This window comes from Magnolia sinica, chromosome 17 (genome assembly GCF_029962835.1).
Source record: "Magnolia sinica isolate HGM2019 chromosome 17, MsV1, whole genome shotgun sequence".
NCBI classification, from domain to species: domain Eukaryota; kingdom Viridiplantae; phylum Streptophyta; class Magnoliopsida; order Magnoliales; family Magnoliaceae; genus Magnolia; species Magnolia sinica.
In genome coordinates, this window is record NC_080589.1 from 21,282,676 (window position 1) to 21,354,764 (window position 72,089).

Below are 72,089 nucleotides of genomic sequence, written 5' to 3' on the forward strand. Positions count from 1 at the left end.
GGCTAAAGGAGTAACTGGATTGATTTGGTTTGTTAATTAAGATCTGACCCCTACTTGTCTCAGCTTTGGGTATATCTTTCTTAGTCATGGTTGTCTCGATTATTTAGTGATAGGTCGACTAGATTTGGACCCTACATGAACAAATCCCAAGGCTAAGCTCGATCTTTAAGTGATCAGGCGGATTCCTTGGCTTCATACAGTTGATTGATTGGATTTGTGCGGTCCTTTACTGGTACTACCCGTGTATAGACTCACTTCAAGCGTCAAGGGCCAATAAGTAACAACGTAGGCTAATCATATTGAAGATTTTCAAGGGTTTATGGAAATTCAAAACAGCGAAAATACAGGACGTTACATTGGGCCATAAGATCGTCATCCAATCGACGAGAATCATATCTGAGAGAAAGAAAATAGAGAGAGAGAGAGAGAGAGAGAGAGAGAGAGAGAGAGAGAGTCTTATGAGGTTTAATTACTTCATATCGGATTTTCAATTTGTCGACGAAGCTCGAATTCGGAATTGAGCTATCGAATTGGCGTCGCCTTGTTAACAAGTTGACTTAGTGAGTCTTCACTGGGTACTTTGACTTATCAATTGTTCCAGCCACAATAGCTGGTTCAGGTGGATTCTAAGGCTTGAGTTTTCGAATGAGTCGCAGTGCGAGTGCCTCCGAGTCATTGCCGGGTTGGTGACTGAGTCAAAACGAGTTAACCCCTGAAGGTAGGTTAATTCATTGGGATTTTAGTCGGGATGAGTTGTAAGTTATTTTCAATTCTTATGAAATTAAAGTTCATTAATTTTCTATTAGATTCACCATGTGGGGCCCGAGTTTGGACCTAGTTTGGGGTTGAGTCATTAAGGCAAGTAACCTCCAAAGACTTCCATTGGTAGATTAATTCGAGTTTAATGTAGGAAATTTGATATTTATTTTTTTAATTTAATGTAGGAAATGAGTTTTCTCTAATCTACCACATTGGAATCTATATCCAATTGAGTGCATCTAAATTGAGTCAGTCCGAGTCGACTCATACAATCTTAAGTTAAAAAGTAAGCGATCTCTATGCCTCTTCTGTGGAAATTCAGATTTAATTATTTAATTAGATGTTGTAATTATAAAACTTGAATTTTCCAAAACCCTACCTTAGGTTTAGATTGTAAATTAAACTTTATTAGATTCCTAATTAAGACCTAATGGTCCTCCTAACCACTCATTGGTGGTCAATTTAGGTTAGGATTTATGCCTTGGACATATATTTGCATTCTAGTTGAGCTATAAGAAAATCCATACTCCAAGGTGAAGATCACTCTTAAAGCTTTCTAACATTATGATAGTTAATTTAGTTTATTTATTTCTATTACTTGCTTAATATAGTATTCATTGGAATGAATGATAAATGTTAGTTTCTATTTGAATAATTCTTTATAAACGATTGATGCTTATATATTAATTCAAGTATTCTAATATATTATGGATCCCAAATTTCTCTATTATAACTTAAGATTAGTACTTTACAAATATATTTACTATTAATGATATATGTTTTATTGATGTTGTGGTAGCACATACCTTTTCTTGAGGTATTTTCGATGGCTCTCAGACCACTGTCAACCACCCAATTTGTGGGAGCTGGTGGAGCTACCCACTGAGAGGAAAGTGATTGAGTGTAAGTGGATCTTTCGCAAGAAACTGGATAGATAGAAGGCGAGACTAGTAGCGAAGGGCTATGCTCAGAAAGAAGTCTTCGACTTCGATGAGATATCCACACTAGTTGTGAAACATGTATCTATCAGATTTGTATTGATGTTGGTTGCCTAATATAATTTGAAACTGGAACAATTGGATGTGAAGATAACTTTTCTAAATAAGGAACTAAACGAGAAAATTTACATGAAACAACCTGAAGGATTCGAGGTAAAGGGAGCAGAGAATAAGGTTTGCAGGTTGAAAAGTTAGTTGTTTGACCTGAAATAGTCGCCTAAGCAGTAGTATAAAAAGTTTGATTATTTAATGTTGAGTCAACAATTTATCAGAAGTGAATTTGATCATTGTGTCTATTTCATATCACTGAGTAATGAGAAATTCATTATTCTAGTATTATATGTTGATAATATGCTTATCACTAGTTGTAACATGTCTAAAATCAACATATTGAAGGCTCAGTTATCCAAGACATTCAGAATAAAAGATGCGGGGGTTGTGAAAAGGATTATAGGCATCGACTTATATAGAGACAATGAAAAGAGTAGGTTATAATTGTTTCAGAAAGAGTATCTTGAGAAGGTCTTGGTCAAGTTTAGACTTGATAAGGATAAACCGGTTAGTATACCCCACGCTAATCACTTTCGGCTTTCTTCGAAGCAATATTCTGCATCAAATAAAGAAAAATAGAACATGTCTCATGTGCTCTACTCGAGCGCGCTTGGCAGTCTTATGTACACAATGGTCTGTACTAAACTAGATATTTCACATGCATTAGGTGTTATGAGCAAATACATGTCAAACCTCGGTAAGCGACATTAAGAGGCAGTGAAATGGCCACTTTTTTTACATACGAGGTACAAAGGAATATGTCTTGACATTCAAAAAATATAAGGAGAGACTAGTAGGTTATGTGGATAAGGATTATGCTGGCAATATGGATAATAGAAGGTCGACTTTTGGTTATTCATTTGTGTTAGCGGGTGAAGTGATCAGTTAGATGTCAAAGTTTCAGTCTGTGATTTTTGTTTTCATGACCGATGCGGAATATATGGCAGTGACAGAAACATTCAAGAAAGTTATGTGGTTGAAAGGAGTGATGAATGAGTTGAGGCTTCAGCAGGAAGTTGTGCCTGTGTATTGTAATAGCAAAAGCATGATCAATTTGGCAAAGAACTCAGTGTAACATTCCCAGACTAAGAACGTTGATGTTCATCATCATTTTATCCGGCAAATGCTAGTGAAAGGTACTCTTGAGAAGATTAACACCAGTGAAAATCCGGCTACATGCTTATAAAAGTGGTTGCTGCAGAGAAGTTTAGATTTTGCTTGACTTCTTTAAGCTTAAAAAAGATGAAATGACGACGGAGTGTACACAAAAAGTAATGATGATGGTGTTATTATGAAGGAAGTTAGAGATGGTGATAGCAATTTAAAGCAGTGGAGTTTGAGGATTAAACTCATGGTGGATATTGTTGATATAGTGCCTTTAATATGGTGTAGTATTGTTCTGTAACACCCAGTACTTTCTAGTACTCGAGTGTCACTGTGTAACTTAATTTAGTATAAATACAAACCTAGTTTAAGTGAACATTCATGTTCATTCTAGTCTAAATATGACCGTTGAAAGTAATCCCCATCCACATATCAAACTATCTATTTGATTGATTTTCAAAATGGTCCATCACGACTTTAGAGACACCTACTCTAGGACTTCAATCACTCGGATAGACCAATCAAATCGTTCATTTTAATATCGGGAACTGTATCATTCGATCCACCATCCATCATGCCCATGATATCTCGTAAAGTGATCTGCCACTTAATCTCGCTAATCAAACAATCCAAGTGTTAAATCAAACATCAAAGCCCACTTAGATGGCTCTCAGGACTACTAAGACCGTTGATGAGTGGTTTTGAATCAATCTGCCCATTGAATTATGGAGCGAACATTTCAGTTGACTACAAAATGCGTGTTTGCTCGAAATAACCTAATTGAATTGTTGGATGGAGATATTTGTGAACTAAGCAACTTAAAGGTCATGTGGGGTCATTCAGATCAACATTCGAAGCCAATCTGACCGTTAAATTGCTGGTAAATGTTATTAAAACTCCAAAAATCAAGTAGTGTGGCCCACCTTAGTTTTAGAGCAACCCCTATATCATGTCCGAACATTCTTTAGGATTCTTAGGACCCATTTAACCGTTGATGTTTAAATCGGGATCAACGAGAATCTATAAATAGGACTCAAATCAAGTTGTGTGCCCCACCTAGGCATTAGATCTGCCTGATCTTTGATCAAGAACCCTGCTTGGGAACCTCCAAATGGAATGGACGATGTCTATTTGTCCAAACATCTATGTGGGCCCCACTCTAGGGCAGCACACGTACATAGTGAGTGTGCACCCGATGTGCACCAGACCTGTCAACACCGTCAAACCCTGTTGACCCGACGAATTTCCAAAAAAGAGGAAACCTCTTCTTCTTCTTTCGTTTTCCTGCCAACGACAAACGGAGATCGTTCGTTTGAAATGAGGCCCACCCTCATCACCTGGACTGATGATCAGAACCGTCCATCATGTGAACAACGTAGGACCGAATAAAACTATTCCATCCGTACGAGATCACGCATACATGCCTGCACACAACGACGACCGCAAGTGGGTTGTGTGCTCGGATGGTTTCCAAAAACAGAAACTCTATTTTCGCCTTAGGTAGCAATCCACATGCGCACGTCCCCTTCAATCTGAGCTTTCCAGCTGTTGGAAAATCTCAGCCCTCCATTTGAGGCAACGCGGTTTAGGGTTCCCTTAATACCAGGGAGAAAACAACGGGCGGTTTGGCTCTGACGGGCTGCGTACGAAAACTGTTGCAAGAAATGCAATCCTGGCCGTTCGTTGTCCATCCGAGGGTTTTGAACAAGTTGGGGTCCCTATAAGAAGAGAGAGAAAGCGCCCCTTTCCCCTCTCTTGTAAGGACTCGAGAAAACGGCCGAACTCTTCTTTGTTCGAACCCACCAACAAAACCTTCTCAAAACTTCGAAAAACCTTATCTGTAAGCTTCATAGGGTCCATTCGGACTGTCCTCAAGGACCGGATTGGAGGAAGGAGCAGGGAGGTCGAAGACGCCATTAATGGCCGTCTTCTCCTCCACCGAGGAATGGTTCGAGTGCGGCTGGATTTCTTTTGCATCTGGACTTGTCTAGACCTTGTGAAGCATGCTCGGAAAAGAAGAAAGAGAATGTGAAGGGAGAGAAAGGAATAGATGCTGCATCCGAGTCCCGCAACTGCACCACGTTGCGCTGTGCGAGTCGGGTGAACTCACTGGCTCGATTCGGTCGACTCTTTAGCAGAGTTGAGGCTCTGGCGTGGTCCAAGAAAGGTTGCTGGACACCCCAGTAGCCTTTTGAATGAGAATGGAGAAAAGAAAGTGGAAGAAGAGAGAGAGAGAGAGAGAGAGAGAGAGAGAGAGAGAGAGAGAGGGGGCTCGAGCTGCTCGAGCTGGTGCCGCACTGCACCAACTCGCCGCACCAGGCACCTTGGGCCGACTTCGGACTGAGTTGGGTCCGGTCCAGGCCAGCAACCCTGCTGCCGTATGGGTCCGGGTCATTCCAAAAGAGAGAGGGAGAGAAACGAAGAAGCGAGGAGGGGATGTGTTGCGACACCGACTCCACTAGGACCGATCGAGTTGCTGACTCTCTCGAACCCAGTCGAAATGGAGTTCGAGCTGGTTGGACTCATCAGAAATAAAGAGAAGGAAGGAAGAGAGCAGAGGAGAAGAAATGAGAGAGGAAGAGTGGACTCGGGTGCTGCCGCAGCCATTGCAACAGCTAGTGTGGTCTTTAGGCCGAGTTAACTCTGCCGGCCAACGAGTTGTGGCTGAACTACTACATTTCTCAGCAATACCCCAAAGATCGTTAGAATCCAGTGCAACTCAGCTTAGTGCCAAGTTGGGTCAAGTCTCACAGGGTAAGGTACGTCCAACTAACTTGGCAAGTTTTCATAAATATGTTAAATGAAGAAATAGAACTATAAGATCGTTCCTCCTCGGCGGAATCTTTGTTTTTCCTGTTTTTTCTCCTGTTCTCTTCCTCTTCTTTATATATATCTCGTTATCTTTCCAAAAAAAAAAAAAAAAGACTAATATATTAATTTCACATCCCTTTCAGTCATTGATCTCTCCGAGAATTATCTTGGCCCGAGAATTCCAGATTGGTTGTTCAATCTCAGCAGCCTAGAGTATCTTAATCTCAAATGGAATCGTTTTCAAGATCCAATTCCAAGTTCGCTTGGCAAGCTTTGCAACTTGTGTTCTTTAGATTTCTCAGGAAACTTAAACAGGGGAGAGATGACTGGATGCATTCAGGGAAGTATGGAGACACTGAATCTGGCATGGAATGGACTTAGTGGGTATTTTCCTGATTGGTTATTGCATCATAAAAATCTTAAAACTCTTGATCTCAGTCAGAACAACTTGAATGGGTCTTTGCCCCAAAGTCTTGGACAACTTTCAGAGCTAATTAAATTCAGGATATCTTCTAATTCATTGGAGGGAAATGTGTCAGAAGCACACTTTGCCACTCTCACCAAATTGGAATCATTAGGTGAATTCTTTAGTTCTTAATGTTAGCTCCAATTGGATTCTTCCTTTTCACTTCAAACACATCAGAGTGAGTTCCAGTCGAGTAGGGCCCCGGTTTCCTGCATGGCTTCGTGAGCAAAGAGACATTTATGAACTTGACATGGCCAATGCGCAAATTTCAGATTCCATATCATATTGGTTTTGGAACTTGACTTCCCAAATCTCCTACTTGAATCATTCTCACAACCAAATCAATGACGGGATTTCAAATTCATTGCAGTTTGCTCCTGGCAGGAATCGATTATTTAAGTTTCAACTGCTTTAGACGTTCATCGCCACACTCGTTTCTTAATGCAGGATTTTTGGATCTCTTAGACGATTCATTTTCCGGACCCATCCCCGTAACCTTTGGTGAAACATATCTTGATTTCTTATCTCTTTCTCATAACTATTTAAATGGTAGCATTATCCTGTCTTTATGTCAAATGGTGGATTTAGCGGTCCTTGATCTCTCATACCATAAATTAACTGCAGAACTTCCTCAGTGTTTGGGAAATTTGACTAGCTTGTTTGCAATGGATTTTGCAAAAAATAATAAGCATGGACGTATTCCTGAATCTTTAGGTTTTATGCTTGAGCTGGAATGGTTGCGGTTGCATAGCAATAATTTTTCAGGTGAGCTTCCTACGTCATTGAGAAATTGCACCATTTTGACAGCTATCGATCTTAGTGAGAACAAATTCTCTGGAAACATACCAACATGGATAGGGGAAAGCCTATCAAATGTCTATATTCTCAACCTTTTGTCAAATATGTTTTTTGGAACTATTCCTCCACATCTGTGTTGTCTTACTTATCTTCAGATCTTGGATCTCGCACATAACAAGCTATTAGGAGCCATACCAAGGTGTTTAAGCAATTTCAGTGCCATTGTTACAAAGGAGCATAAAAGTGAAACGATTGTGGGGATGGAATATCATGATGAAGATGAAGATGATTTGTTAGGTTATAAGGAAAACATAACAGCGGTTAAAGAATTAGCACGTCTATCTGAGCTACAAGGTTTGAATTTGTTTGGGAATCATTTGAAGAGAAACATTCTAAAGAAAATTTATGTCTTGAGACACTTAGAGTCTTTTGACCTGTCGTGGAATCAACTTTCTAGTACTATTCTGCAGAGCTTGCCAACATTAAATTTCTCAAGTAGTCTCGATCTCTCACATAATAAACTATTCAGGTAAATTCTGTCGGGCATATTTCATCAGGCAGCCAACTATAGACTTTTACTGATCCTTCCATTTATATTGACAACCTTGATCATTGTAGGCTTTTGCTTCCAAAAGAGTGTCCAAAAGATAAGATGTCTTAGAACTCTAGTGCCCATGGGCAATGGAGTTGAAGAAGAGGAGAAAGGGTTCGAGTGGGTATGGTTTTTCACTTGCATGACACCAGGATTTATGGTTGAATTTTGGGGAGTACATGGCGTTTTACTCTTCAAAAAGTCATGGAGGATTGCATATTATCAACTTTACGATAAAATGATGGATAAGATATTCGTTCTATGGGTAACAAATGTGGCTAAGTTGAGGACAATGCTACAAGATAGGAAGTGAAGGATGGTGCACATATTAAAGCTAAAGGCCCATACAACACTTATTTAAAATGGAAAAAGGACATCTTTAAACTGAGTTTGGAACATGTTCAACATAAAATATACAAAATGATTTTATTTATTGGTTATTTTCGAGAAAGTCATTCACCTAGGAATATGTCGAATTTGTCAACTCAAGAATTTGGAGAATTTTCCTTGAGTATTTTCTGTATTGCTTCAACCCAAATGTGGGTTTAAATAACCATTCTACAAGACTAAACAAGGAAGTTTTTTTTAGAACTTCTCCCTAGTGTATTACAATAAATGATAACCCATGACAACTCATATACACAATATTCTCACACCCCCCCTCAAATTGATATGGGATTATGAACCAACATCAGTTTGCCACGAAGAAACTTATGACAAGATGAGGTCACAGTTTTGGTAAATAAATCAGCAAGTTGTCACATGAGGAAGAGAAATAATTCCAACTTTATATTTTTCTCTCGCAAAGTGGCAGTCGACTTCAATGTGTTTAGTGTGCTTGTGAAATACGGGATTGGAAGCCAACTGAATAACACTGAGGTTGTTAGCATATAATGGAGTCGGCAAAGACAAATGAATCTCAAGATCTGTCAACAATCCCTGTAACCAAGTAATTTCACTACATGCTTCTACCATTGCATGGTATTCGGCTTCTGTACTGGATTTAGATATTGTGGTTTGCTTCTTACACTTCCAACTAACCAATGCTTGTCCTAAGAAAACACAATAGCCAGTAGTGGACCATCGTGAAATGGGACATCGTGCCCAATCTGCGTCAGAGTAAGCAAATAATTGTAGATCGTGCGATGATGGAAAGAGAAGTGCCTGATTGAGGGTACCTTGAAGGTATCAAATAATGAGATGAACTGCGGTCATATGTAATTTGCGAGGTGCCTCAACAAACTAGCTAACAACATGAACTGCATATGATATATCAAGACGAGACATAGGGAGATAGACTAAGCTCCTAACTAGCTGCCTATAGGATGTAACATCTGAGAGAAGGTTTCCATCATCTTTCCCATACTTGATATTTAATTTCGTAGGAGTCTCATGGGTATTGTTATTTGTAAGGTTCGCTAGCTTGATCAAATCACAGGTATACTTCCGTTGGCTCATGAGATAACCTTAAGTATTACGAGAAATTTCAAGACCCAAAAAATATGTTAATGGTCCCATATCCTTCATATGAAATGAGGAGTGAAGTAATGATTTGAGATCGGCAATTCCTTGAACATCATTGCCTGTGATGAGAATATCATCAACATAGACCAATAAAGCAACAAGGCATGAATTAGACTTGAGAATAAACAGTGATGAGTCATATTGGCTTTGAGAATAGCCCATCGTGGTTAACACCCCAGGAAAATTTTCAAACCATGCTCTCGGTGCTTATTTGAGCCCATATAAAGCTTTAGATAGCTTGCAAATTGAGCGCGGATCCTTGGACTTATAACCGAGGGGTTGCTTTAAGAAAACTTATTCCTTAAGATTCCCATGGAGGAAAGCATTCTCGACATCGAGTTGACTAAGCTGCTAACCTTTATAAGAACTTGTAGCAATCAAGGAATGGACCATTTTCATTTTTCCCACCGGAGCGAATGTCTCATCATAATCAACTTCATACTCTTGTTTATAGCCCTGGGCCACTAGCCGAGCTTTGTATCGATTTAAGCTCCCATTATATTTTAATTTCATAGTATATACAAATTTGCTGCCCATCACTTGCTTCCCCTTAGGTAATGGAACCAGTGTCCAAGTAGCATTCTCTTCGAGTGCCTGAATCTTATCATCCATGGCCTTTACCCAACACGGTTGTGTATATGCTTGAGAATAAGAAGTAAGGACAACCAAATAATCTAATCCAGAAAAGAAGGTATGATGAGAGGCAAAAAGATTTAATCGACAGAGAGGAATAGACGGACGACTGGAACGACGTAATTGGATCTCAGTGGAAGGCGGGACAGTTACCTGCACTATAGGAGAAGAGGACACTTGAACGGAAGCAAGAACAGCTGTGGGAGATGACCCAAGAGAGATACTATGTACAAGACTTTACAAGGAAGCTTATTTAGAGCTTCTTCATACATAGTATATTACAACTAATGATAACTCATGACAACTCATATACACAATATTCTCATAAAGTTTGCCTCACCATGCTTCACTTCCTGTTTTGTAGCATTGTCATCAACTTAGCTACCTTTGTTACCCACAGAACGAAGATCTTATCCATCATTTTATCAGAAAGTTGATAATAAACAATCCTTCATGGCTTCTTGAAGAGTAGAACGCCATATACTCCTCAAAATCCGACTACAAATCTTGGTGCCATGCTAGTGAAAAACCATACCCACTTGAATCCTTATTCCTCTTCTTCAACTCCATTGCCCATGACCACCAAACTTTGAAATGTTACCTTTTGGACACTCTTTTGGAAGCAGAGGCCCACAAAGCTTAAGGTTGTTAATATAAATGGAAGGATCAGTAAAAGACTAGAGTTAGTTGCCCGACGGAATCTGCCTGACCGAATATACCTGAACGACTTATTATGTAAGAGATCGAGGCTACTTATGAAATTTAATGTTGACGAACTCTACGAAATATTACCAGAAAGTTGATTCCACGACAGGTTAAAAGACTACAATTGTCGCAAGTTATTGATTTTCTTTGGAATATTTTCTATCAAATGATTTTTAGATAAATTCAAACATTGCAGCCTGGATAGACATGTTAATTCTTCAGGGATCTCCGGATAGATGATTGCTTGAGAGATTTATCATAGTTACAAGGAAAAGAGTCTTAGTATAATCAAGTTTCATTCCTTTAGTAACCATCGCATGTTCTCCTTATAACCTGCCAAATTATCTTCATCTTCATCATGATACTCTACCCTCACAATCGTTCCACTTTCATGCTCTGAAATTGCTAAAACACCTTGGTATGGCTCCTAATAGCTTGGTATGTGCGAGATCGAAGGTCTAAAGTAAAACAGCACAACTATGGAGGTAGTTTCAGAAAATATATATGATCGAAGGTTGAGAATATAGAGATATGATAGCCTTTCCCCTATAACATAGTCTAAGAAAAGGTTGGACCAGATGGCCAAACCCAACCTAGCTCAAAACCCAAAATAATTTAGTAAACCATAAATATGGTACGTGTTGCTACCAATTCAATCAAACAAGGCCACTTGTGTGATTAAGAGCTTGGATTGGATTTCTGTGTGGACGTACCAGAGTCCACTCGACAAAAAAAAAGGGGGTCAAACTGAACATATGAAAAAAGTGAAATAAACGACGGATTTGGGTCATTGCAAAAAAGGCTTGGTTTAAATGACCCAGTTAAACAGTTGCTATCATAACAGTCTTAACCCTAATTAGGGTTTGAAGCGGGTTGACTATAGGTACAGGCGAAATCCGTCGTTACTTGCCGGTAGCTTATTAGCAACGGTTTTGGTCCGTCGCACATTCAAATTTTAGTTGAGCCTTAAAAGCCACTAGAACACCGAAAATGCCCTAAAATCCATTTCCCTCTTACTTCGTGATCTCCCTTTCTCACTCTCGATCTCCCTCTCCCTCTTGCGTGAAAAGAGTTGGAAATGGGGTTTTTGGGTTAAAAGGGTTGGTCTAAAATAATGGCACGATAGGGTCTGTGACAGGAATTGGTAGTGGCATTGGCAACAATCGTAAAAAATTAGGAAGACAATCATAGTGACGGTGGTTGGTGCAGCTGGCGACGATGTTTGGTGGTGGTGGGTGTGGCCGACCACCGAAAACAAGGAAAACAACTGTAGTATGGTGTTTTTGTGTTGCTGGACCGATAGAGGGAGAGGCATCTAGACAATTTTGGGCTAACAATGGGATGGGTGGTGATTGGCAATAGGGGAAGGGTAACCAGATGGGTTGGGTTCATGGATGAGGAGCTACCAAACAAGGAGAAGGTTACCAGAAAGGGATTGTAGGTCAGAGGGTTGCGGCGGGATGAATTTGGACCGAGAACGGTTATGACAGTCAGGCGGCTGTGAGGTGCGACAATGGCAGATTCGAGGTTGATTTTGGTGATGGGTTGGGGTGTGGGCAGGGTTTGGGTTTGGAAGAAGATAATGCCAGTGATGGGTTGTGGTACCTACAGGATTCAGGATTGGAAAAAGTTGTTGCGGACAGGGTTAGTTTTGTTTTTTGTTTTTTTAAATTTCTTATGCCGTAGACAAGCAACTAGAGAAATCATAACCCTTGAACTCCAAGGGATTGAATAGCAAGGACAAGGAGAGGTTGTCTGTGCCGTCCACCTCCATCAGGAAGCTTCATGGCTCCCTTCTCTCTCTCTCTCTCTCTCTCTCTATATATATATATATATATATATATATATATTTCAATGGATATATATTCTTACTTTCTTCTTTTAGATGATTCCAGAGAAAAAAAAAGCAAGGAAATCTCCAAATACCTCTTTTAAGGTTAGTATTATCACTATCATTTTCTTTTCGTCTATCTTGGTGCTTTGTTTTCCCGTACTAACATAATTGTCTTCTAACTGTTCGATGAAATTCCTTAGAGGGCATCTGCTACGCAAAGAAAGACTACAACCTTGCGAAGCATCCAGATATAGATGTCCACAAATTGGAGTTCTTGTTTGGGCTCTGCTATTGTATTGGCTGCTGCTAATTTATATTTTCATTCTTATATGAAAATTTTTCCTTACAATGAAGGCAGCAAAGGGAAAGGGGGCTACAAAGAAGGAAACCAAGGAAGCTTTGAAGCCGGTTGAAGACAGGTTAATTGAAAGCTCATGTTTATTGGTTTTAATCCTTCTTATTTCGTATGCTTCGAGACAGCGAGTGTTGTTTCATATTTTACAATCAGCATTTATCTTTTGGATTTGTAGTTGAGGGGCATTGTTTCATGTTTCTTTCTCATATGATTGCATGTAACATGGATATAGACATGGGGTCTATGAAGCCTGTGACAGTGACATGCGGTACCAATAGATGATGTTGAGAAAAGAGGCTGGGTTCTGTATTAGTGTTTGATATAGAAAATTCACTGTGTTTGGTCATGTGGTGTCCATGGTTTGGTGATCTTGACCATTGAAGCATTGAGCTGATGGTCCCCATCATGCACCATTCCCTCAAAATCTCTTCAATCAGATAATCCCAAACCTTTTAAGTCATTGGCCTGTAAGTAGATGGTTAAGAAGAAGTACAACAGTCCATACTTGAATGGTCAATGGTAAGAAGGCTAGAGATTGATGGCTAGGATCTTCCAATTTGGGATATTTTGGGGGCATGGTTTTTATGATGGGCTGGATAACCCAACCATGGCTCCATGCCACATCACCAACTTCATGTGCAATGGGGAAGTTTACTGTCGGTTACTAATAGAGAACTCGGACTATTGAAAATACATTATTCTAGAGATACTGGTCTGTAGAAGGATAAGATACGGAACATCTCTAAATCTTAGCAGTCACTTGTGTTTCAGCTGAAATGTTTCATTTTGGTCCCTATTCCAGAAGAAAAATACCCCCAACTTTTTATTTTGCTGAAATTGCATTCCATTTTGGTCCAATCTGGCGAAAATAACATAAACAGGCAGTTCCAGCTGAAATGGGCCCTCAAGGACAAGATCAGGGAACTTTTTCCCAGCCATTTTGACCACTAATTCCAGAGTTAAACTCACTACACAGTATTTGGTGATGGACATGTACCTTTCTTCATTTTAGAAAGGTTGGGAAGAGCAAGCTGCTATTAAAGGTGAAGAGTAGTAAAAAAACGGGTGTGTGTGTGTGTGTGTGTGTGTGTGGTGAATTATGTAAGCAGTGTTGCATTTTTATGATTTTATGTAAGCAGTGTTGCATTTTTATGATTTTATCTTATGCTCATCTCTTTAATATTGTATCATACAGAGAAGAGTTTAGAAAGATTTGCAAACAAGAGCATCCTAATGTGAAGTCTGTCTCAGCTGTAAGTATTGAAGGGGTTTTAAGGTGATTTCCTATTGCGATTCAATTGATTTGGGTTTTGGATTGACTAATTAATTTGGAGGTTGGATGCTGCAACTGAAGGTTGGGAAGGCTGGGATAGAGAAGTGGAAGTCATTGTCTGATGCTGTAAGTGTTCTGATGTTTGCTGCAAGTAATTAAATCCTTGAAATGTGTTAAGGTAATGGAAGATTAAATGACAGGCCTTCAAAATCTGATGATGTAATTTAACTTAGAAAATTCAAGTGATCTATCATTTTTGTAAAGCCGTTGCCAAATTCATTGATGTGTTTCTCCAACTCGATTAGCATCTGCACCAATCAATCTGTGCAAACGACTTGTATTGTGATTTTGAATATCTAGTTGTCTGCCCAAGCCAGGCGGGGGTAAAAAATTGGGCCTAGACTGTAAGGTTTAAAACCTTGGAGCATGAGTTGGACTTGACGAGGGCCCACTACCCCGAATCCACGGAGCTTCTCTGGACTCCTCACAGAGACTTCTCGAATCCACGAGGAAAAGAAAGCAGAAAATAGAAATAAATTCTAATAAATTCGAAATTGATTAATTGATGAATAAAAACGAGTTCACAACCCTTTAAATAGGGCTACCAAGCAATGGGAAAGAAATTAGAAGCAAACTACAACTCAAACTCTTAGAATCCGCGACTTACTATAAATAGTAAACTTACTATTTATAGACGGTCGTGATGTCTACTAGTGCGCAAGGTTTTCGGCCAAAAATAGTAAGTGTCCTATTTGGCTTCACCAAACCGTTCTCCTAATTATTCTAAGCTCTTTTCACGTTGGGCGCAACTCCTAAAGCCCGACGGATGAAGAGTTATAATCAAACTAAAACTTACTATTTATAGTAAAAACGAAATTAAAACGGGGAAACGACCATCGATCCAGGGGTTTTTCGCAATTCCGGGCTGCGCAACCCGGCGTAGCTGGGTTGGTTGGCTTCAGTAGCTCGTTCTACCCCAAAATCATATATTTTACGTCAGATAACTCATTCCGGATTGCAAGATACGCCCGATTTAAGGTTCGATGGTCTGGATCACTTCTGTCGTCGACCGGGCCTTTTCTGATCCATCTTGGCCATGTAATTGTCTGCGACCCGCTCTACATCACCTTCGAGCATGAGTTGGACTTGACGAGGGCCCATCTCAAGTTGGCAGAAAACCCTATTGAGTACTTGATAAGTTTTCTTGTTTAGATACTTGTGTTGTAGCCTGGTTTAAAATATTGTGGGTTCTTGATCCTGAATATGTTCTTTGCATGGTGTCTGCAGTACAGAAGCTGTCACATTCATGTTTACTTATGGTTTCAGTGCTATTGTAAGGTAAGTTGGAGTTGATAGACAAATTCCATATCTAAGATGCTATTTTCTTCTCCTATATTTCCTCAGTTACTGATAAGAATACTTCCATGATAGCACTCGCGTGTGGAATGAGCTGGGCGCTGGGCATGTTGATCAAGCTAAGAATGCTGTGGCAGTGACACTAAAGCTCTCCATTATTCTTGCAACAGTGATTGTCTTTTCTCTTGCCTTTGGTCATAATATCAGGGCAAGTTCTTTCAGTAACAGCCCCATAATAATAAAAGAATTTGCTTCAATGACCCCACTACTTGTGGTTTCCATGTTATTGGATTCTGCATGAGGCGTTTTGTCAGGTTATTATTACTACTTTGCAGAATTTCCTCATTTACTTTTGGTGCTAACTGAGCCAAATAATCATCATCCAAGCATTATCCCAATTAATTTGGGTATCATTGTCATGTCCTGTTCGATTGGTGATTTTCAGGGGTATCTTGAGGATGTGGTTGGCAGCATGGACCAACTCGGCAGCCTTCTATGTTATTGGCATGCCAATAGCTATCCTCCTTGCATTCAAGTCATCACTGTATGAAAAGGTTAGTTGTTTTCGTAGGAACAAGAACTGTACAGACATTTTAGGCTTCATATTCAATGTGATTTGCTAGATATTATTGTTGGAAGACGGCGCCAAATCAGTGAATATTCTGTTGCTTTTGGATGAGGATCCCTGTAAAACCTGAATAATGGGGAAAACACCCCAATGAAGCCTTAGGGCCCATTTGGTTGCCACTTAAAAATGAGTTCATCTCACTTTATTTAATTGTAATTATAAGTTAGAGATAAAAAAATCTGGTATTGGCTAAAAATATAACCAACAATTTGTATAAACTATGATTTTAATACGTAATTGATATTAATTAAAATGAGTTGATGTCATTTTTAGGTGGCAACTAAACAAGCCCATTTGAAATGTAACTGATTTATATCTAAGCATGTGACATGCTAGGAATCCAAGTACCCTTTACAATTCACATGACCTGCACATACTTGTTGAAGTAATGAGAAGATTGTATTCTAGTTTTAAAATTCTTGCCTAATTAAAACAATTTACCAATTAAGCTAATAAGGCAATTAACACTTTGTGGGTCCAATCACATAGACTACACTAGATGCAACACTATAAACAAATAGGTTGTAAGGTAAGATAGTGATCTATTGTGTGAGATGTGCTAACTATTCAACACCTAACATACATCTAATTATGCATTCATATAATTGAACAAATTAAGCTCACAAACATAAATAGAAATGTGTACAAATAATAATCCCAAACACAAGCATGTATACTAGTTCGACTACTTGCCTAGTCCACTCCCGGCGGACGTACTCTCCTCGAGTGTACCGGACTTCACTATCTCGAAGGTTTTAAATCATGTTCACCTCTAACCTTTACAAGCATACACTCTCGTTGGAGGCCTACACAAGGATTAACGCACGTAACTGTGTCGGTGACAGTCCTACACAAGAACCTACACGTACTCTCTCGTGTTGGAGGAAAACATTTCCACCTGTGTTGGTGGCTCCCGCGGAAACTTAGTTGGTTTTCTATCGGCTAACCAACAACCAATTATGGTCCTAATCCAAGGCCCTAAGTACACTCCCGCTGGGGGCTCCCCATGAAGACTAATACGTATGCACCCATGTCCAGTGAATTCGGTCCAAAACAAGAACCTATACACTCAATCCTACACAAGGAAAATGTGTGTGGACTCTTATAATTGATAACCTTGTTAGATTGAGCTCATGTTGATGTGCCTTCTTGAGATGCTTCTTCAATGCTCTCCCGTGTTTGAATCAGTTTCTCGTTTACTCCTACGATCATTGATGCAGATGTTTCAACTCCTACAATCAATTACCTTGTATTTAATGCTCCAATAAGGTTACCAAGGCAATGAGAGTTGAGCTGAATCTCCTACAACTAATAGTTTTAATTGGTTCCTAGTAGGGATTCACTTAGATAGGTGTTCTAGAGAATTTAGACAAGAATTTACCTATAATTTAGTGTCTAGTCTCTAGAAAGGAAAGAGTTCATCCACATATTCATAATGGAGCATAGAATGCTTATTAGAGTGATTAATCACAAGAAGATTGGCATGAAACTCTTTGGTATATAGGTTATAAGATAGATTAAGAGTGGAGAATCACTTAGGTTTTATGTGCACAAAAAAACCATCAATTTGCCCAAAGCCCGAATGCCTTTTATAAAGAAATTGATTTGCGACGGATATAAAATAGGCAAAAAACGACTTCTTTGATCGATCGACCAACCGATGGCCTTCGATTGATCGAACTTTATTGAAATAGGCCAGAGAACTCATTGAACAATTTTGGCCATCTTCGAGCAATTGAGCTCGACTTGATCAATTGAGATCGATCGAGCTTTGACCAAGAGTCTACTGTTTTTGGCAATTTATTTTACAACAACTCTAAACCTCTTTTAGCCCATTTATCATGTGATCAAACAAAGGTTTACCTATTTGGAAACAATTATCTATAGGTTAGGTTGTTTTGGGTCTAAGGTTAGGGTCACCAAGGCACATCATGATTTACCTATTCCTCACTCCTTGATGTATAATGTCCTCTTGTGTCTTTGGTCTTCAGCTTCCAAGGGCTCAAACTACTCACCGACACATGGACTCACGTGATTGCCAAATAGGTGCACTAATAAACATATCTATAAAAATATTACTTCATAAAAGTAAAAAAACAGAGAAAAAGCACAACCTTTTTGTTTTTAATCTATGACAAACTGTATTGCAAAAAAAGTACAACAAAATACAAACAGGGCTGATGGCAATATAAGAGTACAATGATAAAATGCCGGAGTTGAACCTTTACGAGCATACCATCAACCAGCTCAAAACAATCAAGCGACTTCAATTAGCAAGTAAATCATCCCCACTCATGCCTTTAAACTCTTTGCAAGAGATTACGCATGTTAGTCTCTCTGGCATGTGTTGGGCGCCAAATTTTAAAGAGTAGTGCTCTTATTACATAGCTTCAAACATGTTTTGGTGTGTGGTATGCCTTTGGTTTTTGTTAAAAATATTTCCTGAGCATACATATCTTTTGTTAAAGTGTTCAAATTATATAAATTCCCTGGAGTATGTACAACCAAATCCACTCACTCTGAGGAAGACGTAACCTAAATCCTTTGTTTCCGCCTTGGTGAAAAGTCTCAAATAAACTAAATTGTAGGGAATGCAAAATCTTATGGATGCATACTCAAATTATTCAAAGCTCTTGGACACCTGTTGCACTAATTTTTAGAGTTATTTGGTACTTCGGCAGTGCATAAAGCTTGGTGCAAGCCCTCAAAAGTTATACACATGGCATAAACCAACTCAGAGAAACGGTCTAAATTGTGGAAGCCCCTGTCACTAAGTCACAATCCCAAAATAAGATTAGTTGAGCAATCCTAATATTTGATTCATTGACACTTGTTTGTTGAAGTAAGACTATTGGATCTTATTTTTTTCATTTTTAACTGTAAAATAAATGTCCAGTAATCCAATAGTCAGATAATTGTATTCATCTAACTTGAGATCTAGTAATCAAGTGCCTGCAATTTTAGATCTGAAGACTTGACAATTGTATTCATCCATCAAATTAAAAAAATAATCAATAATAAAACAGCCTCATAGAAGACACTTGCATTTACAGTGCTAAAAGTAGAAACAGGGACTAATGATCCTTGTATTTGCATGTGGGTAGTGTTGCTACCCATGCGGGCACACACAAAAGTTCTCTGCTGTCCTTTCCTCCCCACCCCATTTAAGCCAACACATTCGTCTTCTTTGTGTTCTCTCTCCTATTTCCAGCCTTTCTTTCAGTCTTCTATTGCACAAAGGCTCAATACATCTTCAGGTGTTCATGAAAGTTTCCTGCATTCTGGGCTTTCATTTCCTGCCAAAATTTCTTTTATACCTTTTTGACTTTGGTTATGGATTTGTTCAGGGGCAGACATCAGGAGCGTATGCACTGAGGCGGGGATGTTTGCCATCCGGGCGAGGAGGAAGACGGTGACGGAGAAATATTTCCTTGATGTGGTCAACAAGGTCATCAAAGGCTATCAGAAATTCAGTGCAACTCCCTAGTACATGGTCTACAACTGACTAAGACCATTTACTGCCTTTCCCTGGCAGGGGAAAACCATTTTACGCTCGTTTTATCCTTTCTGCAGGTACTATGAAGGGAAATTGACTCGTATCACTGAGGTAGATGTTGAGAAGAAGCCCCCTGTTAAAGTCATGGAAGCTGTCAAGAAGTTTTGTTTTGAACTATGGTCGATGACATGATAAGTTTCATTTGAGGCCATAAAAATTAATCTTAATTCACAGTAGAGCAAGCTCTCATCTAAAGGTAGAATACTCGGCTAATGTGCTTGAATGTTTGGATTTTCTCATCATTTTGTTCATTTATATCCATAGTTCCACTATTTTGTTCGATTAAATGAATAGAGATGGGTGCAATTCTGCATATTAGTTTACAACTCTAGAAGAATACCACGGAGAACTGAGAAGGATGTGAAGGTAATGGCTTGGTAGCCCATCACTTTTAAGTTTCTTAGATAATGATTGATCAGTTCTCATTTTATTTTTTTTTTTCTTTCTGCTTTTAATTGTTTTTATCAACTGCAAGAAATTCAAAAAAGCCACCTTGCTCTTATATGGAATTATGGAAGGAAAGAACCAAGAGGAGTTTTTAAAGGAGAAACACCAAGTTCTTACCGCTCAGCAAAGAAGCAACTGTATTGTCATAGTCAAAGTAGGAGACGAGGTGCTCTGCAACAAAGAAGAGGTATGTTGGCATTTCGTTAATTACTATTGAAAGCATTTTCCAAGATTTTCCTTTCATGTCCAAGGCTCAGTGACTGGTGTTTGATTCCATCTCTTTTGAGCAAGTGGCCAAGTTGGAAGCTACCTACAGCATTGAGGGAGGTAGTGAAGCTAATTTTGAATCTTCTGGGACAAAGCTTACTGCTTTTTTTTTTCCATTATTCAGGACCTTAAGGAAGTTTTCAGGCAGTGTGATGAGAATCCAAGCTATAGCAAAACAATGGCTATTTCCTTAATTGTGTTGATTCCAGAGAGGGTGTTGAGTAGATCTCTGATTATTGTCATATCAGTTTGATCATATAAGGTTTTAGCTGGGAGTTTAGAATGGGTGGTCGACCACAAGGCACATTTAAACACGAACTTAGAAAGATGTCGAGGTAATGGCTTGGTAGCCCATTACTGTTTTTTCAAAAAAAATTCTGCTATTAATTGTTTTTATCGAGTGCAAGAAATTCAAAATGCAACAAATACTGCTGATTTTGCTATACCACCACTTTTTCTTTCTTTCTTTCTTTCTTCTTCTTCTTCTTCTTCTTCTTCTTCTTCTTCTTTTTTCTTTTTTTTTTTTTTTTTTTTTGTATAATTGAAAATTAGTGACATACCTATACCATTGCTATTTTTAGTGGGAAATTATTGTATTAGCCCTTATACCGACGGTTATAGACCGTCGTTTATTGGTGATGGATGAAAACCATCACATTTTAGAATCAAGTGAATTTTGGTCCATTTTTCATTGTTTTGGTGTAGTGAATTGCTGGTGTCCTCCACGTTGAGACGGATAGATCGGAGACTCGACCAGAACCAAGAGTCCTCTCGACCATCGGTATTTGGCTCCATTTCCAACAATTTTTGAAAGGGTAGGGGTTAGCCTTCTCTGATGAGTTCCTTTTGCCTTGTGGCCATAAGCATGAATCTATGAACTTAAGACTTTCTTCTTACACCAACGTTTTAGTATGACATTTCTCAATCGGAATAGGAATATATAGATAAAAAGAAAAAAAAAATTTGAAATAAATAGTCGATTTTATTAATATATTTTTTGCCCTTTTTACAATTGACAATGGGTCTTACAACCAGCTAAATAAATAAACGAAAAACAAAGATAAATACTTGATGCGCCTATCAGAATAGACAATCAAGGCAAGGTGGTGAACAAGATGTGACCAGATTAATATGAATAACTGAATAAAAAAAATTAGATGATCATGATCCAACAACTTTAGTTTGTGGATATTTAATCTACTTCTAAGATAAATATATTGCAGTGGGAGCTGTTCGACAGTAGCACACTAAACTAAGGAAAGATAAATGTGTTTGGCATAAGGCCCTGAGCTTTTCTTTGATTGCTCATTTTATACCTTGTCAAGGCAGTGAAACCCCATACAAGGTTTCCTTCTTGGTCTCAAATCCTTCACAAATATGGTGTGCTTCTGGATAAAGATATCTCCGGAAGCTTTCGGTTTGCATTGGAAAGAAATGACTCTAGTTATATCCGGCTCGTTAGCTTCTCGGATCTTCTTCTCGTAGTTGATTCTTCATGGGAATCTCCACAGCTTATTAAAGATCAGGCCTGAGAAAACAAAAGTTCCTCTGATGAATACAACCAGACCAAGTTCTGAGAACCTCAAGGGTTGATCATGAACCGATCATGGCCACTCAACATCCCTTGATGGTTTGTAGTACTAGAAGGGATAGATGGATAGGATTCACCATATCCTGATCTCCTGATGTCTTCAATCCCAGTCGAACCACAACCCCTGGATGAGATCATCAGATGGGATGATTGGTCGATCTCCCTCTCTTTCGATCTTTGTGGTATTGGGCGGATTGGATCCACCCGATACTGATATGTTATTGAATAGATCGTCCTTCATCTATAGATCTCCCATTCTCCTAATTCCGATCGTTATATGGAACAGGACTTGATCTGCTCATGTGTCTGTTTCTCTTGAATCAGTTCCAAAGTGAATTCGGATTTGCCTGGACATCAACCCGATCATCGAATATTCAGAACCCTTTTGATTTTTGTGAGCTCTCTGAACGTCTTTGGGAAAATCTCTCATTTTGGTAGGATTGTAAGAGACGGCATCGCCAATGAGATTATAGACAGTTGTATGATAAGATGCTTTCTCTTGACGGGTGTTTTATAGACGTGGTGTGCCATCCTCTAATGGCTTAAGCTTTTATAGCAACTGGTCATTTGACATGGTACTAGAGAGGAATGTCTTGTGTTCGAATCCTGAGGCTATTTATGGTGTGAGTGTCCCTCCACCCTTGCCCAGTATATTTTCATGCGGATTTCCACTCCACACATGCTAGACAGTTTTCCAGTACCTACATATTGACCATCATAAGGTCCTCACTCTTGCTCGGGTGGTAGACTCTCAGGAGTTTCAACACCGGGTCAAGGGTTCGAGTACCCATAGATATGTATTTATATACATATATAATATAAGGTATATATCATATATATATATATATATATATATATATATATATATATATATATATATTCGAGTACCCATAGGTGGTGAAATTCCACTTAGGGGTGAGTGTGTGGGGTGTGTGCGTGCGTAAAATATATATATATATATATATATATATATATATATTTATTGACCATCATACTCTGCTAGAGTATCAAATCTCTCCTCCATTTCAAGTTAGATTTCCATCCACTCAATACAATATCCCAATATCACACTAATGCACACTTCTTCTTCTTTTTTTCTTCTTGTTTTTTAGACTTTTGTTTACTCCATTAGGAGTCTTTTGGAGTTGTCTGGTCATTCTCAGGTGTGGATTAGGCGAGTCCAGGTAACTGCTTAGTGGGTCAGTCCCTGTTCGTGGGTTCAACTTGATATGCGTTGTACATCCATGCCATCCATCCGCTTTGCCAGCTTATTTTAGGGCATGGACCCAAAAATGAATCAAATACAAATATCAGGCCGACAACACCACATGAAATGGAGGTCATTGAACACCCACCATTAAAAACTTCATAGGGTCCACCATAATGTTTAATTTCCATCTAACCTATTAATAAGGTCGCACAGACCTGGATGAAGGCAAGGCACAAATATCAACCTGATACAAAACTTTTGTGGCCCACAAAAAGTTTTTACTGGTCATTCACTCTTGTTTCTTGTGGTGTGGTCCACCTGAGATTTGAATATGCTTCATTGTTTTGGCCATGCCCATAAAAGAGCTAGAAAAATGGATGACCAGTGCGGATATAGGACATATAAATCAAGGTGGGCTCCACAGTCACTGTCTCGCCTGCTATGAAGTTACCCAAACTCACCTAATCGCCTTATTTCCACAAGTCTTTTAAGACGATGGCTTCAGGGTATAACGGAGTCAGGATTTTAGCTTTCCCTTTTACAATACTTAGTTTTATAACCTTAAGGGTACTTTCTTGCTTTTCTTAGGAGAAAACGCACTTCTCGCAGCTGCTCTGCTCCCTCGTACGTGGAAGCTTACTTCGGAAGATGAAAGTGCTTTTTGAAATAAGGGACTGTGCGTCCTAGTGGGCCATGTATAGGCAGACTCGATCTGATCTATTTATTTTAATTGGACAACTATGAACCACAAAATAGTGTTTTTCAGTTTTCGAAGAGAAGTTCTCTATGGCCCATAATGGCATTAATGTTGTTCATTAATTCTGAACTATTTCCTCTGGTACGGTTCATTGTGATATTTTTTGCCCTCAAACTTGGACCAATGACATGAAATTAAAATAATTTTCATGTGGACAAGTTGGATTTATTCCATGATAATAAACCAATGGGCCCCATATAAGATGTGGGATGGGTTATTATGGTGAGGACTTATCGTGGGAAGGTTATTTAGTCGTTTCATTCTTTTTTCTTCAAATTTTTTTTTTTTCACGGGAGGGGACCATTTAGTCGTTAGGACCCTTGCCACCTCTGCGGGACTCACTCCAACGTGCATCCGACGCCATTCCCTCCATTTCAACAAGCTTCTGAGTTTATATATATATATATATATATATATATATATATATATATATATATATATATATATATTTCTGGTCACTTTTTTTCGATGTAGAAGTTATAATGGTCAAATATATGTTTAGCTTGGGATAATAGTGACTTTTGTGTGTCGTTGTTTTTTAAATTTTTATTAGTGGATATTAATTATGGGAGTTTGTGAAAGGAAAGAAGGTGTGGTGGTTCCCTTTATAATTGTTTTCTTTTTGTTAGGTATGAATGGTGAGAGTTTGTGAAATAGATGAATTTTGTAATGGAAAATTGTTATAATGGACAAATGTTGTAATGGATGAATGTCATACTGTGGATTACTAATACTTACTGTGGGTCGTTGTTCCCACGAAAATGGTCCTAACTCCTTTGTTATATGTTTGATTAGGGTGATCTTATACTCATTGGAAAAATAACTTGATGAACTTTTAAATGTCTTTAGAATGATCTCATTTGGATACCATTTGATTGCCCAAAAGTGAACCCAAAGTTCATAATGGCATATATCACCGATACTCACCGTGGGTTGCTGCTTGCATGAAAATAATCATAACTCTTTTGTTATAGGTCCGATTGGGGTGATATTATACTCATTGAAAAATAATTTGATGAACTTTCAAATGACTTTGGAATCATCTCATTTGGATACCATTTGATTGCCTAAAAGTGAGCCCAAAGTTCATCATTATGTGAATTGCAAATATTCACAGTGAATACTTTTCAATGCACACGCCTTTTTTTTTTTTCTATTACAATATTGATATAGTTAAAATATATATTTTACTTTCTAGAGCCAAAAAACTAGAAAAAGAGTTTGTATGCATCAAACGAAGAGGATTTATACATCACTTCCCAAATACTATCCATCTCATTAAAGAGAAATCAAACAATAATTGTACAAAGAGAGCTATTCACAATAACTTAAACATGAATAATTATACTCATAACCAAACATTCACATTAAAAAAGAAGAAGCAAACAAACAAAACATTTATAAATGAGCATAACCTGTAAAAAGATGGTCTCTCTTTCTTTGGAGGCACTGACTAGTTTGAATTGTAAAAAGATAGTATCTGTTGATTGATTCTTAAATATGTAAATCAATCAGTCTGTTGATGACAGTTCAATGCCATCAAAGGTTGCTAGATGCCAACGGAAAAATTCAAAAATTACATGATTGGTTGCTGGACACTTCTGGTGTCCCACTCGATGCCATCAACGAACCATCGATGACATCGAAGTCCCATCGAGAAAATCCGGAAAATACGTGTTTAGTCACTGGAACGTTTTGGTGTTTTGTTCAATGACATCGAGGAGGCCATCGAAATAACGTCGAAGGTGTCATCAAACGATCGCAGAGTTTTGCAGAATTGTATTAGTACGGAATTTGTTTCCTATTTCGTTTGTGATTCGCCTAGAGGCTATATATATGGGTGTAATCGAGAATAGGGGGTATCAAGAGCTTTCTAATTCATTCATAGGGTTTCAAGGGTGCAGCTTGGGTGATTCGAGACTTGTTCGAATCGGGTAATATTTATTGCTTGTAATTTTTTGCGCTTGGGTGATTCGAGACTTGTTCGAATCAGGTAATATTTATTGCTTGTAATTTTTTGCTTTCATAGTGCATATCTGTCACTTTGTGCCGTGGTTTTTTTTTTTTTTTTGAAGTGTTTGGGCTTGATTGTGCAATTGGAATACTTTGCTTGATTCATCTCAGTGTGCTTCTGCGGTCCCCCAACAGTCTTTCCTTTAGAGGCATTTGCCATTCCCAACGTCTTGCTTGGTTCTTGATGAAGCCAGTCAAGCCTGTTGGTTGCAGTTGGGCTACTTTAGTCATGATGGGGCAGAGCCCAATTTCATCAACTTCCCCAATCACGAACATGATGAATCCAATGATAATGAGGGCGCTGAAAACCCAACAGGACCAGACAAATCATCTCCCATTTGTAAAAGCGAAACGTCTGATTTTTCATTTGCTACTCTTGTTAGCCAGGTATTTAGATGTCAATGAGTCGACAGACTGCAAATGCAAAGCTGTCCCAGAAGTTTATCATCTCCTTACTGAACCGCTGGTCAATTCCATCATGCTTTTGGCGAACCATCTGATTTCTCATGTGGGTCTAATTTGATTAACGCAAGTGATTCAAAAGAGATTTCTCAGGAGTGGAGATGTTCATTGCCTTTTGCCACCATACATGATGTTGGATCAGCAGCATGTAGCGACAGTCCGTAGAAGTCATTTTATGGATTGCATCAATCAGTCTCGATATTGGAATATTGGGTTTATTTGAAATGTTGAAGTGTTTATAAAATCCAGTATGGTGGGAAGGATTAAAAATAGTCAATGGATTCCATGATGTGGATTCATCAGCCATTGCTTGAATATTCAAATGCCCTTTCAAATTTCAACAGCTTCTGTCATATGGGTTAATTATCATTCTTCTGCAATTTTGGGAGTTTGGAGAGCTTGAATTTAGACATTGCTCCTGGTATTACAATGGACTATTATGTGATGATGGATCCAAAGAGACGGTGACTAACCCAATATTGATGTAGGTGGTGCCCACCTTTCTGCAACCTAAGCCGTTCATCCTACGGTCCTGTCATGGGATGGGCCACGCCCCAATATCTACACTAACACTTTCAATTACTTGTTACAGAATACAGACTGATATTTACCAAGTGAGAAATGATCCCTCAGCTGTTGAGGAAGTCTTATTCTGATTTTCTTTACATTGGAGGAAAAAGCTTCCCCTTTTCTTTCTTATCTACACCTCTATGACATGATCTTAAGAGCCTCTCTGGTTTGTCCAAGGACATTGAATACAGTCGCTGCGATGTGAGATGGTGTCAAGCCGGCTTCGCCCATCTGATAGGCTGCTGATCCATGGTCAATGTACCTATCCGGAAGAACCAATGGCCGCCACTGCACAGGAATTTTCATCCCACAAAGTATCCCATTAGCTATGTTCTGCCTTCTATAATCTGTCATTGAAATGGATGGACGAGGTTTGCTAATTTGACTTGCATGCATGGCCCAGTTTCTCATGTCATACCAGATCATCTAAGCTGTCCATAAGGCCAGCCTCACTTGTAGATGCACTGGGCCAAAAATAAGGCAGATCTACTCATCGAGCGGGCCAGTATACAGAACAAACAGATGGCCTAGTTTTCTAAGCTGCCATTTTTTATTTTTATTTTTTGTGGTCCACCTGATGAGGGGACCAGCTTGATGAGTGGGCCAGAACACCTGCACTCCAAGTATGCACTCACAGAATTAGCAAACTAGTAATGAGATGTCAGCATATATAGTCGTACCTTTGTAGAGCCATCAAGAAGGCCGTCGAGGGCCATGAACTGAGCAACATGAGATCCAAAACCTCCTATTGATCCTTCTTCAACGGTGATCAGGACCTCGTGTGATTTAGCTAAACCTCGAACAAGAGCATGATCCAACGGTTTGCAGAAGCGTGCATCTGCAACTGTTATCTGCAAACCATGCTGTTTAACTAGAGAAGCTGCAGCCAAGCAGCTTTGAACTGCTGTTCCATAGCCCAAAAGCACTACTCTCTCCCCCTCAATCAAAATCCGACCTTTTCCAACCTGTTGAGGAAAAATAATCAGCAATGATATCGAGTGTTAGCATGTCCAAATGTGATCTCAATCAGAGAAGAGTGCTGCTATGGCCTACTTACAATAGTAGCCATCCAAATCCTACCCTCCCCACCCGTCCAGCATCTGATCATCCGGTGCTCCACATGCACCAAAAGTGGATGGTTAATAAATTTTCTGAACCACTGATTTTTGGTACCAGCGTTGGCCACCTAACAACTGGGCTGGCCTTATTCTGGACCACCTCATAGACCCACTGAGGCCCAGTAGATGAGTGTCCTAGATATCGGACAAACAGGGAGAATATGATTTGGACGGCACATTCGTCAGCCGTGTTTTCACCTCGAGTGGGATACCCTTGTTCCCTGGAGGCAGCAGAACGCCAATACCATTCCCTCTCGGATACCGGAAACAGCTGGGCCGATCGTTGATGGCTGCAGCAGTGGCGACCATGTGAAAAAGCTCTGCCTCATCTGAAGGGGCCATGACCACCATGTTTGGCAGGCATGCCATGTAAGTGACATCAAATGAGCCAGAATGCGTGGGTCCATCAGCTCCTACCAATCCTGCTCTGTCCATAGCAAACCTCACCGGCAGTTTCTGTAGATCGACATCATGGATCACCTGCAATGGAAAATAAGAACCGTGAAATCAGCTGATCATGATATCTCCACCAAACTGTAATTACAGTCAGTGGCAAATTAGCTGCACAATGGTTTTTAGACTCAGCAACTCAGATTGACTCGTTCGGTCTTTAGTCAAGTTGTGACTTGCCCCAAGTTGGGGGTGTATCGAACCAACTCCTATAACTCGGGGGGTGACAGGGGGATGACTGGTGGTATCAACCCAGACATGGTAGTACTGAATCAAGTCACTTGAACAAGTCGTGTCAAACTCATCTGACCCTTGAAACCATGAGCTGGACATAACAAAGCCAAATTGCAATATAGTATGCTTGATAAAATGGATCGATGTTAAGTATATCTGGGCGAATGCAGATTGGTGAGGAGATTCATGGCAATCTAGTCCATTCATCATCACATGGTAATGGGGCCCAACATGAACATGACTTTGCCCACAAATCAGGCTCATCAATTCACAGGTGGTGACATGTGTCCATTCCATGTAGATCATGGTTCTGAATGTCGGTATTGGTCACCGTATCAGCCTGGTGGAAAAATGATACGATGTGGCGTCAGGTATCAGTCTTGGGGCCATATCAGGCCCGTATTGGTCAGTATTTTTTTTAAAAACAAAAAATATAGAAAATATTAGAAAAAAAGGAAAAAATGAAATATCCAAGAATCTATCTTCTTCTTCTTCTTCTTTTTTTTTTTTTGTTGTATAACCATGTATTCAATGGTGTATTAGACCATTTCTTTGATGAGAATGTTGCATGTCAATTTGATTTGTTGAAGGTCAACTAAATGGGCCCTAATTGAATACAAATCAAGCATGATTTGGTGAATTATGGCCCATTACATTGAAATACAACAAAAAGAAGATGAAAATATAAAAAAGGAAAGTGATGGTTTACCCTTCTTTCCGATTTTTCCAACAATGGTCCACTTCACTTCAATTTTTCAAAACCCATTCAAATCATTTGTTTTGATCCTAAAATAGGTCTACATCTAGCCCAAAATGAATTTTTAAGCTTCTTCCATGGTTTAAATGAAATAGAGAAGAGGAGACATGAGTGAAATTTTGAAAAAAATAAAAATAAAAATCGAAATTAGGCTTTTATGGGCGTATCGGCTATATTGGCACCGTATCAGCTGATATAGGCCGATGCAGGCTGATACAAATCAACATTTTTGTATCGGGCCGATACGACCCCATTTCGCGTATCGTCTCGTGCCGATACAAATAAGATATGACTGTATCGACCGATACAATACCGAAATTCATATCCATGACGTAGACCCTTAGTTGTTCATTTCTAACCATCCAATTTTCTAATTGGCAAAGCATGTCCAAGAAGAGACCTGCCTGATGAACGTTCTGGTTATTGCATGAATGGTAATGGTGAAGCTGTGACTTGCCTGATCATATGCCCGCTGCAAGAATGATGAGTAGATAGCACAGAAGGGCTTTAAACCTTCACAGGCTAGGCCGGCAGCAAATGTGACTGCATGCTGCTCCGCAATCCCAACATCGAAGCAACGTGTTGGAAATCGGCGAAGAAAGAGATTCATGCCAGTTCCTCCTCCCATTGCTGCATGGATCGCAACAATGTCTTTATCCTGCTCCGCTTCAGCTATCAACGCCTCTGCAAAATAGGTGGTGTAGGACTGAGTTGGAGTGCTGCTTTTGAATTGCTTTCCAGTTGCTGGATCGAACTTGACAACACCTGTGAACAAAGCAGGGAAAAAACCATTCAGTGATTATCTACTCAAGTTCACCTGTAGGAGTCTATGGAGTAATTCTCTTCCTCCAGACGAAAAACTATATCAGAAGTATGCTTTGTTATATGATGTTGTGCTGAAAGAAAGCATTCTTAAGTTTACAGGTGGGCCCCACCTTCCATGTAATCCAAGACACTAATCTGGTGGAACCCATCATTATATGGGCAATGAAGGCCTAGTATCTTCCCTATCAGATGATCTCGGCCGCCCAAAGAAACGGACAATCAGAAATGATGGCCACATTTAACATGGGCCTAGTCATATGGTTAGGATCTCCCATCCATCATGGGATCCACCATTCAGGTGAGATGACAGGTTCAGTTTATTAGGCCAAACAAATGCTTAATAAGATGTTGTGTGTTTCATGGAAAATGTATAGTTCTGTGTTTACCATGATACTTGTCGGCAGCCCTTTCTGCATACGGATAACCCCGGCCTTTCTCAGTCACAACATGGATGAGAACGGGACCTGTTGTGTTGGTGCTCTTTACCTCTCTAAGAATGGTGATGAGATCATCCATGTTGTGGCCATCGACTGGGCCAATATAGTAGAGGCCAAGCTCCTCAAACAGGGTTGAACCAGACCCACTGATCATTCCACGAGCATACTCGTCGACTTTTGCAGCTAGTTCATGCATCGTCCCGCCAATCTGTTTTGTAACTCCCTGTAGAAGTTCCAGACACATCAAATTGTTAGCTAAGATGGAACACTGAATATTGGTAAGAAATGGAAAAGGTATAAAGCTAGTTTTGGTTTTGGCTATTTAAAATGTATGTTATAGTTTCATTTTGTCAATTAGTCAAGGGCGCGTATGGATGTTCAATTGAAATGAATTGCCTCTTTGGTTAGGTATTGAAGCAACATTACTTATAGCTAAATCTCTAACTTTAGGTCTTTTTCATGTTGATTTAACTGTAAAATACCACGCCGTATGTATCCTCACTAGATACATCTCTTAAATTTCATTACAGATCCATTCCGAATAATACAGATTACGCTAAAGACTCAAAACCTAATGATTTTCTTTCTTTTTGTAAAAAGATAAAATAAATCTAATGGAATTCAAACTTATTCTTAGATAAATCAAATGCGAAATGCTTCTCGAATGTCAAATATCTGTTTTCCACCTTCTATGCGAAAATGTTCAATTCTCATAAGATTTCTCGACTGTTACTATTCAGGTCAAATAATGTATGTATATTGGACCTTTTGAGACAAGTACAGGACTAGGGAGGCAATTCTGATTGGTCAATAAAAATACGTTTCAATACAAGTCCTTTTTTGTTTTACCTTATATTAGCTAATCTATCATGAAAGGTGAAAAGGGGTACAGTCAAGGCTAGCACCACTCCATTCATATAGATGGACAACCCCAAAAATTAACTTTACGGACATGGTTTTCTGACTTGGCGACTCATCCCGACTCATTTGGGTTCGAGTTAGGACTTACCCGAGTAAGGGGCGACTCGTGATACTGACCCACACCAGTCCCAACTGAGTCCGAGTCAACTTGGACAAGTCAGATACAACTCAGGCAAGTCAGCAATCCATGATTAGGGATGTCCTTTGGCAACCTGGAAAAGTACACTGCTGGAAATTGAATCCATTGGAAAGGCAAATTCTTGCATCCTGCAAGCTGGAATGTAAGAAATGGATTGTGGTTGGAACCCCAATTCCAGTACAAGGCCAGTTTCTTAACTCCTAGCCAAAGGGTAGCTTGCAAATTCTAAAGGGAATGAGTTCCCTCCCACTAGTCTTTTTTTTTTTTTTTTCTTTTTTATTTTATTTTATTTTTTTTAAAGTTTGTTTTATAGATAGAAATTCCTAGGAATGAATTTCAAGTACTCTAACATGGTTTCCAGATTACACAATTACATTCCCAGTTGCCACGCATGACCGACAGAACCAGTTTCTGAAGAACTCCTGGCAATTTTCTATTTAGTTAGTTACAAACTCCATTTTTCCAAATGACCCTTTATGATTGTTTGAAGTGCACATGAAAAACATGGGATTGTGATTAGTTGGCCGATCCCACTTTTATAATTTCCTCTTCATTGAATTGGATTATTGCAATTTGATTTAATTGAGCATCCAAAAACACCATTCAACAGTTTTTAGTATGAAAATTATTTTCTAAATGTTTTACTATCGAATATTTTGGTGCAGAACTGACCTTGGCAACTTCCCTTAGTTCTCGGAGAGGCCTGCTAGATTGCAGCCTACTGAGAGCACTGCTCAAAGCTCCAACAGGTGGTATAGGCCCATCGAGAGTTGCAGTCGGTAAGGAAACTTGCTTGTTGTCATTAAGGATAACGATCATGTCCGAATCAAGATACCCAGCATTGTTCATGGCTTCGTATGCTTGCCCAGCAGTCATAGCACCATCACCTATCACAGCAACCACACAGTTCTTCCGGCCCTTGAGATCTCTCCCCACCGCCATCCCTGTTCACCAAAAACATCCCAAAGTTAGCAAAAGGGAAATTTTGAAAATTTGGAACCATATATGCAGGTCCAAGTGCTAGAAGATTTCAGGTGCGTTTGGAAGCAGTAGAGGTTTTTATTGCAATAACTAGTCCGAAAAAGTAGCAGTAACCATATTATGATTTCCACCCACTCGATTCCTATTGTGTGTTTGGCTTCCAGATTGTAATTAGGTTGCTTTCAAGTCAGACCCAAAGGGACTTTAACTGCAAGTTTTAGGATTCTTCGCTATTAATACTGTTGAAGAGAAACTTGGATACTCAAGCTGAGGTGATGGATGGCACTTAGAAATTGCATTAAGCGGCATGCAAGTAATTCAAATTAAACTGTCCAAATTATGGGTCTCATTTTAGACATGTCATGCACCAATAATTAAGCTTATTTTATTATCTAACTATTGGATTGGTGGACATTTATTGAACAGTTAAAAAATGAAAAATTCCATATGGTCCTATTTCAAGAAACAAGTGTCAATGACTAGGAGGTTAGAATTGTTTGACCAATCTGATTTTGGTACTGTGACTGAGCAACACAGCAGGTTCGGTAATTTTCTCAATACGATTTTGATGTAGAGTGGGTCGCAGACACTTTCATGGCAAAGATGGACTACAGAAGGCCCGATCGGACGCGGAAATGATCCGGACAGTCAAAACCTTAAATCAGTCATATCTCACAAACTGGGATGAGTTTTTCGACATATTATATATAATTTTGGGTTAGGAGAACCAACTTAAGCCAACCAACCCCGCTACACCGGGTTGCCCACGCCAGATTTACGAGATTCCATCAGGTTGATGGTCAAAAGTCCCATTTAGTTGCGTTTTTACTATAAATAGTTAGTTTTAGTTCGAGTATAACTTTTGATCCTTTGAGTTGTAGAAGTCATGCCCAACATGAAAAGGGCTTAGAAAAGTTAGGAGAATAGCGTGGTTCAGCCAAATTGGACACTCACTATTTTTGACTGAAAACCATGAAGTCTAGTAGGAATAGTGGTAATCTATAAACAGTAAGTCACGTTTTTAGGGTGTTTGAGTTGGTGTCTAAGTCTAAAACTCCGCCCTAGGTTTGAGTTCCTTATTTAAAGAGTTGTAATTTCACTTTTTATCAATCAAATTATTTTGAATTTCCTAGGAATTATTATTGCTTTTATCTCCCGTGGATTCGAGGAAGCTCTGTGAGTCCAGAGAGCTCCGTGGATTCGGAGTAGTTATCCCCTGAGGAAGACGGTGATCGACCTCATCACATCCCTCCCTGCGCCAGATTTGAGTTAATGTATGCCACGTGTATAGTTATTGAGTACCTGATTATCAAGCATCATACTCTGCCACAGTATCAAATAACTCCCCACTACCAAAACATCACTAATTATTTTGAAATTTCCTCTGACCTAAACTGGATCTTATCTTTCAGAAAAAAAAAAAAAAACTGGATCTTGAAAATTCAGTTTGTGCATGCACCCAACTGCAAAATTGAAGCTCAATAATTATTTCAATGAAGTAGAAATAGCCACATCATAATTAGATTCCTTAGTATTGATATCAAAGTGACATGGCTCCAATTGCAATCACATTTTGGTTGAGTTGGACATGAAAGTAATGGAACTGCAATATGAGGGCTACTTCATCGTTGTGAATACTCAGAAACATTGCTACAAAACATGATTATTTTCTATTTACTGAAACTGACTTTTTGCCATTCAATTTACTTTTGCATCGAAACACAGCTACTTCACTTCCTATAGACATAGGATAAGCCAATCAGGCTAGTAGATCTGATTCAATGCTCAGATTCATGTAAACTTCTTGTAAAAGAAGCGAGAACTGTTGAAGCACTTCTGTTCTCTGCAGCTTTGAGGTTTATACACGAACAAGCAACAAAAAATTCAGAAAAATAAAAACTGTGGTGCATGTATGAAGTCCTTAGTATTCTTCTTCTTGACAAAATTTCATTTTCATGATGAACAAAACAGTGGAACTGTAAGCAAGATGCTAGACTGAGTCGGATAGAGAGGTACCCAAGGCTGCTGAGATACTGGTAGAACTATGACCAGTGCCAAAACAATCGTATTCACTCTCGGAGCGTTTGGTGAATCCGGATAATCCATTTGTCTGTCTCATCGTCGACATCTTGTCTCTTCTTCCCGTCAGGATTTTATGTGGGTAAGCCTGCGAAACCAATACATTGTTAGTGATCTTCACAATCTTCTTCCTGTTTGTTGGTAAATTGAAATGAGAAAAATTCGGGGAATGGAATTCTTTTTTGGTTCAAATCATAGCCTCTTGATGCATAGTCGAGGGTAATCATATCCATTCTATATGAGGGGAATGCTATTACAGTTCACACTTTGTAGAAGTTTGATGATGTGTAGTTCCTACTGTACACATAGAAACATTTATGGTGATCAGGATAGTTGATCTGGTGAGGCAACATAGAAGACATATAAAAAACAACGGAGTTCGGACAACTCCTACCATCTGATTATTTCACAAGTTTTGCCCATTGAATGGGTACCATTGTTCAATTTTTGAGCCAACCATCCATTTTTAAGGCCATTGCTTCAGATGGCTACCAATTCAATTGTATTGCTTTTTGGGATATGGACCAAGCACCATGGCCCACCGAAATGATGATTCTGATCACCATAAACAAGTGCCACCTGCACGGTAGAGAAGGTTTGGCATGCACAGGAAGTGGAAAGAAAAGAGGGGTACCTGATGACCAACATCCCACAGTATCTTATCTTGTGGAGCATTGAAGACATAATGGAGGGCCACTGTTAGCTCAACCACACCAAGGCTTGAACCAAGGTGGCCTCCCGTCTTAGAAACATTGAAGATTACATCCGAGCGTAGCTCATCCGCAAGCTGTTTCAGCTCCTACATAGAAGGGAAGAAGAAGGAACATAGGATTTTGATATATTAGATTGCTTTCAGTTTTTCGCCAAAGAAAGGTTCAAACGATCAAACCCATCAAAATATCATCAATTAAAGATACCCACATTCGTAGAGAGATTTTTCATGTGAATGGGATAGTTGATGGTGTCCAAGAGTGGAGTCGGCGGTCTTTGTGAATGATATTCTCCACTTTCTGATAGGGATGCACAAACACATGACCTTTTTCTTCCCTGTAAATCAGAACAAAACATCCCCATCTCTCTTACTGGATTTGTCAAGATTTGAAGCTTGAAAACAACTTAAAATAAAAGGCCAAGGTGGGCTTTTCTAGATTTCAAATTATTATGAAAAATATGTCATTTCGAATACCGCCAAAATAACACGACAAGAAAAGAAAAAAAATAAAATCATGTGACTAATCAGCGAAAAAAATTGAAAAATACTCAAGGGACAAAAGCCAATGTTGAAACATCATTACAAAAGAAAAAAAGTCATTCGCATCTTTCGCGTGCATTTGGATGCAAAACGAATTGAATAGCAAATTGCAATTATGTCACTCTGTAAGTTGGACTTGAAAGAAACATAAAGGCTATTTGGGGGCTACTTCCTTATGATGAGTACTGGGAAACAACATCTTTCTTCTTTTTTTTTTTCTTCTTTCTTTTTCATTTCCTCTTGTAAACAGAATGTTTGCAATCCAATTCATTTGTCCATCCAAACGTCCACCTTGCTGTAAACAATCATACAACTGCTTATGCATATTCAACTCTCTACTCTCAATCTAAAAACATGGTTAATACTCGTCTTCTTCAAAAGGGTTTCTCCTATATTGATTAAACCAAATGTCCGCAATCCTTTCACTTGTGTCCAAACACAGCCTTATTGATTAAACCAACACTGTATTCTATACTGGATGTCCACAATCCAATTCACTCGTACATCCAAAACAGCCTTGGGGGTCGTTTGGATGCCCGTAAGTTCTGAGTCAGAAGTGACTTACAGGTGGTGTTTGGGGGAGGAAATTCACCTATAAGTCACTTGCAGGCAAAACTGCCAGGAAACTTCATGGGACTGAGGTGAGAAGCACTTGCCTGTGAGTGACTTACAGCTGAAAGTCACTTTCACGTGAAAGTCGCAACTTAAAAACTTGCAGGCATCCAAACGACCCCTTAATAACGAAATCAATCATACAAACTGCTTATGCATATTCAACACATCAGTTTCAATCTGAAAACAAGGTTAGAACCTGTTTTCTCACATGGGGTTTCTCCTATACACCGCATTGCGGAGAAATCAACCATTATAACTGGGCTTCTTGTGACAGTTAGGATCAAACAAAAAACCCCATTACCCATTTCAAATTTTAGAAGCAAAACAAATGGGTAATTCATACATGCATAGGTGAATTGATAGATACCAAACCTTAGGGAGCTTATGCTGAAATGGGTATTGAAGATTGATACACATAGACACATACATGCATAAAAACATACATACATACATATATACAGAGGAAGATTGATAGACATGTATGGATACCAAACCTTAGGGAGCTTATGGTGAAATGGGTGTTGAAGATCTACTCCTCCAAGCAAGTGAGAAGAGAAAAGAGAGCTCTTTTGGAGACTTGAAGCTGCTACTCCAATCAACTGACTAGGAAAGAAGAATGTGGCAAGGGCCATGTCTATGAGAGATGCAGCTCAAAATGCTTTGAGCAATAGAAAATCAAATGTACAAGGAAAAGAAAAGTCGAAGGATATGAACTTGTAAGTGGTAGTGGAGGAGTTACTGGGTTGAATATAAAGAAGAGAAAAGATGAGATTGATGTGTGGCTGATATTGATTGGGCCACGACAATAACTGTACAAGGGCCCACTTGATACTGCTGTCTCCTTTCGGTCCATGATCCCCCTCGGACCAATGCACGTGTTCGGGACTCTTGGTCCTCCGCCATTGGGCCACGTCACTAGAAATCTCCCAATGGATAATGGGATGCGGTGGATTGCATAATCCAGATGTGTCATCTTCAAGCGCCAGATATAGACGGGCCAGGCTCGCCGACGTGCTATGCGTGTGGGATCTGGGACATTCGTTGGGTGGTTCCCTCAGTTAATGTGTACTGGCCAAAAAAGATCGGGCCACCCCACTTATTGGGAAAGTAATGCACGCACTTTGAATATGGACCGTTGGTTTTCCTATTTCTTTTTGTTCGTTGCTTGTTCATGCATGTTTGGCCCACGCGATAAATGGATATTCACTATGATCCATGAGTACCGCCTTATGAACGATCTGGATTCGTGCACACGTGTGACATTAGCACGTGCAAGGCAAAGTCATGGGCGAATGCTGTTTGGAATGAGTGATTTGTTTAGGCAGAAATCATTAATTTTTTGGCAAATAACATTTTAAGGTATTTTTAGCCAATGATGTTGCGCCAACCAAACAATGCACCTTTTTAAATATTATTTAGGTTAAATGGTACCAATGTCGCGTAAAGAGATTAACGGGGTGTTTGGCACGGGGGATTAGTTAGTATTAAGTGGTATGGAATTGTTTTTCTTTCTAATAAATGCACTTTTCAGTGGATTGTATCACAGGAGTGAGTGGCTGAAATACATGTTTTGATTTCATATATTTTTGGGTTTGTATGTGAAAAACAACTTACAATCTCGGAAATGTTTCAAAACCCACACTAACCCACATTGGTAAGCAAGGTGGGGCCCACCTTAATGTTTGTGATGAATCCACCCCAGTTCATCCATTTTGTGAGATCATTTTAGCACAAGCTACCAAAAGTCAAGTGAATCCAAAACTCAAGTAGGTCACACAAGAGGAAACAGCGGGGAAAGAAATTCCTATCGTTGAAACCTTCTCGAGCTCTACCTTGATGTTTATGTCATCCCAACTGTTTATAAGGTCATTCCTGCTGGGATGAAAGGACAACATGGAAAATCTTAGCATGATACAAAACTTTTGTGGCCATATAAATGTTTCAACGATGGTCACTCAATCCTTACTGTTTTCTCTCATGTGGCCCCCTTGAGTTTTGAATCTACCTCATTTTTTTGTCACATGTCCTAAAATAATCTCATAAAATAAATGGACGGGGTGGATTCCTCACAAACATCAAGGTGGGCCCTACCTCCCTTCCATAATATCTTCCGACTTAAAAGCTCTATATGATTCCAAAAATCTTGCCAACAGCGGAAAGGATTACGGAAAGACTTCTGATGGGATTTTTCCTCCTTAGTCCGAGCTGCTCGACTGGTCGAGTGGGCCACTTGAGGTGCTTGACTCAAAGTCCAGCGAGTTTTTAGTTTTGGAATCCCATGGTGCTCGACCAGTTGAGGGTCAAGCTTGACCGGTCGAGTGGGCCACTCGACCGGTCGAGGACCCTATTCGACTAGTCGAGGTTACGTAGATTCAATCCAGATTTGGTGCGGACTGCATAAATTTGAGGCGGTTTCGCAAGAGGTGCGAAAGGGAGTTGCCTGAACTATAAATAGGGGTCCTAGGGTTATTCTAGGGTAATGCAAGAGAGTTTTCTAAAGCTTTATAAAGGTTTGCTAAAAGATTTTGGGCTATCAAAGGGTGAGAGAAAGAGAAAAAGAGAGAGAGGAAGCTTGTGGAAGGGAGATTCTACTCGTAGAGGTGATTTACTTCGTAGTCGACGTCTCAGCACTTCTACGTCCTCGTTATTGGTGAAATCTCTCCGTTTTCTTTATTCTCTTATTGTTCATCCACTCTTGCATGAGTGAAGAAGGTTTGATCTAAGCGGTGTGTGCTTGTGATCGGTTATAATATTCTACTTCATAGTGAATTGTTGCTCTGGACGAGGTCCCGTGGTTTTTACCTCTTTGAGAGTTTTCCACATAAAAATCTTTTGTGTCGTGTGGTTTGTGCTTTGATTTATTTCATTGCATTATTATTCCATAATTCTGGTGTTTTCGAGAGGCTAGATCCTAAGGTTTTGTGCAATGACCCCCAACACCTTCCTTACTCCATCATCTGAACCAGCGCATGACTCTATGTTAGAAACCCTAACTTTGATATGATGAATCAACAAGGGATCAATTTTCTTATGAGGGATTTGAAGTTCCATCCCACTTAATACCAGTTGATCCCTTGCTCCAAACAGACCCTAAGGGTGTGTTTGGATTTGTGTATAGTATTGTATTACATTGCATATCGATATTGTTTAAGCATACGCCCGACAAAATCTGACATCCTTCTGATTTTGTAAGGAGAGGCGATCGTTTGGATCAGATTATCCTAGGAAGAGTATGCAACCCCGAAATTACTAATGGAAGTTTGGTTAAAAAGTACACAGGCTACATAGTGTAAGTTTTCGTTCGGGAATTGCGTCATCTAGAACCATTATACTATAGGACTCACCACGAATAGCATGTTTATATTATGACCATGAGCAATAACTGTGAGACCCGACCCGAGTTTGCATGTGCGCATGTGTGTGTGAGTATGCATTTCGTTCATCTTGGCCCCGGGGTCCTACCGGTCAAATCCCGGTGACTCACGACTATCAGATAGTGTTTGCGGTCATCCTTAAGTCCGGTCACGTAAACCCGACTCGAATTGAGCCGAAATCTATGCCATCTTGTTCGCATCGTCATTGTGGTTCCGATGCCACGTCTTGTACATCCATCCGACGTGTAGATCATAAGATGTAAGCAATTCAATTTTAACCCTTGACCATGATCATGTGGCCCACCTAGTGAGGAGAGCACATTTTTTCAAGGTGGCCCACTCCCTTTTTGGTACAATTTTCAATAAACACCACACACACTACCTAAAGTTCCATCTCACACACCACCTACCCTTAAACACCACCCACAAGCGTACTAACTTACTAAACCTACAACTTTGGTTGTAACTCCCTACTTGCAATCATCTCTTCTCTCTAAGCAAGGTAAGAAAGCAATCACTACCTAGCTTAAAAGAGATTTTTCTCTCATTCTCTCTACTCCTCTCTCTTCTCTCTCTCATTTTCTTCTTCCAAGCAATAGAGGGGTGGGACGTCCACCCCATTCTAGCCCCAATCCCCTCTTTCCTTCAAATCTAACCTTTCAAATCCCATCTCATCCCTTGATCCATCACCCTTAGTGCACTAGGAACAAGGAGGTCTAAGATTGGAGCAATCCAAGGTGGGTGTGTTCCTAGGATTTAGAACTTTCATCTTACATTCTTAGATCTCTTTTCTTTCATATGGGAAGTGTAGAACCCACCAATCAATGGTGGATATCTTACACCATCCCTTAGTTGTGGTCAAATATCCTCTTTAGTGCATGCATGCCCATGCATGGGGTTTTCCCCTCTATGGGCCCCATCATGGAGGATTATTTGTATTTCATCACATGATAGGTCATCTAGACCTTAGAATCATGGTTGGAATGATATCCCAACCATTGATATTGAATCTAGTAAATGCATGTGGTGGATCTTTGTTGTAACACATTAACAAATGGAATGTATAGTATGATTGATGAAGGGGAGGGCTTTAATGTGGTGGAGCCCCTCCTCTTGTGACCGATTCTTCATGATAGAATTCTGATCTTTCATGTGTGGCCCACCTTGTGGGTCAACAAAAATTCAAACCATCCATGAAGCTTGAACGCCCATAGCAGTCCATCCTTGAACATGTGGCCCTAAAATTTATCTTAATGGGGCACATGTAAAGGGTATTTGATGATGGGGAAGGTCTGGACATTTGTGGGGCCCATTAGGGTGGTCCACAACATAAATTCCTGGGGTTAAATCCCATAGCAAATGATGTTGATATTTTATTTCCTTTAATTACTTGTTGTTGTCCTAATTTGTCTGGACAGATTTTTGGGCGAACTTGAGGCTAGGATTTGGGGCTTTTGGTGGGTAATTTTGTACCAAGTGGAATATGAATTTTGAAGGTACATATCCCACTTATAAGCGTGCCAAATTCCAGCCTCAACTGACCCCATTTGGGTCCCCAAAAGGGTGGGCCAATATGGGTACCTTGCTGGATTTTCTGCTGTAATTCCAGCAAGGTTGCAATTTGGAAACTGAAAATTTTAAAATAGTTTCTGATCAGGTAAGCCACCTTGGTGGACCCTACCTTGTACTACATATATATGGGAAGGTTGAAATCCAATTTTTCCAATTTTTGGACACCATGGACCCACCCCATCGGGTGTTTAATCATGATCTATCCACAATTCTGCACTTAGCAGAATTTTTTGAACAAATTGTATTTCTAAATTAAATTAAAATACTTTTGATCATCCTAAAATCGTGAAATCTTGTAAAGGTGTGGCCCACCCATGGAAGGACCATCCTACAAATTTTCAGGGCAATTGGGCTCCTTTACCATCCGTGGTGCGGCCTGGAGTGGCCCACTAGGCTGGGGGTCCAGCCTTGGCTGGCCATCCAGGCCACCTTGTGGGCCCACCTTGATGTATTTTGTGTCCCACCGTTCATCCAAGTGGGGTTTATAGGGGGCATGATCATTTTTCCCTTCAATAGCATCCATTTGGGACCCATTTGGATGAGTTTTTGGCCAATTACCCAGGCCCATAAGACTGCCTACCCTTGGGACGTCTAGGCCCATTGGACCACTGCTGGACTTTCAGTCCAGCAGCATGGTCCACCTATTTTATGTGTTTAAATCAGTCCCTTCATCTGGTGGGACCCATAGAGACATATGTGGGCCACCAGGGGACTTATACTTACCCCTTTATGATTTTTGTTGGGCCCCAACAGGCCTAGAATATGGGTGGGCTAAAATTTCAGCCAAAGGCCCAAACTGGCCGCCCCTAATGGTTTATTTTGGGGCAGCATGGCCCACCATATTAAGGGTAGATTATGCACTTGAGATTGCCTTCTTCTAAGATGTCCTTGGGCCTCATTTATGTATGCTTGGAGGCCGAACTCCATTGAACTTTAATTGGACCTATATGCAATGTGTTGGTTGGCCTTGGTAGGCCCACTCATCTTGGACCTTCTAAGTTAGGCCCCATTGGACCTCTGGGCCTATACTTACCATGGTATTGTGATTGGCTCAGGGGCCAAAATACACAAGTGGTTGGGCCTTTGGTTATCCACTAAATTAGCCACATGCTTGGGCCGAGATGTAAGGCACAATTCACTTGCTTTAAACATAAGAAATTGCCCATATGGTTGGGTTACCGGGCTGCCCATAAGGCCCACCACAATATGTGGGATTGTGACTTTTATGGTTGAACCCAAACCTCGCTTGAAGGTCTACCATATTACCTATGTATCGGGCCATGTATATTGCCCACTAGGCCCTTGGATTGTTTACGGCCTTGGGCCTTGATTCGCTCGAGTAATAGTGGGCTACCTTTTGGGACCCAATTAAGGTTGGATGTCCTCCTTAGTGGCCCTAAGGTAGGCCCATAGGGTGGATATAGGTGGTTGAAGGCCCACCTGAACCCTTGTTAGGATAATTTCTTCCCTTGGGCTTTTATATGGCCCTTCCTAGCTTGTGGGCTACCCCAAAGTATTGGGCCCCTGCTAAATGATGATCCCATGGTAAATTGTCTAAGTACGTAGGCTTGTTTTCCTCCTTGGGAAGGAAGAGTATGTTTCAAAGTCTTCATCGCCATACGACACTCCCTCATGACCCATATGCATCATTTGCGTGATTGGATTGCATTTGTGTATGGTCATTGGGTTGATATGATAGAGGGATGGAGTTTCTCCCCTTATACACATCGAGTGCTTGGAACTAGTGCATAATCTGTATGCGTGACTCATGCATTAACATCGCATTTCATGATAGTATCGCCCTTGTTTCAACAGGGCCTTGCCTCCACGGGGACATTCGTGGATGGCCGTATGTATAGACACTGAAAATATATTACTTAAGCATATAGGGTGCATAAGATACCCATGGGTAAAATTTTTAAAACTTTCATGATACCAAGGATCTGCTCTAGCATCATGACCGGGTGAAAAATATGAGCACACGAGGGCCTTACACTTTGAGGCCGCGACTCACACTGTCATGTAGTCGGTTGGAATGGGGTGTGGTCTTACCCACCTGTGAGAGAGGGCATTACTAGGTTGAGTCCGACCAGCTCATGAATGGGTCTGCTACCATCATGCCTTGCTGGTGATTGGCTGACCATAGGTGGGTAGTGAGGTCTCTTACGCTCGTTTGACTGTGCGGGTCTATAGAGTGGTAGTCATTCTGCAGTGTACTAGACCCCGGTAGATTCTTTATGATGGAACTGTACTGACATGTGGACTAGATATGAGGACTGGCATTACTTCGCATTGCATTTGCATCGGTTATACAAGCCCTTTATGCATCACCTTGGTATGGCGCCCAGACTCATTGCATTGTATTCATGACAACTTTAGTTAGGCTTATGGCATTGACATTGATCATACTTCCCTTCTGTATTTCCTATCATTCTTCTGCGTACCATTGTCACACACTTTCACCACCCTTTAAGCTTTCTATAAGCTTATGCACGATTGATGCGTGCAAGAGATCCTAGGTCGGTATCGTAGCAGCGGAGCTTGGATAGGAGTTGAGCCGTGGACCCCAGTATTGCAGATCTTCTTCCTTCTTCTTTTGTCATCAGATATATTTCCTTTTAGCATTGTATTAAAGCTCAAATTTATAATGGATTTTCTGATGTGTGCCTTCGTTATTTTTCAGAAATACTTGTTGTGATCTTGGGTATGCTCTTATTGGAATAGACGTATGACTTATGAAAATCCTCCTTATAGGATCACAGGATCGGAACCTACTTTAGGAGATGAGAATGGGGTACTACGGAGGCTATTGCGGCCAGAACTAGCCATCGGGTTCCTTGTGAGTCCGGTTACCGAGTCTGTGGTGTGACAATAACACACGCTCCAAACTACTTCCAATTGACGAAAGAATGTAAAAAGAAAAATAAATAAATAAATATTCCAAGTGTTGGAAGAAGACAATTTTACAAGAACAAGATCTCAAACTATAATAATCAGAAGAAAGTTACCAATAAAATAACATCATCCAACATTCCATAGCAAAAAAAAAAAACTTCAACTCCTAAACATAACATACTCTATGCATTTCAACAAGGACAAAGCCAAAAAACCCCAAAGCCAAGATCACATAAAACCCACAACCATTATAATTCGATAATAAACTATTCTTGTTTGCTTTTTCAACGACTAAATAAACTATGTAATAGCAACATATATTATTAACACACCAAATAGAACACACGATAAGGCATTCATCTTTCCATATGGTAGAATTTTATCATTTCCTTCTACTCTCACTATATCACCTTCACGAATCTTTCTACTCATAGTCTCAACTGGAACATCTTTCTCGACATGATGAATATGGCCACCTATGCGCATTACAATGCCTTTTAAAGGTTTGTTAGGTGAATTGTTGCTCTAGTTCGTCACCCTCCCTGATCACCAATCAACGGTGGCATAAATTGTGAACATTGTGATGTTGGTAACCAAAGATATCTATAACTGTTATGAAAAAGCGTATGTCATATTCTAAATATTCTACTACTCACCCTGTACTTCTTCCATTCATTATGTGCCTCATCGTATGACTTGAAAGATTGGTGTCTATAGTCATTGAATCGATTTACATGTGCATCACAATCCTCCCAATTGTCATATATCATTGGAACTCTTCCAATGAAGATCACGTAAAACTTTCTCATTGGTACATGAAACTGAAATTTGGATATTATATTATAGATTACCCCATGAAAGAGAAGTACCAATGTTCCCGTTGAGTCATCAAGTTCATATAAGTGTAAGATTTACTAATAAATAATCAAATTTTAACAGAGAATAGAAAGATAATTACGTTGCCGCACAATTCAGCGTGTTATAGACAATTTGGGTCAAAACAATTTCTCTATTTACAATCAAGTTCTGTCGATTATTAGCTTGCATAAGAATTTTACATCTACCAGGAAATTTCATAAAATGATACAAGGGATCAATCCTGTCGTGAAACAATCCTTGTTACATTACTCCTCACAAGAGTAATAAAGCTTCATTGTTCAGGTGAATATAAAGCATAAGTATAATACAAAACATGAACTACTCATAACCACACAATATATCATGACTATATGCTCAAAATATAATAAGCAGGATATATAAAAATGTATGCTCTAAATCGATTAGGATGATAATTCATTGTCACACATGCATAGCATGTAAACCAACCCACACAAAAAGGAAATTCAGATGAAGTTCGAGTGTCCCTTTTCAAAGCCCACATGCTTGTTCTTTTAGGCAGTTGTACCCATTCTGCATCTACATGCGAACATATCATAACAACTACCTTATATATCTTAACACGAGAAAATAAAAAGTACTTCAGTTTCTAATGGTATAACCATCAACCCAAAAAGAACATGTATCATCAGCATCTTATAAGGTACACATAAAGCACACCAAGTTCCAACTCTTAAAACCATATAAATCTAAAAAAGAGAAAATATCATCATCATTGAGTGAGGAGCCAAAAAGGCACTCCAGGTTCAGTTGGGACCACTCCAATCAAGGACATATTTATGTTTGCACTCCTTTCTCCTCTTGTGACCCATGTTCAGGAAAAAAAATAAATTGCATTGAATAGATTAGTTTGTAAAACCCACACGGCCTAAAGTTGGTCTTCATGACTAAGTCTTTTAAACTCTTCGAGAATCCCTAACAAATGTTACAGATGGCTCATGTTTTTTCCCTCGTGACATTCTAATCATCAAGGACTTGACCACTTAGGCCATCTTCCCCATCTTGTTACCAATATGATCACTCGACTTACCATTATTCTGTTAGGTCATGTCTTTCACTATCGAGAAAGTGTTTCTAGACCCAGTTGTTGCCCCCAGAAGGCTCTTGTTATAAGTCTTTGACAGATGACTAGAGCCTTCACCCCAATGAATCCGAAGACCACTTTGCTCACCATAATCATCATCTAATGATAGCTGAACAGTTTCGGATCTCCGTTCTTCCAAGTCCTTATCCGAATCCAGTTCATGTAGTGGGTGTCGTCTTCCCGAGATGGGTGACGAGTACACCGTATTGGCAAATGAACCATGAGCACTATTGCCAATAATGAAGGCTAAATTATCATATCTTTCAATGTGCTTCCCGCGAACTCTCTCAGCACATGGGTGAGATTGTAAAGATGGAGAAAATATTAAGTTTTTCAGCAAGAATAATTTCAAAACAAAGTAACATAGTAGAATACTTGTAAGTCTGGGAATAAAAAATTTCAAATTTTCTTACCGCAATGTAACCATCCTAAACTTCGTCTAAAGTAATGACCATTTTCTCATCGAGGTCCCATCCAAAACCACTCGCTTTTAACATATCTTTAATTGCCCAGTACATCTTTTTTAAAGTGCGCAAACGGTTGGAAATGATACAATTTTCCAAGAGTATTCCACATCTATCATTGATCTCCATGACTATTGCCCTGTAAACTTCTAGTTTAAAATCAATAACACTCTTGTGACCAATATTTACTTGCTTCATCATTGCATCAATAAGAGCGTTGTTTATTGGATCCATCCACTAAATCCAAGAATTTTTCTCATTGCCATACTTCTTTAGAGTCAGCTTCATTTGACTCATAGCTGATAAACCTTTGTGTGAGGGAGATAAACATTTCTTTGTTGGTCTAACAACTTTGCGATTTGGTGATGCTGGGCTTTTACTTAGTGAACTTGCACCCTTTGCAGGTGACGACATTTCATTCTTATGATTGGATACCTTCAAATTGCTCTGGAGAAAATTCATGCGACTTACGCATCATTAATAGTAAATGGAAATAGGATAGTAGTTAAAATAGAGGCAGCAATAAAGGACTAAACCAACTCAAGTTGTAATGTTATATAAAAGGTATTAAACGATGCAACTTAATTGTCATAATAATTTCACACAAGTATCTCAAACATATCTAGCTAGCAAAATAAAGAAAAAAGTTTGAAAACACCCATGCCGATGTAATCATTATCTCATTACAATAATAATATTTCTCTTTAAAAACATTGACGTACATGTGGAAGACCATCATTCCACATCCTCTCTGCAATCTCATCCATCTTCCTCACCCAATCATCTCTTACCCGGTTTATCACGCGTGATAATGTACGCCCTTCCTTAGCATTAGTCACCTCTACAGGAGACGGTGTAATGTCCTCAGTACTATCTCCATTGTCCTCAACTACTTCAGTTAATCCATCTTCACCGCAAACATAGATGAAATTATGTATCATATAATAAGCTATAACAATCTTCACTTGAGTAATAAACTTGAACTGTAGTGTTGTGCATAGAATAGGAAATTGGCCCTTCAATAGACCGAAACAATACTTGATGGCATTCCTTAACTGGGCATGACGATAGTTGAACAATTCTTTTTTATTAGCAGGCTTCATTCCTTTACGAAAATTATTTAAGTAATATCGAACCCCATAATATTTCCTACACAATGCAGCACATCAGTAAGTTATGATAACATGACAATCTCTTATCTTAGAAATATTCGTGACATTGAATATTTACCATTAAGAATAAGAAAATAATCTGGCTAATGGGATAATATATTTTGCAACATATACATCAAATGTAGAACCATCCCATCTAAGAAAGACATATATAAATTTCATATCAAATGTACAAGTTGCCATAATATTTTGTGAAAGAAAATCTTTTCTATTATGGACTGTTGCGCTTGCTTTCTTGAAAAAATAGGTCGTGATGTGGGTGTAATCTAGGGCCCCAATTCAATCGCACAATAAAATATTTTTCAGTTTAATTATTACTTTATGAAATAATGGCATGATTCATAGTAATAAGTTTAGCAAAACATATTACCTAAAAGTATGGACTTCACATTGGATTATCAAATATTCCTTTTGGAATATATAACCCAGTGAACTTCACGTATTCTGCATAATGACCAATTACAACATCGAGCACACCATTGAAATGTCGTCTCATTGTCTCTCCATATCGAGAAAAGTGATGACCAATGACACGGTTACGTACATTATGACAAATAGTATGTATAGACGTCACCACTTATTCTTTTAAACTGCACTTGTATCAGATAGAATATTTCGATCCCTAATCAACAAATGTAGTTCAAAAAAGTTATCCCTACACGTTCTAAATTGTGCAAGACAGTCGGTATCTCTCTTCTTTATGATTCTATTAATGAATATATTTCTTTCAATCTCATCACCCATTGGTGATGCCTTCATACAATACCGCTGATAATATTTGACATCTCTTATTACACGTGCAACTGTTGTAATTATGGTGATTGGAACAACTATCTCATTATCACTTTAGTCACTACTCGATGACTTTTCCCTGCTACTTTCACTGCTATTAGAAGCCATTTTTATAAGACAACTGTACTATCTAAATGTCAATTATTTCATTTAGTGGCGAGTCTTTAGGATTAATTATAGTATTATAATTGAAAATCATCCACATTGACCGATTAAGCTTATATTCTAAAGATGTATATAATGTGTAATTCTACTAGGCTTACGTAAGAGATGAGAGCAAGAAAATAAACACTATAGAGAAAACAACCATATTTGCATAAGTTGTCCTATTTATATGGCAAATTGATCAAGAAGTAGCATCTACTTTATAGAAAATATAGTAAAGTTTAAAATAGATTTTAGATTTAACAATAATGTCATTTATAGCCAAATCAACAAAAAACCATGCCATGGTGAGATTGAACCATTCATGCACCTATAAAATAAATGAAGTTGTGAAATAGACTGATTTTTTTCTTGATTCTATAAAGCAGTGAGTGATGTCTGCATCCTAGTATCATCCGACCTCTTGTTAGGAAGCATATTGAATATATAAAAAATTAAGGTCAAATTACAAATCAAAGATATGGTAGGATATGTTTTGTATCATACATCACACATCCTACAATCTGGCGTATGGTTATCCATGCTAATAATGCAGAAGATTCATTTCATATTTTAAGCCTTCTTATAATCAGGCTTCTGACAATTACAACCATTATATTCACTTTCTAACATAAACAATAATTCTTAAGTCATTTTCTCTTAACTATATGGTATGGAAAGCTGCATCCCTAAAGTCGTATATGTTTTATCGACATAAACGAGATGGGGACGCATATTATCCAAGGAGAGTTTACAGAAAACATTCACATTAGGACTAACTGAAAAAAGCTTGGTATGGTGGATCTTCTATGCTTCCCTAATAGGGAACTTCTTCTAACCTATAGTAAATATGTAAATAAATAACAACATGTATAATATAATGGAAAAATCTTAGGAAGAATGCATCTCGCAAGAAATAAGAAAGGAACTACATCAGTAGAATATATTATCTCCAGAAAAGATGAAGCCTACTTGTATATCTTATTATAGAGAACTACACTATGAGGAATGGTGTAGATCTTTACCACTAAGGAGGGAATTTATAAGCATTCATTTAATGACAATAAAGGGAAGTCAGAAGCAATACTTACTATAGGATAGACATGCATTGGACATGTCTGGTGTCGACAATGAGCAATAGCAAGATTTGGAGTGAATACAACGGTATATCCATAGGATTCACCTGCAACATAGCTAGATACGGTGGTAAACCCTACAAGATGTAAACTTTAGGGTTTGAAAGAAACCAAAGGACTATCGCCTTACCGTATAGACCCTCTTGGAGAAGATGGCTTAGAGTGATGGAAAAAATGACTTAAAAGGAGAATGATCGATATATTGTTGTAATCATCTCGCCTGAAAGATATCCCCTACTAATGTGGTCATAGGGATCTTTCTGCAGTGATGGACTCTACATCCATCTCTATATTAGGTAAATGCAACTTTATCCCCAAAGCTAAAACTATGGTGGAGGTGAAGATAAAACAAAACAATTGTGGTGGAGGAGCTAACATATGACAATATGAGAAACGGGGAACTAGAGGTGGGCATTTTTTAACCGATCCGGTGAATCCGACCCGATCAGACCCGTTCCGAACAGAACCGACGGCCTGGATCGGGTAGGATCGGGTAAGATCATTTAGATCCGACTAGTTTTCGGATCGAGATCGGATAGTGGTTAATCCGGACCGTTCCGATCCGAAAACCCGATCCGAATAGATCCGGACCGTTCCGATCCGGCCAGATCCGGAGTAAAAAATAATATTTTTACTTTTTCTTATGGTGTGGTCCACTTGAGCTTTGAATATTCATCAATTTTGGGTTCAACAGCTAAAATAATCTGAAAAAATAAATGGACGGCATGGATACACCACATGCATTCATGGTGGGCCCCAACAGAGTTCACTCAGATATGAAAATGGGTTACTTGCACGGCACGTCAACAGGCGGGAGTAAGCCAGTCCGTTTCTGTGCAAGGACGAGACCGGCGCTCCTCGTGCTCCGAGTTGTACGAACGGTTCAAAGGAGATTAAAGGTATATGGGCCTCACAGTGATGTATTTATTATATCTACACCGTTCATATGTTTTTAGAGATCATCTTAGTATATTATTTAAAAAATTATTAATATCCAAAGATCATGTGGACCACACCACAAGTAGCAGCCTCAAATGATTTTCACCATTAAATATTTCGTGTGGTCCACTTGATAGTTATATCTGTCTTATTTTTCATTGTAAGCCTTATAACGAGCTTACCAAATAGATGAACGGTTTAGATATAACACATACCCCATGATAAGACCCACATAACTTGCTAAGTTCATTACAGCAAGTCCCACTCACTGTACATATATAAAAAAGAAGCTGGGTGCTTTCGTGCAGTGCACGTTATTTTATACGTTTGGTAAAAACATAAACACAAAAATGGATAGTTTTTGTATAGCTATGTGGGGCCCACCTTGATGTATATGTTTTATCTAAACCGTTTATCCATTTTGACATATCAATTAAGGCATTGAGAAAAAAATAACATATATTAAAGGTTGAAGTGGGCCACATTATATGAAAAATTAAATTAAATTCATACGAATCCGAATCGTACCCAACTCGATCAGACTCGGTTTCTCTGACCGAGTTGGACTCTGTTCGGGTCAGACGAATTATGTATCGGATCTGTTTGGGTCAAGTGACCCGGATTTGATTCCGGATCTGATCGAGTCCGGGTCCATCCATGGCCATTTCGGATCTGATCGGGTTGATCCCAATCCGCTCCGATCAGGACCGATGCCCACCTCTACGGGGAACTGGGTGTTCCTCCTCCATATTAGAAGTTCCATCGACGATGACAATGGCCTAGATGGAGAGATTTCTCTCTCTGAGTAGGGAAATGAGGGAAGACTTGAGAGAGAAAGAGTAATGCGAGAGTATGACCGGAACTTCATCCACAGAAACAAAACTGAAATGGTATAGTCTTTTCTAATCCAGTGTAATGGGAGTTTCATACTATTTGAGGCTTTTCTCGCCGACTATACTGATGCATTGAATATTTTGTTTTATTCGGTGATCTACTTGAGAGGACAGCAAACGTCAAATTTCAATTTCAATTCAAATGACTTAAATGCACTTATTTAACAATTAAGACAATACAAAACAATCCTCTGTGTAAATCCAAACAGACTCTTAGGACTAGTTAGTTTATAAAAACATTTACATTTCATAAATGGTGATAAATAAGCCATCATATATCACATCTTCCCTATGTTGGATGGGTGGCAACGCCCTCATTAATCTCAATGGGATTTGCATCCACATTTGGATGGGCCATGCAACCTTCATCAATTTCAATGGAATTTCTCTTCTATGATTTTCAAAATTAGATATCAAAGGATTCGTTCACTTTGAGTACTCTTACCTCAGTGGTAGACTCACAAAAGTTTCAACCCGGGTCATGGCTACAAGTATTTATTGTGGTAAAATTCCATTGTGGTGTGAGTACATGGTTGTGTGCTAAAACAAACAAGAGAAAGAGAGAGAGAGAGAGAGAGAGAGAGAGAGAGAGAGATGTTGATGGATACTATGATCTTAACTTTAGGCTAATTGCCTTTAGCTAACTTTTGGTAAAGACTGTAATTACAATGAGTCAAATTGCATTGGCTTACATTGACTCATTAATTGTTAATGCAAGTGTCAAGTCCTTAGTCATTCACGCTACAACCTAACAAAGTTTTGGAATAATGTCATTTTTATGTACTTCTTTCATAATGATGAACAACGTTGGATGATTGGATTGGGAGGCACATACACACTACAATAGGCTCTACACAAAACTAAATGTAACTGTTCCTTTCCAATTGTTTCTTATGGTGTGGCCTACTAAGTTTTGGATGATCATTGTTTTTTGGTTTAATGGTTGAAATATATAATTTACATAATCTCAAAAAAATTTCATTCACATGTTTTTCTTTTATTTGCCAAAGTAATCTTAATAGATACACAAATACGAGTTTTCTCGCGTGGTTGGGAAAAGTTACCTATGGTGAGAGAAAAAGTCCACTTGCGTTAAATTTTTAACCTTTTTAAAAAAATATATAAAGTATGGAATGGTATTTGAAGGTGAAATATTATTTGCATGTTATTTAATATATATATATATATATATATATATATATATATATATATAAATTCTTAAAGTATTCATAATTTTATTTAAAATGTCTTTTATGTTCTTTATGTCACGCTCCAAACTCGGAAACCGGGCTCACAAAATTCTCGATCATCGAATCCGGCGCCGACAACCTTTGTAGTACCCCATTCTTGGCTCCCAGCACCCATATACTAGGTTCCAATCCTCGGATCCTATGAGGAGGGATTTTTTTTTTCAGTATGAATTTATTCTGTAACAAGCATAAGCCCCGAATAATAACCAAGACACCATCATACAATCCACTATGATCAAAAACTTTAAGGTACAATGCGTATAAAGGGAAATACAATGATAATAGTAACAAAAACTTTTGAAACTCGACTGCACGCTCCTGCTCCTACGAAGCTACGGCTGTGTCCTAGCATCACCTGCACGCATCAATCGTAAATAAGCTTATATAAAGCTTAGAGGGTAGTGAGAGTGTGTGCATAATATAAGCGTGCTCAGAATGTGATATCAGAGTAAGGCGGAATATACTGGTAAGTCCATGAATGCTATCAGCCGTACCAAGGCTATGCGATGCAAGGCATGAATGCTATCGGCTGCATCAAAGCCATGCGATGTAAGACATGAATACTATCAGTCACATCAAGGCCATACGATGCAAGGAGTGAATGATGTCGGCCATACCAAGGCCATGCGATGTGAGATGCAACTCAAACATATCAATCCTCATTTGAATCCACGTATCAATACAGCTCATCACAAAAGCATTAAAGATTAGTACAGTTCTCACTCTGGATAATCATCGGGGTTTAGTACACTCCAAATAGCACTGCCCCTTTTCTAAGTGCATAGTCTAAGTGAGCGTAAGAAACTTTACTATCTGCCTAGCCAATAGCCTGCTAATACCTATCCAGCACATCGATAGCGGACCCATTTACAAGTTGGTCATACTTAGCCTAGCAATTGCCCCTACCCTCAGGCGAGTAAGGCCACACCCCCTTCCAACCGACCACAATACAATGGGAGACGCAGCCTCCTGGTATTCGGGCCTCGTGCACTCATGTATCCACTTGGTCTCGACGTTGGAGTCATTCTCTTATCCATCGGATTTATGAATTTTTACCCAGGGACATCTATGGCGCCCCGATACTAATAACAGTATTTTTGGTATCCAATCCGGCCATCCATGATATGCCTGTGGAGGCTATGGCCCCGATGTTGCTATGGTGTACAGTAATCATAACACATAATGCAAGATGCATGAGTCATACAATCTATTCATACATCAATCCTATGCATACCATGTGCTCTTGTGAGACAATCTCTGCCTATCAGGGAGTCCCATAACAACCTGCCTAATGGCATATACAATGGTCAACCACATCTCTTATCAAGTATGCAAATGATGCATATAGGCATGTGTCATGATGATATATGAAGCATACTTGTAATCGGTATCGATAACCAGTGTCGAAAATCGGCCTATATGCAAGGCAGGGTCCATAGATAAACAGCCGATCTAAACCATAATATAAAGATCAGCTCTCGGCCGTGGATATGCCAAATCTGGTAGCACGGAGCCATCCATTTACAGCGATGATGGACCATGCAATATCAATAAGGCCTAATGATTTGAGTTAACCCACTTAGAGAATGATGAGAATGGGCCCAACGAGGTCTAAGAGAAGGTCACAATGTGGACATTTAATCATCATTGCCTATTAATGTGGACATTTAACCAATATTACTGTAATATCCCGAAAAATTTTGTATAAAGACCCGAGCACCACCTCAACTAGAATTCTCTTAGGACTCAATCCTTTAGAAATTAAACGTGAATTAACTAGCGCTAAACTCAATTACTTGTGAAAATTAGCACCAACCACGTTAAATACGATCTGTAAGACCCAAAACCTGTAGAATCGTTAGCGCTACGTTACCCTGAAATCTAGGATTCAACGCTAAACCCAGTTGCTCTCGGGAGTACTTGAAAACTTTGTATCGGACCTGGACCGTACGTCGAAAGTCCGATATCGATAAACTTAGACAATTATGACCACCTTGTTGGGCTTAACAATCACTTCGAAAATCAAGTCCAGATGATGTCCTGAGATGATTTGCATGAGTCCGGAGTGAAAAGTGTGAGAAAGGTGAATTTATTTAGAAATTAAATATGAATTTAAGTAATCTGAGTCGTGTCGCTTGGGCGCCAATTTTAAGCATTCTAACCGTTGGATTCTGACCCAAATTCACCCTCGGATCAAGGAAGATGGCCTACACATGTCAAAGTGCTTGTGGCCCTGATCGCGTTTCGGTGACCGTTGAATTGAAATTGGTCCACCATGAGCGATCTGGAAACCCGATCGGACTGAAAACTTAACTTGCTTAAGATCCAATATTAGTGAGCTTAAGTCCGACCGCATTCAGAAAAAAAACCTCCAAAAACGCTCCATTGAATCAAAATAGACCCGATTTGGTTATAACCTAAGTATACCTTGACCTTGGGGCTAATTCCATCAGTTTTAGGCCTATATAATGACCTTAAACCCTCACTCTCAAATTCTATACGAATTTTCTAAACCCTAGCTGAGAGAGAGAGAGAGAGGAAAAGAGAGAAAGTGAGAGAGAAGTTGGTGAATCATCTTGAAATTCTTTCCAGTTACCCTGCGTACCTAATCCATCCCATCTGAATCGTTATTCCGGCGATTCTAATCTCATTTTTGGGTAAGTCAATTAAACCCTAACCTGTTTTGGAACTTAGAATAGTTTAAGTGTTGATGTAGCTAATCTAATTCATGCCTTAGGTTACCTATTCGCCGTTGACGAAGACTTATTGTCTAAATCGAATCCGTTGCACAATTTCTGGTTTAAGGTGCGGACTATATTTGTATAGGTTATGGTTTTCAAAGCTTTCAATGTCATTTAATGATTTATTACCAACGTGGGTGCCATTTCACATGCCAAATTTGATATCTGTTTCGTTTTACGTATATAGATAATTTATGTTGTAAGTAGTGTGATTCATGTGTTTGTTGAAGTATTTGTATACATTTAGAATTTGGTGTTGTGATTACCATGATTAATTGTCGTAGGAATATGATTGTTATTTGTGCGACAACTCCTTGTCGAAAGGATTTGCCCTACTATGTAATATGGCTGACATATGTGATGTATGTTGCCAAATGTAGTCTAAGTGCTTGTGAAAATGCCTGAATAAGTTCGTATTTAATAAGGTGTGAATTATGAGGGAGTTGAGATATAAAATTCCAACTACTTCCTTATATGTACTATTTCCTCCATGAATTTCTTAGTCTAACTATCCATGTTAACTATGTGTTTGATTTTCTTCATGCAAGTTGTTAATTTTACCGCCTTACTTATGAATGGATTCTCGTTATCTTGCATTTTATAATATGTTTGCTATTATGGTTGAATGTGTATGGGGCCACGTTATGGTCCAGGCAATCGGTAATAAGCTTTGAGTTCGTGGCTGAGGTCGCTTTCGTCACATAGGACATGTTTGACGAACCCGAGTCGTATTAGCGTTGTCGGCAGTGGTTTGGCCACACGGAGTGTTTGCGCACTTCATGTCATTCAACTCAATATGCGCTTGTGCTAGTTGTGCTCGTCAAGTAACCCGATTGTCCCGGTGGATGTTCACCATGTATGGACGCTACTGTTTGAATTTAGGGTACCAAACTTACCAGTGCAATCCCGTTAACTATGGTACCTCGATCCGTTAAGACTTATGAGTTGGGCATGGTGGTATGGGACACCGTGGTCGAGCTGTCAGCCTACGCTGGGGTGACGAGCCTCCCCGTAGTGACCAGTGAGCAATCCAGACTCGTGAGCCGATTATGGTGGTGTAGGACACTATATTCGTGTTATCGGCCTACATTGTTTGGTGACGAGCCCTTTGTAGTGACCTTGAGTATACCTTGATACTGCATTGAGGCGACGAGTCTTATTATAGCAACTAAGGTATGATTAGGCATGCATTGATTGGTGACGAGCCCTTTGCAGCGACCTAGAACCATAATATCGTATGAGATCGTCTAGGACTAACGACCCTAGAATGGATCACTGTTTGTGAATTGATATAATGAAGGTACCTTAGCTTCCCAATCCTGCTGTATGAAAAGGACTAATAACAACTTGGTAATCATGTTCATGCACCGCATTGCATGTGCCTTGGCGTTGTGGAGCACTGCGGGAGGTTGTCATGCGTACCGTAAGATGAAGACACTGAGGGAGTGCAGGCGAGGGCATGCATCATTTCTACATATATCCTTGTATTAACAAGAGTAATTAGGACATATTTGATTATATTGCTTTATCATTACTGCTTGATTGAATTGATAACATGTTAACTTTTACTATATAGTTCCACTGAGTTGATCACCCACTCCCACGTTCTGGGACGGTGTTTAAACACCAACCAAACTCTGTCTTAGATACAGATGATGATGCGACTCACGAGGCAGAGCAGGAGTATGAGGATGATGAGGAGGGTTCTCCTTTATGCAGTTCTCAGGCGGGTTCATGTGAGCCGTGTCCTGAGCTATGGGGATTCAGAGCTATTGTTACAGTGGTTTATTTCATTTTGATACATGTATTTTGAAACAAACACTTGTGATTATGACCTGGCAGAGCATACATATCTCAGGGACATATATATATATATATATATATATATATATATATATATATATATATATATATTTCCTCATCTGTAGATCTGGATATGATTTTTTCTTTCTTGTTTGGGTTTGCAGTTTGGCTTAATCTACTTCATGTTTTATGCACTAATACAGACAACATATATTAATCATTACATATGTTGCATAAGTGATGTTTTGAAACTCGGGAGCTGAGTTATGCTCGACCCCTGAATTTCAGAGCGTTATAGTTACTCCCAAGGAGTGGCCCACATAGAGCCTAACATATAATGGGCTCATGGCCTCACATAAGGGCCCAATACACATCCCATTGGGCCTCACACACAAAGGCCTCATACACATCATAATGGGCCTCAACATATGGGCCATATATACATCACATTGGGCCTAATATTTGGGCCTCAAATACATCACAATGGGCCTCACACCTATGCTTCAAATACATCTCAATGGGCCACAATACATGGAACTCATATACATCAAATGGGCCGCAATATATGGGCCTCATATACATCAAATGGGCGATAATATATGGGCCTCATATACATCAGATGGGCCGTAATACATGAGCCTCATATACATTAAATGGGCCGTAATATATGAGCCTCATATACATCAAATGGGCCATAATACATGGGCCACAACAATGGGCCTCCAACATATCACAATGGGCCTCATTCTGGGCCTCAAATACATCAAGTCGGGCCCAGCATTCTAGGTGAACTATCTACACTATGCATCTATATTTAGAGATCATTTTAGAACATAAAAAATGAATCATATCGAAAGATCATCTGGACCATACCACAAATAGCAGTGGAGATAATGATTTTCACTGTTAACACATCATAGGCCCACCAAAACATTTATTTTCCAATCTGTTCATAAGATCACAAATATGTGAATTAAGAGGAAAACAAATTCCACATTAGTCCAAAACTTCTGTGACCCCAAAAGGGTTTTAATGGTGGACGTTCAATCCCCACTGTTTTTGGCATTGTGGTCCACTTAATAAATAGATCTGTCTTATTTTTTTGTTCTCAAGCCTTAAGATGAGCTCACCATCCGGATGGATGGTTTGGATGTAACACATACATCATACGGTGGGTCTCACACATGGATGGTGTGGATCAACGTATACATCATGGAGGGACCCACAGAACTTGTTATCGTCAATACAACAGCTATCCAGCTGCTGGACTACTGGCCTGTTGGCCCAGCGTCGAGCATATGGACGGCTCAGATATAACACATATCTCAGATCAGACCCACATAACTGCTGACGTCAACAGCAACTATATAGTTGGAGTGGGGGGCCACATCCAGATGAATGGACGGTTAGGATATACAACACGTTAGCAAGGTGGGCCCCATCCATCCAGAAAATGGAGGGACGGTGTGGATGAGATCCACACACGTCACTACAACAACTATATAGCTGGTGTGAGACGCACCAGCCAATCACTTCCAGGAAGTAGGTCCCACGTGGGGCCCACCATATACATATATATCATATGTTTATATATATATATATATATATAACTTATATTTATGTATTTTATTATTATTTATTATATTTCTTTTGAAAATGGTCCAGCGTCCAGGGTCTGGACGCTGGACAGACGATGTAGATGTATGGAACATGCATCATAGGTGGGTCCACACGTGTGGGACCCACCAGCTCTGGGACAAGCTAATATTTGCATTTTCTCTTCATCTCGGGCAACAAGCCCATCCGTTGGATAGTCCAGCAAGATGGGCCCCACAGGTAGATGGCATGGATATAACACATCATGGTGGGCCATACACACACACACACACCAGGTGGGCCACACACCTCATCATTATCATCACCATACAAAAGGAAAATAGAGAGAGAGAGAGAGAGATGTAGTGGAGGGACCTCGCCACTATGGGCCCCTCTTTGATCACAACACATACATCAAAGTGGGTCCCATCATAAGTGGGCCCTTAAATGGACATATACGGTGGATATCCTAAAATCACCCACCTATATCACTCATTCTTAGTCCCTTGGCTTCCTTAGCTCCTATGCTCAACCTTCGATGGTGGATGATGAAGTTTGGATGGTGGAGATGAGAGTTTTTTTTGGAGTAGGGAAGTGGGCCACACTTGGCTCTTTCTCTATGGGAATTGCTTGGACGATTGCTCTCCTTGGGAGCCTGAAAAGGCCAAGCTATATGTCCTAGAGGGGGGGTGAATAGGACAATGCCAAATAAAAACTTATAACAGCGGAATAATAAAGAAAATGATAGCCAAATTAAATAATAATGCAGGAAAGAAAAACAACCTCAAAATTCAGATCTTGAGAGGTTGATACAAACGTTATTCTAAGGACAACCTTACACCAAAAACAGAGTTTATGGTGGGACAACCTTATTTCTAGAAAGGTCTTTGTATCAAGTCTCAAATCGAAGAGGAATACAAAAACAAATATGAACTGAATTGAAATAACTTGTAATTAAAGATGTATTGTTCTAGGGACAGCCATACACCATAAAAATGGCAGGGCAACCTTCCTGGAACATATTTCAACTGTCCCTAGATTATGTTTTGCGTTTGGCTTAATCTACTTCATGTTTTATGCACTAATCCATAACATATATTAATCATTACATATGTTGCATAAGTGATGTTTTGAAACTCGGGAGCCGAGTTATGCTCGACCCCCGAATTTCAACAGTTACTCCCAAGGAGTGGCCCACATAGAGCCTAACATATAATGGGCTCATGGCCTCACATAAGGGCCCAATACACATCCCATTGGGCCTCACACACAAAGGCCTCATACACATCATAATGGGCCTCAACATATGGGCCATATATACATCACATTGGGCCTAATATTTGGGCCTCAAATACATCACAATGGGCCTCACACCTATGCCTCAAATACATCTCAATGGGCCACAATACATGGAACTCATATACATCAAATGGGCCGCAATATATGGGCCTCATATACATCAAATGGGCGATAATATATGGGCCTCATATACATCAGATGGGCCGTAATACATGGGCCTCATATACATTAAATGGGCCATAATATATGAGCCTCATATACATCAAATGGGCCATAATACATAGGCCACAACAATGGGCCTCCAACATATCACAATGGGCCTTATTCTGGGCCTCAAATACATCAAGTCGGGGCCAGCATTCTAGGTGAACTATCTACACTATGCATCTATATTTAGAGATCATTTTAGAACATAAAAAATGAATCATATCGAAAGATCATCTGGACCATACCACAAATAGCAGTGGAGAAAATGATTTTCACTGTTAACACATCATAGGCCCACCGAAACATTTATTTTCCAATCTGTTCATAAGATCACAAATATGTGAATTAAGAGGAAAACAAATTCCACATTAGTCCAAAACTTCTGTGACCCCAAAAGGGTTTTAATGGTGGACGTTCAATCCCCACTGTTTTTGGCATTGTGGTCCACTTAATAAATAGATCTGTCTTATTTTTTTGTTCTCAAGCCTTAAGATGAGCTCACCATCCGGATGGATGGTTTGGATGTAACACATACATCATACGGTGGGTCTCACACATGGATGGTGTGGATCAACGTATACATCATGGAGGGACCCACAGAACTTGTTATCGTCAATACAGCAGCTATCCAGCTGCTGGACTACTGGCCTGTTGGCCCAGTGTCTAGCATATGGACGGCTCAGATATAACACATATCTCAGATCAAACCCACATAACTGCCAACGTCAACAGCAGCTATATAGTTGGAGTGGGGGCCACGTCCAAATGAATGGACGGTTAGGATATACAACATGTCAACAAGGTGGGCCCCACCCATTCAGAAAATGGACTGACGGTGTGGATGAGACCCACACACGTCACTACAGCAACTATATAGCTGGTGTGAGACACACCAGCCAATCACTTCCAGGAAGGTGGGTCCCACGTGGGGCCCACCATATACATATATATCATATGTTTATATATATATATAACTTATATTTATGTATTTTATTATTATTTATTATATTTCTTTTGAAAATGGTCCAGCGTCCAGGGTCTGGACGCTGGACAGACGATGTAGATGTATGGAACATGCATCATAGGTGGGTCCACACATGTGGGACCCACCAGCTCTGGGACAAGCTAATATTTGCATTTTCTCTTCATCTCGGGCAACAAGCCCATCCGTTGGATAGTCCAGCAAGATGGGCCCCACAGGTAGATGGCATGGATATAACACATCATGGTGGGCCATACACACACACACACACCAGGTGGGCCACACACCTCATCATTATCATCACCATACAAAAGGAAAATAGAGAGAGAGAGAGATGTAGTGGAGGGACCTCGCCACTATGGGCCCCTCTTTGATCACAACACATACATCAAAGTGGGTCCCATCATAAGTGGGCCCTTAAATGGACATATACGGTGGATATCCTAAAATCACCCACCTATATCACTCATTCTTAGTCCCTTGGCTTCCTTAGCTCCTATGCTCAACCTTCGATGGTGGATGATGAAGTTTGGATGGTGGAGATGAGAGTTTTTTTTGGAGTAGGGAAGTGGGCCACACTTGGCTCTTTCTCTATGGGAATTGCTTGGACGATTGCTCTCCTTGGGAGCCTGAGAGTGAAGAAAATGAGAGAGAGAGAGAGAAGTGATGGGATGATAAGGGATGGAGTGATGGGTGATGGGTGTAAGGAAGAGATGAGTGGAGAGAGAGAGAGAGAGAGAGAGTTGACTTTGGATAAGAGAGGTATGGGTTGTCATGCCTTAATAGTAAGAGAGGGATGGGTATTGATGGGATATGTACTTGACTTGTACATTAATTGATTGATTTAATATTTGGTAGAGATTCTCTTGGGATTTGCAATGCACGGCGTTTTCCTTAAAATAAATGTCGGCCTACAACTCCTGGCTTGGATATCGCATCGGCGCACGAAACCCGGCGTTGGAACCGTGACAATGGTGCGATCGCAAGGATACAAATTTCGAGTCGAACCAACTCTGATATACAGGATGCGACTTAGGGTCGCGTACAAATGCTATCTATGTGTCGCGGGTCGCCGAAATTTGACCAGGAGGACCGCGGAAGCTTACGGAACGGTACAGTCTAAGATACAGGCCTTACACTTTAGTTACACAAAATTATCCACCATTGGAAACTAATTGTGAGGACAAAATATTCCTCCTTGTCTTAGATTATAGATTTTGCTAAATTGTATCTAATTACAATTAAAGAGTCATCCAAATGCACCTTATACTCCTTCTCTTAAAATATAGATTTAGCTAAATTGTATCTAATTACAATTAAAGAGTCATCTAAATGCACCCTATATGTACACAAAATGAGGTGCTAGCTTGAACCCCCACATTAATGGAAAGGATTTGATTAATTGAGTATCATATCATCCATTGACAACAGACTTTCGGTGGATTTTCAAATCCACCAATCTGTGGGCCTCACATTGATGCATGTGTTCTATCCACATCATCCATACATATACATGGCATTCGAGTTGCATATGTTTACATAAGACTAATATCATTTGTGAAATTCAGTCCATTGATTACAATTCCATGAACCACTAATCATAGGTTTCACTAATTTTTCCCCAAGAAGAATTTAATCCCAAGTGTGGAATTAGATGGTCAAAATGTCATGGTAATCCAGACATAATCATTATGCAATAGCGGTGCTAATTCCATCTAATACAATTCTATACCATTTAATCCTGCATTCCAAATAGCTGAACTCTCCACTGAGCAAGCATCAGGTAGTGAATCAATTAGGTTCGTGCATCTAGTTGCCCCTACTTTGTGTGGATAGTGGCTCCAAATACACGAATGCTCAATTATCCTATCTGTTAGCAACTTAGTCTGTTTTATGTCATGTGTAATGTAAGACCTGTATTCTAGCCCATACCGTCCCGTAGGCTTCCGTGGTCCTCCCGGTAGAATTTCGGCGACCCGCGATCTTTTATTGGCAGTTGCGCGCGACCCCGAGTGGTATCCCGTATTCCAGAGTCAGCTCGACCCGAGACCTATACCCTTGCGACCGCGCAGTCGCTGCGATTCCGACGCCGCGTCTCGCTCGCCGAGGCGATACTCAGGCCAGGAAATGTGGGCCCGCGTTCGGTTCGAGAAAACACCGCGCGTCACAATTTCCAAGAGAATCTCTAGCCTAAATGTCACATCAATCATTAATTAAGTCTAAGTACACAACCTTACCAAGCCCATCCCTCACCCATTCCCCAAGTCAACTCTCTCTTACATAACCCATACCCATCTCATTCATTTCTTACCTTAAGTCAACAAACACCATGCCATCTCATCCCATCACCCCACCTCACCACTCCTCTCTCTCTCATTTCCAAGCAAACCTCATGAGACTCCAACGTCCAAGCAAGCTCCATGGATAGAGCTTGTGTGGCCCACCTTCCTACCTTCCATCTCCACCATCCTAAGTCGATCTCAACCATTGAAGTCCATCCATTGGATCTCTAGCATGCATTGACGGAAGAAGAAGTCCAAGAAGATCTAAGGTGGGTGTTCATAGCATTAATCTTGATTTTTTTTTTTTAAATTTTAGGGCCCACATTTGGAGGGACCCATTTTGATGTAAGTATTGTTTTGGGAGGGCCCATAGTGGCGGGGTCCCTCCCCTTCTTTCGTCCCTCTCTCTCTCATTTTCTTTGTGATGCCATGTGGCCCACCTGATGCGTGCATTGTATCCATGCCATCACGGTGGAGCCCACTTGATGTATGTGAAAAATCCAGTCATCCAGCTAGGACGGTGGAGCCCACCTGATGCATGTATTTTACCCAACCGTAGAGCTGGAATGGCTGACCACTGTGATGCATTCAGACCGTCCATCCATTCTGCTGGTGTGCCAGCAGCCAGTAGCTGCAGCCGCTACATTGACGCAGCAAGTTTTGTAGGTCCATCACAGGAATGTGTTATCTCCATATTGTCCGTCCGTGTGGAGCCCACACGTGATGCTTATCCACACCGTCCTGTGGTCTGGACGATGGGGACCACCAGGAAGTATGCGTTATATCTGCACAGCCCGTCCATGCAGGACTCACCCCAATGTATTTCATCCCACCGTCCAGATGTACGGTGGGGATCTCCACCTATCAGCTGTCGTACCGACATCAGCAAGCCCTATGGGTCCCGGGTGATGTATGTATTACATCAAAACTATCCATTTGGGGAACCCAGCACAGCAGCACACAACTGATGCGTATGACGTCAGTAAGTCCTGTGGGTCCCACCAGATGTATGCATCTTATCTCTGCCACCCAGCCGTTCATCTGCTGTGGGACGCCACCGTGATGTAGTGTTTTATCCTTGCTGCTCAGCAGCACGTGTGGCTCACACCCACGTGGGACCACCTTATACAGGTGATTTACCAGCCGTCCATCACGTGGGACCCACCTCTATGGAGGTATTTTAGCCACGCCATCCATCTCTTTGGGACCCACCTTGGACGCATGTATTGTATAGCCACGACGTCCATCTGTGTTGCCAGGCGTGGACCCACCATACACGTGTTGCACGTGTGAGGGTGGGGCCCACCTTGATGATGACGGTGCTGATTTGCTGGGAAAAAGGAGTGGACGGTGATGTGGTACCCACTTTGATATATATGACGTATATCCACTTTGTACCCACGGTGTGATGCACCTCAATGTATTATATATATATATATATATATATATATATATATATATATATACACACACACACATATGTATATAATATAATAATATATTAATACAGTATTATGTGGGCCCCACGTGGGAGCCACGTACATTAGAAGATGATTGGCTGGTGTATTTCACACATGTGTTGCTGCTGAACTGACATCAGCAAGTTCGGTGGATCTGATCTTTGGGTATGTGTTATACCACACCGTTCGTCCATTTGGCCGCTGTGGCCCACCCCACACGTGCTGCATGTGTGAGGGGTGGGGCCCACCTTGTTTTTATATCCAGACCATCCAGATGTCTGGACGTGGTCTTGGAGCACCGTAAAGTAGGAGTTTTATCCCAGTTGTCCATCATCTGGACGGTGGGTGTCAACTGTGATGTATGGGTCTTATCCACACGGCCAGATGGCTGGACGGTATGATCCACCCCTGATGTATTTATTCTATATCCACTCCATCCATCTCCAGTTGGTGGAGCCCACATGACATATGTGTTGTATTCTACGCCGTCCTCCGGCTGACGGGCCACACACATGGACCCACGTAGATGCATGTGATGGACGGTGGAAAGCCACCTGGCATGTGTTACCCACACGTCGGCGTCATGTGATATATGTGTTTTGTCTACACCATCCACCGATTGGGACAATGGGCCCCACCTTTGGTGTATGTTTTGTATGCGCACGGTCTAGGGCGTTGGCAGGCCCATTTCAATAGATATGAGGCCCACTATGTTTGTATGAGGCCCAACTGTTGTGTGTGAAGCCCTTTGTGTTATGTGAGGCCCATTAGTGCGGCCCATTGATGTAGCCCGTTTGATGTGTTCAAGGCTCAGATACGTGGCCCATTTGATGCGTATAAGACCCATGTGTAGGGCTCACATATTATGTATTTGAGGCCTATAAGAAGGGCCCACCTGAGGTGTATGTAAGGCCCATTGATGTGGCCCACTTGTTGTATTCGAGGCCCATGGTTGAGGCCCAATGCGTTATATGTATGGCCCGTTACGTTGTGCATGAATCCCTATGTAGGCCACTCTTTGGGAACAATGTTGGTTAAATGTCCACAATGATGGCGATGATGGTTAAATGTCCACATTGTGACCTTCCCTTAGGCCATTTGATTGGCCGATTCCGATTGTTGTGACTGATTTGTCGATTCTGATTATCGATCGATTCGATTGTCGTGACCGATTTGCCGACTCTGATTATCGATCGATCCGATTGTCGTGATCGATTTGCCGACTCTGATTATCGATCGATCCAATTGTCGTGACCGATTTGTCGACTCTGATTATCGATCGATCCGATTGTCGTGACCGATTTGCCGACTCTGATTATCGATCGATCCGATTGTCGTGACCGATTTGCCAACTCTGATTATCGATTTGCCGACTCTGATTACCGATCGATTCGATTGTCATGATCGATTTGCCAATTCTGATTATCGATTTGCCGACTCTGATTACCGATCGATTCGATTGTCATGACCGATTTGCCGATTCTGATTATCGATCGATCCCGATGTAGTGATTGATTTGCCAACTCTGATTATCGATCGATCCCGATTGTCGTGACCGATTTGTCGATTCTGATTATCAATCGATTCCGATTGTCATGGCTGTTTGCCGATTTTCATTGTCATGATCGGTTTGCTGATTATAATTATTAATCGATTTCGATTGTCGTGACCGATTGCCGATTGATATGACTGATTTGTCAATTCTGACTATCGATCGACCCCGATTGTCGTGACCGATTGCTGATTCTGATTGACATGACTGGTTTGTCGATTCTGATTATCGACCGATTTCGATTGTCGTGATCGATTACCGATTGACGTGATTATTGATCGATTCCGATTTGTTGAGGCCGATTGTATAGGCCGATTTTGATTGCCGAGGCTGAGTATCGAGGCCGGTTCTGAGTGTCGAACCTGATTGTTAAGGCCGATTTTGATTGCCAAGGCCTATTGTTGATGCTTTTATAATGTATATGCGACCCGTAGTTGAGGCCCCATGGTGATGTATTTGAAGCCCATGGGCAAGGCCCATTGTGATGTATTCGTGGCCTATGGACAAGGCCTATTGTGATATGTATTAGGCCCATGACGCATGACCCATTTGATGTATTCAAGACCCATGTGTAGGGCCCACATGTCATGTATTTGAGGCCCATGAGCAGGGCCCACCTGTTGTGTATATGTGGCCCTTGAGTAAGGCCATTGTGTTGTATATTAGGCCTTTATGTGGGGCCGTGGGCCCATTATATGTTTGGCTCTATGTGAGCTATTCCTTGGGGGCAATATTGGTTAAATGTTCACATTGTCGAGGCCGGCCGTTGACACCGATTATGAGTATGTGACAGCATAACATCATCATACATGCCCATACGCATCATCTGCATGTTTGTTATGAGATATGGTTGACCATTGCATATGTCATTGGGCAGATTGTTATGAGACTCCTTGATAGGCGGATGATATTTCACATGAGCGCATGGTATGTGCAGGATTGATGCATGACTGGATTGTATGACTCATGCATCTTGCATTGTGACTACTGTACGCCTTAGCGACATCAGGGCCGTAGCCTCCACAGGCATATCGTGGATGGCCAGATGGGACACCGGAAATGTTGGTTCTAGCATACGGGCGCCATAGATGTCCCTGGGTGAAAATCCCTAAACCCTCTTGGTACCAGAGGACGCCCCAACGTTAAGACCGAGTGGATACATGAGCGCCCGAGTGCCGAATACCAGGAGGCCGCGTCTCTCACTGTGTAGTGGTCGGTTGGAAAGGGGTGTGGCCTTACTCGCCCGAGGGTAGGGGGCAATACTAGGCTGAGTTTGACCAGCTCGTGAATGGGTCCGCTATCGACGTGCCGGATAGGTATTGGCAGACTATTGGCCAGGCGGATAGTGAGGTTTCTTACGCTCACTTGGACTGTGCGGCTGGGAGAGCGGCAGTGCCATTTGGAGTGTACTAAACCCCGGTGATGATCCTAGAGATGAACTGTACTGATATGTGGATTTAGTAAGTAGGAGTTGCATACTCATTCATGCATTCATTCATTCACTATCCACTCGGGTTGGTGGTGCGCAACTATTTGTTACGAGTACTTTTGCAATGGCCAGAATTTCGGTTGGGGCACGCGACTAACCTGAGACCAGGAGTTTACCACATTGAGTCTAACTATCCAAATTTAGGTATGGGACTGGTTTGGATAGAAGTCCCTTGTGATGGACCCCATAGCCTGCGATACTACGTACCATCATCCCGACTTCACACTCTAGTATGGTCATTCCATTCGCACCGCATATTGTAGAACATTCGCGGCATATGGCATTTTGGGTTATTGTGTCTCTGCATTTATATGGTTTAGGTACAACTGATGCTATTTGTGTTACTCATTAGGAATGTATATTGTATTGTATCCTCTGCATCTGATATTTAGCTATCTATGATTCCTCATTTGCATAGTAGTTCTATATTGCATATTCTGACATTGATTGACTAATGGACTTGTCCGTATTTTCGCTTACTCTGTTATCGTATGATCTTGTCAATATTCCTGCTTACTCTGATAATTCATGATCTTATCAATATTTTTGCTTGTTCCGATATTGTATGATTTATGGATTACCAGTATTTCTGGTCTTATATGATGATGTCATTATATTGAATACTTGGCACTTACCTTGTACGCACTTACACCACCCTCTAAGCTTTTTATAAGCTTATGCACGATAGATGCGTGCAGGCGATGTTAGGTTGCAGCAATGTCGAGCTTGGAGCGTGCGGCGGTCTTCCGGAGCTTGGTTTTTAATTATGTATTTCCTTTCAGCATTGTACCCAAATGATTATATTAGTGGATATGTGATGATGATGTTGCCTTTGTGAATTGGGTAATCTTGTGGTTATGCTTATTACGGGTTAAATGTATATACAAAAAAAAAAAAAACCTCCTTGTAGGACCCCAGGATCGGAATCTGGCGTATGAATGCTAGGAGCCGAGAATGGGGTACTACGGAGGCTGTCAGCACCAGATTCGGCAATCGGGATTCCTGTGAATCCGATTTCAGGGTTTGGGGCGTGACATGTAATGTGTGCGGGTATGTTGGAATCGATAAAGTGACTCGATCCAAACTGATCAACTTCGACCTCAAGCACCGAAATAAGTAGATATGTCTAATACGAATGTATATGACCAGATTATGAGAAGATCAATCGCTTACTCGGCCACTTACAGAATTTTATAACAATCAGGCGAAAATCGAATGGTGGGGTTCTTCTTCCAAGGATGGGTTGCTTTATGCCTTCAATGCATCTCTTGAAAGAACCGCGTGATATTGGATAGAAATTAAATCCAATGTATGAGTGCATATTTAGATTACAACTAAAGATTATAACTAAGAATTAACGTTGCTCCTAGGGTAAGCTAAGATAAAGTAGATTGAAAATTTTGTTTAATTTGATTTATAGATATTTTGGGGGTTTTTAGAATTTGTGAGATGATTTGATATGTTGAATTCCTCCATTATTTATAAAGTTCTATTGCAATTTATTCCTCCATATCCTTCTTCCACTATTGCAATGGTTACATCAGTAAAAAAGCTTTTTCTTCATAACCTTGTTTTTGTTACGTTTATCTTTTGTGATTGTTTCTCTTCTGTCAGTCAAGCTTTATTTTTTTTTGGTCATCACTCATCCTTCAACCACACATTGGTTGCATCTCTTTTGTCGGTCGCTTGCCCATGCTCCACTCGATTGCTCTCCACATCTTTTTATTTTGACCGCTCGACCGAGCTTCTCCGTCATTCTTTCCGTTTCTAGACACCTCTTGATTGTTCAGTCTATTTGTGAACACCTCTCGACAACCTCCTGAATGTCTCTCGACCACTTAGTTTGCTTTTGAATACCTCTTAACTACTCCATGTCTTATCATCCTGCCAACTATGATTCTATAAAAAGTATTCGAAGTATTTTTGAAGATCTTTAGTATGTTATATCTTTCCTTTTTATAACACGTGTCCTTTATAATTGGATTTACCAAGAACGATCAGAAATAAGGTACAATACTATCTATCTTTTTAAAAAGTAGCCTTTAAAGTGACTGTCCTAGATGTCCAAACCTTTGTAAAAGGAAGTTGGAGAAACCGGATGGATATAATAGTTTAATTTGTATGCTTTTTAAAAAAAATGATCCATCCATACTAAGGGTGACAAGCCGACTGCCTAGATCAGATCATCTCGCCACATTTAAGGATTTGTTGGGATGCAAGTCGCTCGTGTGCGACGTCTACGGGCAGTTCTTGTACAAGGAAGCTATGTGGGGCCCATTGATATGTTTGTGTGAATCCACTATGTCCATTAGTTTAGACAACTAATCCGAGTAGATAAACCCAAAAATGAGGTAGAAATGGGCCACACAACAGGAAAATGTAGAGATAGAAACACCCACCGTTAAAAACTTCTTGAGCCCACTGTGTTGTCTGTATGCCATCCAAATTGCTCATACAGTTATTCAAACTAGGATGAACTTAAAAAATCAGCCTGATTCAAAACATTTGTGGCTGCGAAGGTTTCAACGGTAGGTGTTCAATCCCCACCGTTTTTTGTGGCATGCCCGTCTTTAAGTTTTAGATCTATCTTCTTGTCCTCCTGTTAGGACATGAGCTAGTCAGACATGTATACAGTGATGTCATGCAAACATCTTCATGGGCCCCACATATCTGTCATCTAAAACCGATCACTAGTGAAAAGTGTAAAGATTTAAGGACGTGATTATGTAATACGTACGATCAGGCCCACTAGATGGATGGTTTGGTTGGCATCTCAGCCTTTGCTGGAGAGATGGTTGCATAATAATCCAGTTCTTCTCAGTGATGGGGACATCAGAGGACCTACTCAGGTGTACCAGAGATAGAGATGACCACCCACATCAGCGCATCTTTCTTAGTGGATGGGAGACAAGTTCCAAATGGGGTTTGCTGGCCCATTTTAAAGACCCCACATATATTGGATGTGCATTAGGAAGACCCCACTTTGGGATGTTCCATGTGGGCTGCCTAGGAGATCATTTTAGTCATAGAATTTCTATTTCATGTCGATCCGACCGTTAGATATTGTCAATCAGGTCATCGGGACACAAGATCTTTTAGATCCAGGCCCCTTAGACTTTGATCTTACTTTCTTTATGTTTTTTGTTATTTTTAAGAGTTATTTGATGGTTGAGATTGATAATATATGTTTTAGTTTTCTTATGTTGGATGATGGGCCACTTCATTTAAGTGAGTGGCATAGTTGTAATTATACTGAATTTTTTATTCTAAATTTTTCATAATAAAAGCACATAGGGGGTGGAGTTCCAACCCTATTAGATTTTGTGGTTTAAAAAAAGGAGAGAAAAGTTCTTGCTTTCTTCTCCCATCTTCATGCGATTTGAAAATACTTGCATGCGATTTGGAAGGAAGATTAGTGTAAGGCTAATCTTCATCAACGGAGGTTCGAGGTCTCCATCTATCTTCACACCATCTTCTCTTTTCTACCCCATCCAAGTA

General features: G+C 40.1%; 3 protein-coding genes across 5 annotated transcripts; 2 read left to right on the forward strand and 1 right to left on the reverse strand.

The window, feature by feature from the left end:
- The first annotated feature begins 6,764 nt into the window (after positions 1–6,764).
- Positions 6,765–7,648, forward strand: LOC131230457 (receptor-like protein EIX2). The gene is made up of 2 exons (XM_058226381.1): positions 6,765–7,516; positions 7,606–7,648. The coding sequence occupies exons 1-2, from the start codon at positions 6,765–6,767 to the stop codon at positions 7,646–7,648; spliced, it is 795 nt and encodes a 264-aa protein (XP_058082364.1).
- Positions 7,649–10,843: 3,195 nt separating this feature from the next.
- LOC131231433 (high mobility group B protein 1-like) lies at positions 10,844–19,619 on the forward strand. 2 transcript variants are annotated; one of them, XM_058227617.1, is made up of 9 exons: positions 10,844–12,085; positions 12,327–12,377; positions 12,630–12,694; positions 13,826–13,883; positions 13,985–14,035; positions 15,191–15,241; positions 15,335–15,573; positions 15,705–15,813; positions 19,235–19,619. In XM_058227617.1, the coding sequence occupies exons 2-7, from the start codon at positions 12,327–12,329 to the stop codon at positions 15,350–15,352; spliced, it is 294 nt and encodes a 97-aa protein (XP_058083600.1). In that variant the 5' UTR covers positions 10,844–12,085; the 3' UTR covers positions 15,353–15,573; positions 15,705–15,813; positions 19,235–19,619. The 2 variants fall into 2 exon arrangements, with proteins under 2 accessions (XP_058083600.1, XP_058083601.1); XM_058227618.1 differs by lacking the exon at positions 19,235–19,619 and adding an exon at positions 18,569–19,178.
- A 7,186-nt stretch (positions 19,620–26,805) lies between these two features.
- Positions 26,806–37,299, reverse strand: LOC131230706 (probable 1-deoxy-D-xylulose-5-phosphate synthase, chloroplastic). 2 transcript variants are annotated; one of them, XM_058226636.1, is made up of 10 exons: positions 37,063–37,299; positions 35,623–35,748; positions 35,336–35,500; positions 34,639–34,789; positions 32,314–32,585; positions 30,531–30,804; positions 29,777–30,084; positions 28,077–28,358; positions 27,441–27,725; positions 26,806–27,048 (listed from the first exon to the last, which is right to left on the reverse strand). In XM_058226636.1, the coding sequence occupies exons 1-10, from the start codon at positions 37,198–37,200 to the stop codon at positions 26,899–26,901; spliced, it is 2,151 nt and encodes a 716-aa protein (XP_058082619.1). In that variant the 5' UTR covers positions 37,201–37,299; the 3' UTR covers positions 26,806–26,898. The 2 variants fall into 2 exon arrangements, with proteins under 2 accessions (XP_058082619.1, XP_058082620.1); XM_058226637.1 differs by lacking the exon at positions 37,063–37,299 and adding an exon at positions 36,941–37,000.
- Between the last annotated feature and the right edge of the window lie 34,790 nt (positions 37,300–72,089).

What these genes read in the sequence shown, in the direction of transcription:
- LOC131230706 (XM_058226636.1), bottom strand. Translation starts at nt 37,200, where the DNA reads ATGGCCCTTGCCACATTCTTCTTTCCTAGTCAGTTGATTGGAGTAGCA. An exon ending in TGAAAAATCTCTCTACGAAT is followed by an intron (nt 35,501 to 35,622) that starts GTGGGTATCTTT and finishes CCTTCTATGTAG; the next exon opens with GAGCTGAAACAGCTTGCGGA. An exon ending in TGTGGGATGTTGGTCATCAG is followed by an intron (nt 34,790 to 35,335) that starts GTACCCCTCTTT and finishes TTGGTTTCGCAG; the next exon opens with GCTTACCCACATAAAATCCT.
- LOC131230457 (XM_058226381.1), top strand. Translation starts at nt 6,765, where the DNA reads ATGGTGGATTTAGCGGTCCTTGATCTCTCATACCATAAATTAACTGCA. An exon ending in TCACATAATAAACTATTCAG is followed by an intron (nt 7,517 to 7,605) that starts GTAAATTCTGTC and finishes TGATCATTGTAG; the next exon opens with GCTTTTGCTTCCAAAAGAGT.
- LOC131231433 (XM_058227617.1), top strand. Translation starts at nt 12,327, where the DNA reads ATGATTCCAGAGAAAAAAAAAGCAAGGAAATCTCCAAATACCTCTTTT. An exon ending in TTGAAGCCGGTTGAAGACAG is followed by an intron (nt 12,695 to 13,825) that starts GTTAATTGAAAG and finishes TGTATCATACAG; the next exon opens with AGAAGAGTTTAGAAAGATTT. An exon ending in ATGTGAAGTCTGTCTCAGCT is followed by an intron (nt 13,884 to 13,984) that starts GTAAGTATTGAA and finishes CTGCAACTGAAG; the next exon opens with GTTGGGAAGGCTGGGATAGA.